Source organism: Protomyctophum parallelum, assembly GCF_964188405.1.
Source record: "Protomyctophum parallelum genome assembly, chromosome: 19".
Lineage (NCBI taxonomy): Eukaryota > Metazoa > Chordata > Actinopteri > Myctophiformes > Myctophidae > Protomyctophum > Protomyctophum parallelum.
Window position 1 is genome coordinate 16697520 of NC_139717.1, and position 72089 is coordinate 16769608.

General features: G+C 43.1%; 3 protein-coding genes across 4 annotated transcripts; all 3 read right to left on the minus strand.

The window, feature by feature from the left end:
* Window positions 1-1497: 1497 nt before the first annotated feature.
* On the minus strand, window positions 1498-9463 carry LOC310876795 (uncharacterized protein). Its single transcript, XM_083790449.1, has 3 exons — window positions 9368-9463; window positions 7531-9138; window positions 1498-3332 (listed from the first exon to the last, which is right to left on the minus strand). The coding sequence occupies exons 2-3, from the start codon at window positions 9127-9129 to the stop codon at window positions 1701-1703; spliced, it is 3231 nt and encodes a 1076-aa protein (XP_083646575.1). The 5' UTR covers window positions 9130-9138; window positions 9368-9463; the 3' UTR covers window positions 1498-1700.
* A 1431-nt stretch (window positions 9464-10894) lies between these two features.
* Window positions 10895-33515, minus strand: adam17b (ADAM metallopeptidase domain 17b). Its single transcript, XM_083790813.1, has 18 exons — window positions 32898-33515; window positions 30027-30159; window positions 28654-28787; window positions 28231-28319; window positions 27673-27853; window positions 26895-27025; window positions 25877-25963; window positions 25605-25715; window positions 23448-23592; window positions 21870-21961; window positions 19576-19728; window positions 18149-18348; window positions 17578-17681; window positions 16764-16898; window positions 16186-16316; window positions 14831-14998; window positions 14522-14578; window positions 10895-14269 (listed from the first exon to the last, which is right to left on the minus strand). The coding sequence occupies exons 1-18, from the start codon at window positions 32995-32997 to the stop codon at window positions 13745-13747; spliced, it is 2676 nt and encodes an 891-aa protein (XP_083646939.1). The 5' UTR covers window positions 32998-33515; the 3' UTR covers window positions 10895-13744.
* A 6618-nt stretch (window positions 33516-40133) lies between these two features.
* Window positions 40134-59366, minus strand: LOC310877110 (14-3-3 protein theta-like). 2 transcript variants are annotated; one of them, XM_083790817.1, is made up of 7 exons: window positions 59266-59366; window positions 57180-57294; window positions 55850-56183; window positions 46567-46690; window positions 44396-44559; window positions 41909-42004; window positions 40134-40814 (listed from the first exon to the last, which is right to left on the minus strand). In XM_083790817.1, exons 3-7 carry the CDS (start codon window positions 56147-56149, stop codon window positions 40758-40760), a joined length of 741 nt encoding a protein of 246 aa, XP_083646943.1. In that variant the 5' UTR covers window positions 56150-56183; window positions 57180-57294; window positions 59266-59366; the 3' UTR covers window positions 40134-40757. The 2 variants fall into 2 exon arrangements, with proteins under 2 accessions (XP_083646943.1, XP_083646944.1); XM_083790818.1 differs by having other exon boundaries at window positions 57176-57294.
* Window positions 59367-72089: the final 12723 nt, after the last annotated feature.

Below are 72089 nucleotides of genomic sequence, written 5' to 3' on the forward strand. Positions count from 1 at the left end.
AGGCATTTGCACATAATTACAACTAGAGATTTATATTAAAGAATTTTCATCTATTATTGACAATGACAACTTGCAAATCATCAGAATCATTGCATTCTTAGTACAAAACTCTGTGAATGAAATATTGTAATTTCGGCACATTAAATGAAATAAAAATGTTGTGAACTTCAATGACAAAGTAATTAGACTATACAAAAAAAGTCTTACAGACAGGAAATACACTTTGAACCCTATCCTTGTTGGACATGTCTTTATTTTCAGTTTTTCTTCCAAAATATTATTTCTCAAAAAAGAAAATGCCCACTTTTTTTCCCATCTTTTTTTAATAGCATATCTAAAATCTCGTAATGTGAGCTTTTGGATCGTCTATTTTTTAATAGCTTTAGTACAAAGTAAGGTGGTTTAACTGGTTAATCTAAATCAGTGGTTCCCAAAGTGGGGTCCAGGGACCCCCAGGGGTCCCTGAGGGAGTTCCAGGGGGTACCCAGCTAAATTTGGAACCAAATGCACCCTTATGGGTCTGTAACTCTGAGAGTGTACAAATGGAACCAAATTGTACACTCAGAGTTACATTAACATTCATTTTCAACATTCAACATTCATTCAATATATCGAGGGTCCCAGAGATAGAAATTACATTAAATGGGGGTCTGTAGACTAATATGCATGTCAAACTGGAGGTCCTTGAAATAAAACAGGTTGAGACTTGAGAATCACTGCTAGAGCCGTCAAAATCTTCTCTTATGGGGGTTCCTGGAATATCTTTTCAAATGGGGGTCTGCGGGCTAATAAGTCAATCAATTTGGGGGTCCTTAACCTAAGTCCTTAACACAAAAAAGTTTGGGAACCACTGATGTGTACTTTCTGAGAATCTGGGTTTGGGAGATTCTTCTTTACTTTTCCAAGACTCACTTGTTTTCCATCCTCAGACGGTATAGGGATGTGCCGTTTCAGGGTCCATAGTCACACCCACTGCATATATTTGGAACCTCCTCAGCTCTGCATCGCATAGCTTCTTCTCCATAGAGTGCATGCGCATGCATAAAGTGAGTGGAAAATCGAGTGGCAACGTGAGTGTCAAAGTGAGTTTAATGTCGTTTAACGTTGTTTAATGCAATCAGGTAGGACTTTTCTGTTTGGATGTATGGGCTGTCAAGGCCAGAAAGTCGTTTGCCACTCAGTAGGCGTTCCCGCATTACTTCCTGGTATGATGATGTCACGCGCATACCGTATACCCTCTATTTATTTACTGAATGCTTTTCTCCAGCTGCTTCAACTCAATGGATCGCTTCTCTAACTGAATGATTTTGTCAGAGAATAGCATACAAGCTCACAAAGTGTCACAATGCAGTGTTGTGAGCTTGTGGATCTGCTATTTTTGAATATCTGAAGTATAAACTAGGGTTTCGGTGGTGAATATAAATAAATTCAAAAAGTAATTTACCATAATTTGTCTCAATTGTCTGTAGTTATATCGCAACTGTATCCCATTGTATTTCACACAATTTTTCATTAGAATGCATCTGTACAACAGTTAAATTACTTGATTTTAAATTAACCCTTCAGTATCACCTCACCTATCCCATAACCCCAGAGGGTCGTTGGGGCACCACACGATCTGTTGACCAGCTCTCTCCTCTTCAGTATACTGTACACAATTGTGTTAATTTAATTTGTCTTAATTGAACACTGATCGAGGATTAAATTAGACTAATGTATCTGACAGGAGAGATAATCAGAGTAGCAGAGTTTTGGCCATCTTCGTTTAAAATTGGATTAAGGATTGGAAAGAGTTTGTCAGTGAAGGTGCAGCCAGTGAAAGAGTAGAGATGAACTCTGGCCTCCACATCATAAAAGGAGACCAGGCCCTCCTCATAATCCACAAACACTCCAACTTTCTGGACCTTCTCTCTTACAGGGAGGAGGACATGAGGGTCAGCGAGAGCCTCGTACACATTTCCATTCCTTAACTGAATAGACCAGTAACCGTTGTTGGAACTCTGTGCGATTGATAGTTTCCTGTTTACTGACTCTCTGGCCACTCCTACACTCCAAAATGTCTTCCCTTTAACCTGAACCTCATAGTAAAACCTTCCTGAGAAGCTTTGTTTTCCCAAGACACGCGTTAATAAGGAGAATCTCTCTATGTTGTTTGGGAGATTCTTATCTACGTTTCCACAACCAACTTGTTTTCCATCCTTAGACAGGATAAGATGGGGATGTGCTGTATCAGGGTCCAGAGACACATCCACTGCATATTGCTGTATCCTCCTCAGCTCTGCATCACATAGCCACTTCTCCATCTCTTGACTAAGTTTCTTCAGAGCGGACCTCACAGTCTCCACAAATGAAGATGGATGTACATTGACCTGGGTGGGTGCAGGGATGTTGATGGATGGGAAATTGTGGAGGAAGTGAAGGTGATCTTCAGTGTGCGAGAGTTGCTTCAGCTCAGAGCTTCTCTTCTTTAACTCATTGATTTCTTGTTGCAGATCTTTGATGAATCCTTCGGCTTGTTTCTCTGTTGTTTTCTGCTTCTCTTCAATCTCATCAATGAGCTCAGCCTGGCTACTCTGAATACAGCTGATCAGAGCAGTGAAGACCTGAACACTGTCTGCTATCTCTCTGTCTGCATCTTTCTTACTGAGTTCTACTGAGTGCGTGACCTCCTGAATCTTCTCTCGTCTCTCCTGGATCATCTGCTGAACTTCATCCTCTGTCTTTCCCAGCTCAGCCTTCTTTCCTTCATATGCCTCTTCCAGAGATACAATTTGATGTAACTTGTGGTCCGACTTCGTGCAGAACTGACAAACACACTTTCGGTCAGTCTTGCAGAACATCTCCAGAGGTTTGTCATGTTCCTTACAAATAAAGTCTTCCAGGTTCTTTGCGGGATCGATTAGTTTGTGTTGTTTTATTGCTGTGATTCTCTGATGAAGCTCCAGGTGAGTCTCACAGTAGGAGGTCAGACACACCAGGCAGGATTTAAAAGCTTTGAGCTTGGTCTCAGTACAGACGTCACAGGAGACTTCATCTGGTTCAGTAGGGTCTTGGTTTGTGATGGAAGTTTTGTTCAGCTGCTTGGATTTCCTGAACTTATCAGCCATCTCAGAAATGAAAGTGTTGACAAGGATGTCTGGTCTCGTACAGAATATTGTTTGACATAGTGGACACCGACACACATCATTACTGTCCCAGTAATGTGTGATGCAGGTTTTGCAGTAGTTGTGTCCACATGGAGTGCTGACTGGATCAGCGAACACATCCAGACAGATGGAACACAGGAACTGCTCTTCAGACAGAAGAATGCTGGCAGAAGCCATGTTTACACCCTGAAAGGAAATAAAAACAATATTAACTTCTCACAGCTCAATAGTTATGAATCAGATCGAGAAGGGGAATAGAACACACTAATGTTGACGATATACTACAGGCTGTACTTCCTGGAAACCATACAAATATTAAACTGTGGAAAGGAATACGTAAATAGGTAGTCTGGATACAGTCTGGATACAGTTAAAACACAATTCTCTGTTACTGAATCATTAAGTCCTTATCTGTTGTACTCACCTTTTCACTACAGTATGTTCGTAAAACTGGTGTTCAGTGTTTTGTAGAGCTTGTGTGCGCTGCCTCCAAACTAGTTTCCCTGTTTAACTTTCATTTCACTAGATTTGCGTCACTGAGAAACCACTCCTTGTGCTGTAGTTGTTAACCCTTCACATCCTCCATTCTCTGTCTTTCATCTCTTTCTCATTCCATTCAAGTCCTGTCCTCCTCTTGTTCTTACACCGGGTTTAGGTCTACAGGGCATGCTCCATGCATTAGTGTCCTGTAGACCAGGTGTAACTAATCATTTTTTAATGGTACACGTTTAATGGCCTACAGTAGGCCTCAGAAATGGCCGTGGCCAGGGCACCCCTCTGTGTATTTGTGTCCCTGCCTGGTTCCCATCTCTGATTGCCCAGCCTGAGTGGACTCACTTGCTGGTGCCAGCTGAACCTGGTCTAATCAGCTGAAGGATAGCCTGCTGGTGAACGATTCCTGTCATTTTGGTAGGAGGGACTGAAACCAGACAGTATAGGCTACCGTTATGTAATTATAAACAAAAGCACTTCTGTAGATAACTAAATAATTCAACAGAACTGCAGTGAAGAAAACACAAGGCAGTTTCAAATCATTTACATTTTAAAACATCAATGTCTGAGTCAGAGTCAGACATTGTAAAATTATCCGAACAGAACACAAACATGAAAGTATTATCTTGTGTGAGATATTTAATAAATGACACCTGATGGCTTCAGTAATACAGAAGAGTAAACATTGTGCTTCACAACCAGTGATAAACAATACAGAACCGTCATAATATATAAACATAAATGATAAATGCTTATCAAATGTCTTATTGGGTCTACAACTGAATGACAACAGAACTTGTTGGCCTCAATGGCCTCCATTAACAATGCAGCAGTATTACTAGAACTAAATCTGACAGTAATGTGTCTGTAACAAATGACCAAGACACAAAGACATATGCTATTAGAAATACCTTGTACAGAATGGATCAAGTGAGAATAGACAGGTGGTGAGGTGGTACACCACAGCAATGTACAGCAATATGTAGTTATAATGATAATGTTCGATACATGGCAGTGCATGGGAGTTAATAAAAGCAACATAATCACAATACATTTTAACAATGACAAACGTAAACAAAATACTAAATGCAGTGCATTTAAATAACAGCTTGAACAAAGTAAAAATCCCAAGGTACTTGTGTAGGCTATTCTAGCAAAAATAGCTGATCTGCAAGCTCACATTCTAGATCTTCTAATTTAACTACTTTTATAAATGTGTGAAAAAATAAAATACATTAAAATACCAAACTAACATTTTCACTAGTCCAGAAATGTGGATGCCAGGTCAACAACAACTACACATTTTTACAAGTGACTCTACAGAAAAACAAGCCCAAAGTGGCTTATAACAACTAGCAGACTTGGCAACTTGAACTGGTGGGGCGCTCCCTGCTGGGAACATTGGGAACACTGATCTCACTGTGACTATGGCATGGCATTAAACAAGCTAAATGACACTCTGGTAGAGATTTGTGTTGTGTAGATAGATACTGTGCCTTGATGTAAGCCCATATGTTGGTGAGATATGTTCAATAGCTTTTCTGCTGATAATTATTCTATTGACTTACTGCACAGCAAAACAGGTCTCAAGGTCACTCTTTGAGCACATATTTTGTACGAACGCAAAATAATTCAACAATCAAATCAATAAATAGGAATATGCATATTTATATAAGAAAATAAAAAGGTTGTAAATAATAGCATACATTGGCAGAATGTGCTTTGTTTGCATTTGTTTATGTGCCCAAATGGTGCAGTGTCCGAGACCATTTTCACTGTACAATATGAATCAACGAGGAGACTATTCTGAATGATACGTTTTTAATCAATTATCTTTTCTTACATTCCGGCACCCTAGTGATTGTCATCAAAAACCCTAACATAGAAAATACTGAGGAGGACCCTGATTATCATAAAGTCAACTAATATGGCCGACATCTGAATCAAAATGTTTCAACAACCAGTTTGTGTCCTTGAGCCAGGCACTGAACCTTACTGGTCCCAGACAGTACAACATAATTAGACTGGTTGTAACGGTCAGCTCAGTACAACAGAATTAGACTGGGGTTGCACTGTTCAGCTACGGGGTACAACAAAATTAGACTGGTTGTACACTAGTCAGCTCAGTACAACAGCTGCTAGACCGTGGTTGTTCTGGTCAGCTACCACCAGTGACCAACAGTATTAGATAGTTTTTGTACTGGTACTACTCTGGTATACATGATGTGGAAAAGCTGTCACTCTACTCCGCCCTCCAGTCCAGCTGGTTTATTCAGTGGTTTACAGTATTCCTCAGTGCTCAGACAGACTCCACACAGTAAAAGTCTTTAACATTACACCTGCAAACTTGCACTGGACATGTCTGTGTCACGTAGATAAGATTTAGATAATGTAGATAAAAATTTGCACTGTGCTCATGTGAATTAAGAAATTTCCTTCGGAATCCAGCCATGCAGCAGTTCCCTGTTAGCCACTGCCCACAGTGCCCAGGTGTAGCTGATTAAACCTCAGCAATGGGTGCGCCCGCATGGGCACCCATTGTGAATTTGTGACCCATGGGCACAAGGGTAGCCCATTTGTGGATTCGTAATCATTAGACATCACATTTCTCTTTTGGGTCACGAGAAAAAGTGGGAACCACTGCTTCAGTCAGGCAGACCACACGTTTTTAAGATAGGCCTCCTATAGGCTACTACCCTTAAAGAGTAGGCTGTATAAAAACACTGTTGTCATTAATTCAACTTTTATTTTTAGCAGTTCACAGGCATTTGCACATAATTACAACTAGAGATTTCTATTAAAGAATCACATTTTCATCTATTATTGACAATGACAACTTGCAAATCATCAGAATCATTGCATTCTTAGTACAAAACTCTGCGAATGAAATATTGTAATTTCGGCACATTAAATGAAATAAAAATGTTGTGAACTTCAATGACAAAGTAATGTTACTATACAAAAAAAAGTCTTACAGACAGGAAATACATTTTAAACCCTTAAACCCTATCCTTTCTATGTTGACCATGTCTTTCTTTTCTGTTTTTCCTTCCAAAACATTTCTCAAAAAAGAAAATGCCCACTTTTTTCCCCATCTTTTTTTAATAGCATATCTAAAACCTTGTAATGTTGTGAGCTTTTGGATCGTCTATTTTTGAATAGCTTTAGTACAAAGTAAGGTGGTTTAACTGGTTAATCTAAATCAGTGGTTCCCAAAGTGGGGTCCGGGGACCCCCAGGGGTCCTTGAGGGAGTTCCAGGGGGTACCCAGCTAAATTTGGAACCAAATGGAACCTTATGTGTCTGTAAGTGTACAAATGTTACCAAATTGTACACTCTGGGTCCCAGAGATAGATAGATTAAATGGGGGCATGTCGGGTCCTTGAAATGAAACGGGTTGAGAATCACTGCTAGAGACGTCAAAATCTTCTCTTATGGGGGTCCCTGGAATATATTTTCAAATGGGGGTCCGCAGGCTAATAAATACTGATTTAAATACATGTGTACTTTCTGAGAATCTGGGTTTGGGAGATTAGCATACAATCTCACAAAGTATCACAATGCAGAGTGTTGTGAGCTTGTGGATCTGCTATTATTGAATAGCTGTATAAACTAGGGTTTTGGTGGTTATTATAAATAAATCATAGTAGTAGTAGTTATACATCGCAACTGTATTCCATTATATTTCACAAAAGTTTTTCATTAGAATGCATCTGTACAACAGTTAAATTACCCTTCAGTATCACCTCACCTATCCCATACCCCAGAGGGTGGTTGGGGCACCACAGACGATCTGTTAACCAGCTCTCTCCCCTTCAGTATACTGTACACAATTGTGTTGTCTTAATTGAACACTGATCGAGGATTAAATTTGTCTAATCTATCTGACTGACAGGAGAGATAATCAGAGGAGCAGAGTTTTGGCCATCTTCGTTTGAACTTGGATTAAGGATTGGAAAGAGTTTGTCATGGAAGGTGCAGCCAGTGAAAGAGTAGAGATGAACTCTGGCTTCCACATCATAAAAGGAGACCAGGCCCTTCTCATAATCCACAAACACTCCCACTTTTTGCACCTTCTCTCTTACAGGGAGGACGACAGCAGGGTCAGCGAGAGCCACGTACACATTTCCAGGCCTCATCACTAAAGACCAGTAACCCTGGTTGGGACTCTGTCTGATTAATAGTTTCCTATTGATGGACTCTCTGGCCACTCCTACACTCCAATATGTCTTCCCTTTAACCTGAACCTCATAGTAAAACCTTCCCGAGGTGAAGCCTTGTTTTCCTAAGACACGTGTGTGTCCAGAGAATCGCTCTTCGTAGTCTGGGAGATTTTTCAAGTATCCATGACTCACTCTTTTTCCATCCTTAGACAGGATAAGCTCACAATGTGCTGTATCAGGGTCGAGAGTCACATCCACTGCATATTGTTGGTTCCTCCTCAGTTCAGCATCATGCAGCGTTTTTGCCATCTCTTGACCAAGTGTCTTCAGAGCTGTCCTCACAGTCTCCACAAACGAACACTGATGGACATTGATCTGGGTGGGTGGAGAGGTGTTGATGGATGGGAAGTTGTGAAGGAATTGGAGGTGGTCTTCAGTGTGTGAGAGCTGCTTCAGCTCAGAGCTTCTCTTCTTTAGCTCAGTGATTTCTTGTTGCAGATCTTTGATGAATCCTTCAGCTTGTTTCTCTGTTGTTTTCTGCTTCTCTTCAATCTCATCAATGAGCTCAGCCTGGCTACTCTGAATACAGCTGATCAGAGCAGTGAAGACCTGGACACTGTATGCCATCTCTCTGTCTGCATATTTCTTAATGAGTTCTACTGAGTGTGTGACCTCCTGAATCTTCTCTCGTCTCTCCTGGATCATCTGCTGAACTTCAGCCTGTGTCTTTCCCAGCTCAGCTTTCTTTCCTTCATATGCCTCCTCCAGAGATCCAATTTGATGTAACCTGTGGTCTGACTTTGTGCAGATCTGACAAACACACATGTGGTCGGTCTTACAGAACAGCTCCAGAGGTTTGTCATGTTCCTTACAAATAAAATCTTCCAGGTTCTTTACAGGGTTGATTAGTTTGTGTCGTTTTAACACTGTGACTCTCTGATGAGGCTCCAGGTGTGTGTCACAGTAGGAGATCATACACACCAGGCAGGACTTCAAGGCTTTGAGCTTGGTCTCAGTACAGACGTCACAGGAGACTTCATCTGGTTCAGCAGGGTCTTGGTTTGTGCTGGAAGTTTTGTTCAGATGCTTGGATTTCCTGAACTGATCAGCCATCTCAGAAATTAAAGTGTTGACAAGGATGTCTGGTCTCGTACAGAAGATTGTTTGACATAGTGGACACCGACACACATCATTACTGTCCCAGTAATGTGTGATGCAACTTTTGCAGTAGTTGTGTCCACATGGAGTGCTGACTGGATCAGTGAACACATCCAGACAGATGGAACACAGGAACTGCTCTTCAGACAGCAGAATGCTGGCAGAAGCCATGTTTACACCCTGAAAGGAAATAAAAACAATATTAACTTCTCACAGCTCAATGGTTATGAATCAGATCGAGAAGGGGAATAGAACACACTAATGTTGACGATATACTACAGGCTGTACTTCCTGGAAACCATACAAATATTAAACTGGGGAAAGGAATACGTAAATAGGAGAAGTCTGGATACAGTTAAAACACAATTCTCAGTTACTGAATCATTAAGTCCTTATCTGTTGTACTCACCTTTTCACTACAGTATGTTCATAAAAGTCGTGTTCAGTCAGTGGTTGTAGAGCTTGTGTGTGCTGCCTCCGAACTAGTTTCCCTGTTTAACTTTCATTTCACTAGATTTGCGTCACATGATAAACCACTCCTTGTACTGTAGTTGTTAACCCTTCACATCCACGATTCTTCTCTGTCTTGCATCTCTTTCTCATTCCATTCAAGTCCTCCACACTTGTTCTTTACCACTTCAACTGGCTTGGAGCTTTTGTCTTGGGTAGACTGGTATAGATATCTAGAGGGGTGCCCTGGGCGTGGCCATTACTGAAGTGTACCATTAACTGATTAGCTACACCTGGCCTACAGGGCACTGCTGCTCCATGCATTAGTTTCCTGTAGGCAATGTGTAACTAATCAGTTAAAGGACCTATAACATAAAATTCAACTTTTTCAATTTCTTTTGTGTTTTTGGGGTTCCCATGTGTGTTTTCTATCCCCACAAATAACCAATTTTGAACAATCAGGCCTTCATGTCATATGGGTGTTTTAATGGAAATTGCTCTCAGAAACAGCTCTACTGATTTTGGCCTCATCGTGATGTCATCAATGTCACCCTACTTTGTATAATTCCTCCTTTTCTTCAGTCTTCAGTTGCAAATTTGCATTTCCACTTTGTTTACAATGTCCACCATTGTTGATTTCCCAAGCTGGCATGGAATGGAAACAAGCCTGGTGTTATCTAGCATGAGTATTATAATGACTCAAATATTAAATAATCTGCATATCAGCACCCTCTCCACCTCAGGACAGTGTGGTACTGCAGCTAAAACTGCTTTCAAAGTCCAGAAAAAATTGACAAGGCCTGGTTATATCAGAGTGGTGATTGAGGCTCAAACCATTAGAAATAACTTTGAGGGACATAGACAATATGATTATTAGATATTAAAAGCAGTTTTAAAATGCATGTTATTTGCGCTTTAATATTACACCTCAGAAATGGATTTGTGTCTCTGGTTCCCTTCCCTGATTGCCCAGCCTGAGTGGACTCACCTACTAATCAGCTCTGCTGAAGAATAGCCTGCTGGTGAATGATTCCTGTCATTTTGGTAGGAGGGGCTGAAACCAGACAGTATACATTTACCTTCATTTGTTACATACTGTTATGGAATTATTAACACAAGCACTTCTGTAGATATTAACAGAACTGCAGTGAAGAAAACACAAGGCAGAGTTTCAAATAATTTACATTTTAAAACATCCATGTCTGAGTCAGAGTCAGACACAATAATACATTAGGCCTACTGGAGATAGACATCCATGGAACTAAACAAAAAATGAGGGCTGGGCAATATGGACAAAACGAAATATCACAAATAATATTGGATCAAATACAAGCTTGCAATAAATTGCATCTTGTAAAATAAGTAAGTAGGATAAAATATGCAGTGATTAAAACCAGGAAAAGGTATATAACGCTGATGAAGGTAAAAACATAGACATAGTGTAAAATAATCTGAACAGAACAAACATTAAACATTAACATTGTGTGAGATATTTAATAAATGACACCTGAAGGCTTCAGTAACACAGAACAGTAAACATTGTGCTTCACAACCAGTGATAAACAATACAGAACCGTCATAATATACTATAAACATAAATGCTTATCAAATGTCTTATTGGGTCTACAACTGAATGGCAACAGAACATGTTGGCCTCCATTAAAAATGCAGCACTATTACTAGAACAACTAAATCTGACAGTATTGTGTCTGTAACAAAGACACAGACATAAGCTATAGAAATACCTTATACAGAATGGAGTGAGAATAGACAGGTGGTGAGGTGGTACACCACAATGTACAGCAATATGTAATAATAATAATAATGTGGAGTTAATAGCAATACATTTTAACAATGACAAACGTAACAAAACAATAAATGCAGTGCATTTAAATAACAGCTTGACCAAAGTCAAAATCCCAAGGCACTTGTGTAGGCTATTCATAGGAAAAATAACTGATCTGCAGGCTCACAATCTAGATCTGCTAATTTAGCTAGCTTTATAAATGTGTGAAAGGAATTTAATAAAATACCAAACATTTTCACCAGGCAAAATGTGGATGCCAGGTCAACAACTACACATTTTTACAAGTGAGCCCAAAGTGGCTTATAACAAGAAGACTTGGCAACACTGTCTGAGTGGTGTTTGAACTGGTGGGGCGATCCTTGCTGGGAACACAGATCTCACTGTGAATATATATATATATATATATATATATATATATATATGGCATGGCATTATACTCTACTGTAGGTAAACATTCTGAAAACTGATGAATATTTATGACCTTTTGAAAATAGGGCTAAAGTAGTTGAAGATAAGTTTTATATGAAGCTATAATTAAGGGTGTAGGCTATAGCTAAATGACACTCTAGTAGAGATTTGTGTTGTGTAGATCTATACTGTGCCTTGATGTAACTCCGTTAAATTGATGAGATATGTTCAATAGCTTTTCTGTTGATAATTATTCTCCTCATTGACTTACTGCACAGCAAAACAGGTCACTCTTTGAGCACATGTATTGTACGAACGCAAACAAAACGGATTCTAACAACATAGTAAAAACGGAGACTTGTCAACATAGTCAAATCAATAAATAGGAAGATGCATGTTTATAGAAAAAAAATGTTTATGCACACATGGTAACGGTGCAGTGTCAGAGATCTTTTTCACTGTGCAATATGAATCAACAAGACTATTTTGAATTATACATTTTTAATCAATTAACTTTTCTTACATTCGGGCACTCTAGCGATTGTCATAAGAAACCTTAACAGAAAATACTGAGGACCACCCTGATAATCATAATAAAACAAATATGGCCGATGTCTGGAAAAAGCCCCAAAACAAAACACTGAATCCAAAGAAAAGGTTTCAATAACCAGTTTGTGTCCTTGAGCCAGGCACTGAACCTTACTGGTCAGCTCCCAGTACACTGGTTGTAACGGTCAGCTCAGTACAACTGAATTAGACTGTGCTTGTACTGGTCAGCTACGAGGTACGACAAAATTAGACTGGTTGTACTGGTCAGCAACAGTTTAGACCGTGGTTGTTCTGGTCAGCTACCAGTGACCAACAATATTAGATTGGTACTGCTCTGATGTGCAAAATGTGGAAAAGCTGTCCCTCCAGTCCAGCTGGTTTACAGCAATCCTCAGTGCTGAGACAGACTCCACACAGTAAAGGTCTCTTTTCACATGTCTACGTGTCACGTAGATACGATTTAGATAATGTAGATCAAATTGCACTGTCCTCCTCGTGTTAATAGTGGTTCTCAAACATTTTAATTTCAAGGACTCCCATAACTGCGAGAGTGTACAAATGGAACAAATTTGGTTCCATTTGTACACAGTTACAGACCCGTAAGTGTTCATTTGGACCAACACTTTGAGAACCATAGACATATTTGTTTGTCATGTACAGTAGATATAATTTCAACAACTTTGGCAGCGGTTGTACGAACGTGTCAGATTGCCCGTGCCTCCATACCTGTCCGCATGCCCCTCATTGAAAATGAATGACTATTTACTGTTATGCTTATGTGAAAATCCCTTTACTATGATACTTCTGTTTGCAGTAGTAGACAGTCGCATGTCCACACAGTAAAGTCCTTAGTGATCCAGAAGAGCTTACAAAGGGAACCGAATGGACCTGTAAAGGGTCCATTTGGTTCCACCAAGAGCTTAAATAAAACATTGTATGACTTTAAAGATCTGCAACGTACTGTAAGCATGTCGACTAAACGTGCCATATATGTAAACGTAATACACCCGATCTTAAAGGCCTGACACACTGACGCTCACGTCATCAAACACATCCATTGTTTACAGCGGATGTAGCCACACTGGAGCCACACCAAATGAACGTGTCAAAACCTGTTGACTGGTCTTTAAGAGTTTGGTTCTATTTTAAGATTGTCGACGCATGGCCCAGACCATCCAAAATGGTCATTGCACTTGTTGAGTGTCTGTTTTTTTTAAATTAAATACATGACGTGAACAGGCAGAATCGTACGTACGCTTTGAGTGTGTCAGGGCCTTTAGTGTTAATTTAAATAGGAAGAGTGTACAAAAACTGTTTGTACACAATGTGTAGGATGGCACTGCACCAAGTGGTTCAAAAAAGCATTTTGTAACTTTAAGACGTTGAAATCCCTTACCCGTCAACCGACCGTGTCCTTGAGCAAGACAACGAACCGTGACTTGCTTCGCTTACTGTAAGCCGCGACGCAAGCACCACAACCATACGCATCATAAACACACCAAACACACAGAATCCTATACGCTCCGGATCTATTCACAAGTTCCAACCCAGTGCTCTCTCTCTCTCTCTCTCTCAGCACTCGGTCTCCTTGCTGTTGACCCGTCGCTGTCGCTGCAGTCGGAACGGCAGGGCCTTGTCGCTCCGCCCCACCAGAGCGTTGTCACTCCGCCCCGCCAGGCCGTGCTCCGTCAGGTCCTGGAAGGAGCGGGAGCCCAGGGCTGCGAAGGCCTCCTCCTCACCCCCGTCCTCCAGGAGCTCCTCGTCCAGGTGGGAGTCGAGGCTGGGGGCCTCCTGGATGGTGGCCATGCGGGGGCTGTCCAGCGGCGGCAGAGAAGGAGTAGGGCTGTGGTCGCGGAACGGGCTGTGGGCGGCGGCGGCGGCGGGGGGGTTGGAGTTGGAGGCGTGGATGTAGTCGTGGCCTGGCGGGCTGGAGACGGAGACGGGGGGCGTGCTGGTCTGCTGCGGGCCCCAGGGCTGCTGAGGGCCCCACGGCTGGAAGGACGGGCCCCTGACGGGAGCCGCGGAGGAGGAGGAGAGCAGCGGGGGTTTGAAGATGCGGACGGAGGCCGACTCCAGGCTGCTCAGAAGCTCTGCATTCTGGACACATGCACATATACACCCGCACGCACACACACAGTCACACAAACCCCATTCGTGTTAGTAATAGTATACCTGTACTATACTATACAAACATCTTCTCTTATGGACACTAAATCGTTTTCAAACGGGGGTCCGTGGCCAAAGATAATTTGGGGTCTGAGAACCACTGATCCAATAGGCAAGCTTTGATGACCCCATGACTTCCAAGGATTGCTTTTAGAGGGTCAACATTCAGTATGCGGTACTTACACTGGGGAAGAACAGAGATTTGGTGTTCTGCTCGTATTGCTGGTCCAACTTCTTATCCTGCAGGAAAGAACACAAAGTGAATGTACGTTGTGGTGATTATACATTCTAGACCAGGGTTCTCAAGGTTTTGGGCTGGGGACCCCCCGGAAATGCTTTGGCCATGTCTCGCACTTTAGCGTTGTGAGCTTGTAGATCTGTAATACATCGGCTGCATGATTACAGATACCAAATAATTGCTGATATATATCGGTCAAACCGATATGAGTTGGGGCTCTAGTTGTATAGATTACATGAGCTGTTCATTCATACCACGCAGTGCACCAGGATGCTGAGAGGAACCCAGAACAGCAGAGAGAACACCACCACAGAGCCCACGATGTTGTCCGCCAGGAACTTGCCAAACGTGTTGATGTCCAGCTTGTCTATGAAGTCCCACAGCCTCTCGATCACATCCTGCACCTGCTTCATGCACTTACCCTGGTGCCACGCACGCGAACACACACACACACACACACACACACACACACACACACACACACACACACACACACACACACACACACACACACACACACACACACACACACACACACACACACACACACACACACACACACACACACACACACACAGTTATGGAAGCAACAACACATTGTCACTCACTGTTTATTCGTTTATTTTAGTGCCCTTCTGTTTTGTTTGCCCTTTTTAACCAAGGGATATTTCACCTTCACTTTCAAGCATGTTTGGGGTCATTTGAACGTATACTACTATAATTAATTTGGGAAAATAAATAATACATATATAGGCCTATATATATTTGTTTTTTAAATACAATAAAATAAATGAATAGAAATAACACAGCCCCCTCACGTATTAGAAGTACAATATCAGTCACCAAAACCAAGGACGGGTGGGTGTGTTCGATAAATCTCTCATAGTTCAAGTTTGAGCTTTGAAGTTTCGGAATCGGTATCGGCTGATATTTTATTTTATAATAATTATGTTGATTATTATTAAAGCCTGAAAAAGTATGTTGTGATGATGAAGGCTGCAGATTCCATCAGTGTTTTCTGGGGAAGCTTTCAAAGGGTCAACACGTTGGAACATTTTAAAAATACAAATACTACATTGAAGCTGTTTATGTTGGGATATGAGCCAACATTTCAATAACGGTGCATCCCCTATTGCTTTTTCAAATTCTGTGTTTATATGCCTTTTTCAGAATGGACAAAAGTATTAGAATTCTTTAAATATAGAATGAGATAATATCATATCATATCACATCGGTTTATATCGGTTATCGGCCATAACAGCAGCCAGAAAGTTCATATCCAATTCGATCCAATTGCTGATGTTTGTATTGGACCTCTGGTGATACGGTAATATACATGTAAATATGTGCAGTAATAGTCGTAATAGTTGTAGTGGCGGTGGCTCAGGGGTAGGGTGGCCACTTCGATCCCGGGCTCCTCCAGAGTTAGTGTCGAAGTGTCCTTGAGCAAGACCCCTAATGAATGTGTGTGTGTGTGTGTGTGTGTGTGTGTGTGTGTGTGTGTGTGTGTGTGTGTGTGTGTGTGTGAATGGGTGAATGTAATGCACAATCTGTGTGAATAAATACATTGGATAAAGGTGCTATATAAATGCACAATTTAATAACTTACATCTCCGTCACAGAAGCCCACGGTACAAGGTTTCCCCTTGCGGAGGAATAGGAAGTTCTCCGACGTGTCCTGGTAGGGAGCACACACACCACGGGCACTGCGGCAACACACCTTACACGATGAGTTGGTTTCTAGTGAGGAGAAATGGTGAAGACATGCAAAGGTCACCCTCCAGCCATTTTGGAAAGAACTCGGGCCCCTTGCCTACTTCCTTCACAGTCGAGAACAGGGGGCATCTAAGAAACAATTCAAGGCCAGCACGTATGTTGGGACAGGATTATAGGTTGATTCAGGGTACATGTGCTTTGGTGTGGATTTCTCCTTTAAGGCTCTGTTCCATTTACTGTAGCACAATGGTTCTCAAACTTTTTTAATTTCAAGGACCCCCATAACTCTTGAGAGTATACAAATGGAACCAAATGGACACGTTCCATTTGTACACTCTCAAGCCCTGCTTCATCTCTCTCAAGTGGCCCCTGGCCTGGAAAAGAAAACACTGAAGACTCCTGCTCTACACTGTTGTAGACTATCAAAAACAATAAATAAACAACAAATACAATATAAATAGTTTACGTTACCATTACAGGCACAGGACTGCAGGTCCAGCATGGCCTCACAGAAGGGGACACACACACCTCCACGGCACTCTCCACTGTCCAGACACTCCGTCTTATCAGGAGCATTCTCTGGGGGAGGACATTCACTGTCGTTGCCTGCAAGACACAGAATAATAAACGCTGCTGTTACTAAAGGCGTAGCCTGAGCTAACGTGTTAGGTTTCTGGTCTAGAGGGGCGGGTCGCGGCTCAGATTTGCGCACGCCCTGATTGGATCTCATCGATCTGTCCGTAACCCCCGGGCCCTCCTCTCCCCCCTAGTGCAGCGCTACGTCACATCATTTGGAGCGACGCCCACCCGGAAGGGTTGACTCCCACTTTTAGACCAGAGCGGCCAATGCGTTCCTCCAGGCTTTACATTTTTGCACCAACAAAAATGAAAGCCTGGTACCGAGGCTACTAAAGGCGTCACACTGCTGTTACCTGCTAACACAACCAGTAACGCAAGAATCGACACAAGGAGTTTGTAGATTTATTATAGATTATTTTCAAAATGTTTGCCTCTTTCTTACAATATTTTACAATTTGGCAATTGTTTGACCAGTTCTTATAGTTTGTTGATTACTTTTGATGCAGTAATGGGAACGATGCATATTGCATGTTGGGAACCTAATATGCAATATCCGTTGTATTGTACGATTAAAAAGGTCATATGGGGACCCCCCCAAATAAATCATATGGTCATATGGGGACCCCCCCCCCCAAATAAATCATATGGGGACCCCGACCCCCGTGGGGGTTGAGAACCACTTCCCTAGAAGGACATGTCCACTCACCTGTGCAGTAGGAGCGGCCCTTACAGGTGGCGTCAATCAGCTCCTGGCACACCTCTCCCTGGGCCTTATACTGGCAGTCACTACAGCACACGCTGTTTCTGTCACTGCACAGGAAAATAATAATATAATTAGCAATAAATTCAGGTCGAGGTTGTGGTTAGGATTAGACATTTAGAGCACTGGTTCCCAAACATTTTAGCCTGTGACCCAAAACGGAAATGTGATATCTCCCAGAGATCCACACTAGTGAAAATAGCAGATCTACAATTACAATTTAGGCATTTAGCGTTCCACAAACTCCCATAGATCATCTCTTTTCACTACTACTTTAAACATTACGTTTTCTAATTTATGGAAATTCTTTTTGCCCTTTTTTAATGTTTTGAATAATTAAAAAACAAAACCAAATTAAAAAAAACAAACATAATTAAAAACAAAACAATTTATTTTATTTAATCGTGGGGGTCCTGACCAAGTGTTTGGGAAACAGTGATTTAGAAGTTAGATTTAGCGGTTAACATCATATCAGGACGTGTGTGTGCGTGCGTGCGACGTGCGTGCGTGCGCTGACCTGCAGTGTGCGTGTTCTCGGAGCTTGCAGTCGGAGGTGCAGCAGGGGTCGGTGTTGAGGTGGAGCAGGCCGGGGTCACACTGCTCGCTCTGCTCCACCCGCGAGTTCCCACACACATTACTGTTCCTCTGTCTGAAACACTGGCTCGCCTTGCTCCTCAACCTCTTCACTATGGACCTCTTGCTGCAGTTAGAGAACACCTGCTCGCACGCACGCACGCACACACACACACACACACACACCCACACACATTACTGTTTCCTCTGTCTGAAACACTGGGCCGCCTTTCTCCTCAACCTCTTCACTATGGACCTCTTGCTGCAGTTAGAGAACACCTGCTCGCACGCGTGGATAGAATAATATACCCATACGTTGACATTGCCAAAGCAACGTATAATTAAAACTGGGTAAAGGGTGTACGGTTGGAGGGGGTACATTGGTGCGAGCAGTGCGTGGGTGGTCGTTGTATTTGGTCTCCCTGCTGCTCTTCAACTTTAGATCCAGTGGTCTGGTAAGACCTCTACTGGTTGAAGAGTGGTACTGCCTGAATGTCAAGATTCAATTTCTCCCTCCAAGTAAGAGAAGGCATGCTCTATTCATTGACTCAGTGGCAAACCAAATTCAGCACTTGTGCCGTACAGGGCGACCTGAGTTGGTGGTAAAAGCTGCAAAGATCCAGGTTCATCTCTGTCGGGGTGGAAACCTCACATGTCCAAAACTGTGACTTTTGAAAAAAGTAGGAAAAGTATCAGATCTACAAGCTCAAAACGTGTCAAGCTTGTGGATCTGCACCATTTGATGCCTTTGTGTGACACTGTTGTATGATCAAGTAGGAGTGTTAATTTAAGGGGAAAAAAACACAACGTTAGAATACGGTATGGAGATAAGGGGTTTCGTCCCTCCAGCAGAACAGTGTGGTTCCACAAAGGATCCGACCCAGTAAGGCAAGAACTGCAGTCCCCCCCCATTGGACAATAGCCTGGGGATTTATTTAAAAAAATGACTTATGTCCAAATGTCTATTTGGTAATTGTTTGTGTTTTATTCTCTGTTTATGTCATGTTTCTTTTTTCTTTTTGTTTCTTTTTAATAATTTATTCTTTATTATTTTTTGTTCATCTTACTTACTCTACTATTTATTTTTCCTTATTCTGTTTATTTTTAATTATTATGTTTTGCCTCCCCTAGGACCCATGGGAGGGTGGGAGGGTGAACGGGATGGTAGGCTGGGCAAGTGTGACCACTCTTGGTCATTCAGCCCAACCTAAGTGAAGGGTTGCAAAAAACAAAAACAAAACGGGGAATGCCACCAATAACAATAACAAACAACCAACAACGATGTAAAACTAACCTTGTACATCTCCCTGAATAAAGAAATATATATAAAAATAAATAAAAATGACCTATGCCCCAATATATTGTATGTACCTTGTTGTTGACGTGATCTCCGCTCACAGCGATGGGGTACATGACGTACCTGCCCCCCTGGTCCTCGCGGGGGGCGCAGTACGGGATGTTGTCCGGGTCGTGTTCCGCTCCGAAGTTATGGCCCAGTTCGTGCGTCGTCACCAGGTCTGCCTCCTTTATAGGAGGCCATGTGGAACACACGCGTTACAGGCCGGGATGGGCAATTAATCAGTCATCACAATGATCACATTGGTATCGGCCGATATTGGCCTTAAAATGCAATATTGGTATCGGTAATAATATATCGGTTTTAGCAGATATTTTATTTTATAATAATTATGTTGAAAAATAAATAAAAAAGCCTTGTGTTGTGATGAAGGCTGCAGATTCTATCAGTGTTTTCTGGGGAAGCTTTCAAAAGAGTCAATAACAATAGCTTTTTTCCAAATTCAGTGTTTCAGCATTTCTTTCAGAAAGGACAAAATTATTATATATTTTTAATACATAATGAGATCATATCGACATCAGCTATATCGGTTATTGGCCATAACAGTAATTAATTATATCGGATATCGGCCAAAATGTCTCACCGGCTCATCAGTTCCAGGGATTCATGCAAATACAAGATCACAACTGATTGAGTGATCTGTGAAACTAGGTGAAAGGTAGCTCTGGTCCATAGCCTTCTACTGCTTCAGTATAAGGCTATGGGACTTTCGGTTTTGAATCTCAAATCGAAATCAGACCAGCCTCTCTTTAGCGTAAATAAAAAGAAAGTTTTTGCTACTCACCAAAACAAAGGCGGGTTGTGTCATTAGAAAGCCTACTTTCCTTAGTGGACGCACTCTGAGCCCCCCACCACATGTATAAACCAAAAGGGGATTTTGTTTCCACCGGAAAAATAATACTTTTAGTTACTCCAATGCGCCGTCTACCGATATTGCCCAGAGAACTGCCTCATAGAGTAGTATAGAGAGTATTTTTCCTCCGGTGAAAAAAAATCCCTTTCTGGCCAAAAAGTACCATTTATACGTGTGGTGGGGGGCTCAGAGTGCGTCCACTAAGGAAAGTAGGCTTTCTAATGACACAACCCGCCTTTGTTTTGGTGAGTAGCAAAAACGTTATTTTTATTTACGCTAAAGAGGAGAGGCTGGTCTGATTTCGATTTGAGATTTAAAACCGAAAGTCCCATAGCCTTATACTGAAGCAGTAGAAGGCTATGGACCAGAGCTAGGTGAAAGGATGTGTATCACTGGTCTGTTTCAAAATTGCCCAAAAAACGAAACAAAAAAACATCTATCAAGAGACCACTATAATTAGGCCTATAAAGTCGCAGAAAATGCACTCCCATCCATTCCCACGTTTCATCTTTGAAAGCAAAATATCCCTTTACAGTTTTAGTTCTCTATCTAGACCAGTAGACCTTTGCTGTGTCGTCATAAGCCACTAAGGATGGTCTTGCAATAGTTCTCTAGACCAGTGGTTTTCAACCTTTTTCATATCAAGGCCCATTATTTATTCTGTATTTAAGCCACGGACCACCATTCGATAGAGAGTATGCACATGCATGATTTTCCCATCAGGACACATCCCCCCCATCTAGTGGCAAAACATTGAGCAGCATAGAGTGTTGGAGTTTGGAAGTGCTCCTTGGAAATCACTGAACCGTCCTGTGTACTACCTGTTTCTAAATGTCACATAATGCAGGAGGCAGCAAAATGTTGTGTTATTGAAAACAAGCACTTCCAAACTCTTGACACTTGAAATAATCAAATGCATGGCATTTCTTGACAGAAAGTAGCTACATAACGTCTCTATGGTGGATTTTCATGAAACAAAACCTTTGCAGATAGAAAGAGGATAATTCAAGCTTTTCGTACAGCTGCTATGTTGTTGGTGAGTTTAACATTGTTTAATGCAATCAGACGGGACTTTTCTGTTTGGATGAATGGGCTGTCAAGGCCAGAAAGTAGTTTTCTGGCACTCAGTGGGCGTTCCCACTTCCAGGTACTTCCAGGTACTATTGCAGACCCCAAACTAAAGAATACTTTGTTGTCGTTGGATAAGATTTTGTCCACAATTCCATGCTGTATTGATACAGGAGAGATGACAGGCAAACGTTGACCAAAAAAATAATTATTTGACATGCTAATTGTGCAGACATCTTGTAAATTAAGTAGACAAATGCAGGTGTAATTTAACTCTTGAGAGCGTAAAATGAAACCAAATAGACCCATACAGATCTAATACGGGTCCATTTGGTTACCAACACCACCACTGGTTGAAAACCGCTGCTCTAGACCAGTGGAACTGACCTTGGTGAGGATGGTCTTGCCATAGTTCTTGGTGCTGGTGAGTCCGGTGTTCAGGTAGATGGGTCTGTGTTCGGTGGACGACGGAGGACACTCTGACAACACAGACAACAGTCCTGGGGTTAGAGATGTATCGGTATCGGATCCGCCCTTATTTGGTCATATCGGTTCATATCGGTATCGGCAAATATGCCAGTCTAACCACAGATCCGACACAGGGGTAAGGGGTTGACACTATAGCAGTTAAATAAAATGTTGGGGCATGTGGAGTTTGCTTTGGAGTTGCCCAAACTGCAAGTGCACATTTGAGTTAGGAGTCTGCTTTAAACACAACACGAGATAGCTAGCTAGCTATAAACACTATTCCCTGTCGGTGGACTTCAAAATAAGATATTTTTTCTTTTTGTATTATTATAAATATTATTCCCTGGTATCGGTATCGGCTAACACATCTACATCCGTAGCTGGGGTCAAGGACCACATGAACCCCAGTCAGAGCAGGCCCTGTTCTGCCAAAATAGTCCATTGGCAAGCTCACAAGGAGAGGTACATCCCAAGAGAAACGAGTGGATCAGATTAGAATTTTGGGAAGAAAAAAAGCAAGGGGAAAAAAGAATAATCTAATCTGGAAACATAACACACTGCCAGGCTGGATCACCAGCCCAGGCACCCGGACTGCTAGGCCGGCCCGGGCCAGTCGATCTGTTACTTTTGAGCACAAAAGGTGGCCGTGCCTTTGGAATGCCTTGTCCGAGGAGAAAAGTCTTGCCAAACCTGCGCCCCGTTTTAAATCCGTTCTGAAAACTCACCTTTATAAAGCTGCTTTCAATGGACAGCAGTCTTTTTTTCCCTATTTAATAAATAAGCCCTTTGTGACTGTTCTTTAAAAGGTGCAATAAAAATTAAGTTTAGCCAGAATGGCCACAAGATTTCAACATTCTGGGATGTAAATTGCAAGCTGACAGATCCCTTCTGACAGATGACTTCCTTATTGACATCCCATTGTACCGCCTCCAGCACCGGGGCTGACTAGCTGCGCATCCCTACGTTCCTGTGATCTGCTCTGTCTCAGCTAACCAGCCCCAGTGCTGGAGGCGGTACAATGGGATGTCAATAAGGAAGTCAAGGAAGGAAGGAAGAGAGAAGTTCACAGCAGCCAAAACGGTCAAACAAAATTAGCTGAGGTTTCTGTTGTCTCCTATAGCAGATATAGGCTTCTTTTGTAACATCTCACCACCACCCAAATGCCGTAGCATGGCCATTTCCGAGGGTATGTACGTCTGTATACCCTTTCGCGTAGGATAGATGCAGAGGGACTCTATGTAAAGTCATCCAAATGTCAGAAACTTTACGTAGGGTTCCAAGAGGAACCCTCCTTTTTAGCAGGAGAGGAGACATTAGACAGGATCTCATATGGATTACATTGCAAAGTGTACATCATTATTTTGTTGCATAGGACAAAAAAAAGACCCAGTCCATGAATCCCTGCAGGAACATCAGGGCCAGTGTTGATTCTGTCGACTAAACTCAAGTTGTCATTCGACGATGCTGTCCAAATGAACACTGATCGTCAGGACTTACTCTCGGAGCATAGGCCCCCAGGGATGCCATGTCTGGAGGGGGCCACGTACGCCAGGCCCAGGGTCCCCTCGTCAAAGTCCTGGTAGGTGAACAGGTGAGCCAGACACACCTGGGACGCCTTCTCAGCGATGTCCACACTGAACTGCTGTGAGGACCATGAACACACAGTGTTGAGTTTTATTGTGTTTCTCCCGCGATTTTGTAACCCCATTTTTTCATCCGGTGCAAATTGCCGAAAATGTGATCCTGGCCGCTATTCTCCCCCTACCAACCTGAGGAGTGAGCAGGCCACTTCGTATCACCTGACAGGGGGGGAGTTTCCCCGGTAGGACGTGACACGTTATTCCAGGGGTGGGCAATTATTTTTCCCAAGGGGCCAAATGAGAAACAGAAAATATTTTGGAGGGCCGGGCCAAAAGGCTGAACTTAATTATGCATAATATCAATTTTATTTCTATATAAATAGCAGTAAATGGCATTGTTTTGCAAAGCAATGGTAAACTAAATGTGAAACATTTGACTCAAATTATAGGCAGAGTGACTATTTTACATCATGATGATGTACAATAAGAGCACCCCTCACTTCACATGGGTGTGATTTTTTTACTTTCTACTTGCACTCTTGCAGGCTTGAGACGTTTCCTTTCCCAGTTGAAAACTATGTTTTTGTTTAAGTTACAAGTCCTGTAAATTCTAGCATTTTCTTTTAACAATGAGAACATTAGAGGTAGAGCTCTCTTAATAGTTCCATTCGGAGGACACTGCCACTTTCACAACCCATGGTGCGCTGCTTACTATCGCAACCATTAAACAACGACGTTCTGAAAACAATAATAAGCCAACCAGTAATGGTATTGTTGAGACTTGGCAGCCTGGCAGGCGCTGTATGTTGATGTGTGCACGTTCGTTCTGCCAGATTTACTTGGTAGTACAACGGTGTCGATCGACTCGTGTGCTGAAAACAGACGATCCACAAGCTCACGGCGCATCGCCCAAGCTTTCTGAACTTCAGAAGCATGCCACATTCTGGGCGCAACAACGCCATACGGCAGCATCTTAAAACATCTTAACTTTATTGGCGAGGCGGGTTAAATAAAGCAATGAAGCATAATGGGATTTAACTTGTCCTCCTGCAAGGAAGTTTGGTAATCAAAGCATGCGCCTGCGCCTACCGTGTTGTGGAGCTGCATGCTTCATGGCTATTTGCATTCACCGACGTAGTCAACAATAAATCCAAAAAGCCGACATTTTCGCATATGAGGGGGGTGAAGGAAGAAAGACAGGTTCTCAATCACACGCAATTCATGTGCACAGTTGACGTGCAGATTGTGTGAACTGTGAGAATGCATGGGCTTCAAAATAAAAGCGATGCGGTTTTAGTCCACCCATAAGGTAATTAGAAAGTATGTTTTATTTTCGGATAATCGGATTATCAAGTAATCTTTCACGGGCCGGTCAGAGTCAGCCGGCGGGCCGTATTTGGCCCGCGGGCCGTACAATGCCCAGGTCTGCGTTATTCCAACCAGTTCCTTTCCCCTCCATCAGGCGCCCCGGCTGGCCAGGGGGAGGCACTTTAGTATCAGGACCCCAGACAGACTAGAGTGTGTCTCTAATGGGGATGCCTTAATGAACATAAACATAAACATAGAGACCAGGATCACTGCATGTTTTCTGTGAGGGCACATACCCTTAACCTGACTCCGCCAGATGGAAAACGCCATGTTTCACAACCGACTTCCATCATCTGGTGGAGTCAGGACTCAGGTTAACATAACCCTATATATAGGCTTACAGGGGACACGGGGAGAACATTGAAAACCCCACCTAGGGTATGTTTCTGTATTTTGTAAAGCAACTTTTTGTATTTAGAAAAGCACTATATAAATGTTATGTATTATCATCATCATCATTTAAAAACTAGATGAAAATGTCACAGAGAGACTCGGAAACAAGAGATCCATCCAGTAGAACTAAGACATGTCCTTTCATGCTTGGCTGCGCGGGTGTCACACTCCGTGTCTGTGACACGCTGTGAGCTTGTAGATCGGCTATTCTCGGCACACAGCTATGTATAAATCGGGCATCACGACGCCATCAAGGCCCGCCAAAATACGGAGATGGCATGTGATTATTTTTGTCTTGGATCGCACGTCTTACCTCCAGCAGTCTCTTGACGTCCCACACTTCCCTGCCCTCCACTGGACTGCCTCTCATGTTGAAGTGAGCGGCCCCTGGCGGTACGGAGGTGGGACCCTTCTCTATGATGATCTGACAACAGGAGCACAGCAGCAAGAACAGTTAGTAGTACAGTACAATAGTACAGTACAGTACAATAGTATACAGCCTTGGTTCTCCAATAGGCTGACGTGGTAAGTGGTCAAATGGGTGTTACACTCGCACGCACGCACGCACGGTGTGTGACCTCTCACCTGTTGGATCTGAACTCCGTAGCCTTTGTAGTCTTCATCCCAGGAAGTGTTTCGGTAGATGTCATCCACACGATCAATCAACTCGATCTGCAAACGCGGACGCACGTGCGCGAGCACACACACAAGCATGCGCACATGTGCACACACACACACACACACACACACACACACACACACACACACACACACACACACACACACAATTTAGTATAAGAGTATATAGACATCTATAAGAGTTATCGACCAGAGGTGGGGAATCGGGGATCCAACATCATTCTCAATGCCTTGTAGTTGTGCTTGTCAGGGTGGGGGTTCAAATGTGATTATTTTGGGGGTTCACATGCTGTAAGGTTTGGGAGCCCTTGGAGTAGTGTAGGGTCATAACATCTGCTACTTTTGATGCTTTTGTGTGACGCTGTAGTATGATCAAGTAGGTCGTTCATTAACACATTTTGGGCGGGAACCCCTTTTGGTGTTGGTGAAAAACAGCAGATCTACAAGCTCATACGAGCTTGTAGGTCTGCTATTTTTGAAAAATCGAAGAACCACTGACAGAAACATAGCTTTTTCAGAAAACTGTCAGGATGTTTTTCTGATCTCAGGTCAAAATGGGTTAAAAAAAAGAAGCAACAACACAAAAATCAACTATCCTATCCTATACCAGATAGTTGAGTGTGGTACTCTCATCGAAGTGTAAGTGCAGTGCAGTGTCATAGTGTACATCGTACCAGGTAGTTGAGTGTGGTACTCTCATCGAAGTGTAAGTGTAAGTGTAAGTGTAAGTGTAAGTGTAAGTGTAAGTGTAAGTGTAAGTGTAAGTGTAAGTATAAGTGTAAGTGCAGTGCAGTGTCATAGTGTACATCGTACCAGGTAGTTGAGTGTGGTACTCTCATCGAAGTGTAAGTGTAAGTGTAAGTGTAAGTGTAAGTGTAAGTGTAAGTGTAAGTGTAAGTGTAAGTGTAAGTGTAAGTGTAAGTGTAAGTGTAAGTGCAGTGCAGTGTCATAGTGTACATCGTACCAGGTAGTTGAGTGTGGTGCTCTCCTCCTCTCTGCCCATGTGTTTGTAGAAGCGATGGTCAGCCACCAGCAGCAGAGGACACGTGTTCTTGGTGTGGTCGACCGCCTGGCGCTTCCACCGCCCCGCAGACTCTGCAACAACACACAGGAGACGTTAACCCATTCTGACCTGAGATCAGATTCATACGAGGTTTCCACTGGACACACACTGGTCTGATTAACCCATTCTGACCTGAGACCCGTTCAGAATGGGTTAAGCACCATTAGGGTTTCCCAAAACGCCACGGCTGCTATGCTCACGCACCTATATATAACCTCAGGAACTATGTGTATTTTATTTGTGAAAAAGAGACCCTTTGGTTGCACGGCTATAGAGTCTGCAAATAAGATGAGATAAGATAAACCCAACAGCTGCACTGTTTGCGAAACAAGCTTCAAATGATCTGAAACCCTTACTTGTACTTTTTGTGGTAAAAGCGCTCAAACTTTCTCCTTTGCTGCCTTGATCTACTTACTTACTTTTCAGGCTGTGAACCCCCAAAATGATCATATTTGAACTGGGGAGTGGGGATCAAGGCCCGGCAGCCCGCCAAAATATATATATTTTTGTCGACAAATTCAACTGTGGATTTAGTCGACTAAAAGGAGACTAAAAACTACCATTGTGCAGATGACTAAAACATGACTAAAACTGATTCTCATTCAAAAGACTATTGACTAAAACCAAATCAAAAGTTGCCGTCAAAATTAACACTGGCCGTAGGGCAGGCTTCACTCACCCTCTTCCTCTGGTTCTTCCAACATGGCCACCGGCAGGCCGCCAGGCAGCAGGTGGTTGAGGTCGTAGTTGACGTAGCCACAGACCCGCGGCTGGGCCAGTCTGCTGAGGTTCCTGATGTCCTCCGAGCGGTAGATCAGCAGGCGGCCATCGGGGGGCGCCGTTGTAAACCTCCACAGAGGCTGGGCACAGTGGGCGAGGGAGACAACGCAACATCTTACAATAAATGCACGTACGTCTGTATTGTAATCCACGTAACTCGAGAACCGTCACCACCGACGTTCCACACCACCACAGGACCACAGGGAGTGCAGTGCCCGGTGTCGAGTCGGTCGGATACACGGTTGTCCAGAACCGCCAGAATAGGCTCTGGTCAGGCTCTGTCAGTGGACCTAATGAGCCTAAGTCCCCTCACCTGTAGAATTTCCATTCGACAATAGTACGGGGGAACGATATCACAATGGTTGCTAGAAGGATAACACAAAAAGCCCTGGGGGAGCTTGTTTCCATTGTGGTCCTGTGTCCATGCATTATGTATTTTAGTTTTGTATAAACATACCTCCATGTTGTACTCTGCGTCGTCAGTCAGGATGTGGGCAGAGAAGTCGTTGTCATCGATGTGGGCCTGGACACGTGAGTTCTCCTCCCCTGGACAGTCAAAGACAGTGCTCCGGTGTTCATTCTGTCGACTAAAACTATGACGAGAAATTTACCATTTTTCTCTGACGAAACCTAATTAAAACCACATTAAAACTAAGCTATGATTGATGACTATGACAATTTTGTCAAACAAATATAATCTAGACTAAAATGGAGGGACAGACAGTAGGACAGCTGAGAAACAGTGTAGGAGAGACAGACAGACAGACAGACAGACAGGACAGCTGAGAGAGACAGACAGTGTAGGAGAGACAGACACTCTGACAGACAGACAGTAGGACAGCTGAAAGACAGACAGTGTAGGAGAGACAGACAGACAGACCGATGAGGTGTCCAGTGAAGTAGTTGTGTCTGTTGACAGGGTAGACCTCCTCCTGTCCGTCGTCTCCAACCACAACGGCTCGGAAGTCCTCCGTGAACAGATCTGTGTTGGTCCGCAGGTACAGCCTGAAGTGTCTGCACAGTGCACACAACACACACACACACACACACACACACACACACACACACACAACTTGTGAAGCCATCCAAATTTTTGAATGGCAAATTACAAACTGGAAAAAAGGCGCCTTCCTACCATTCTGAAATTCCCCATTCAACTCCCCCCCCCCCTCTCTGCACACATCATGAAAACCTCATGTCCCTGCCCTACAAAACCAAGTGCAGCAACTACATTTTTTTGACACACCGTGACAGCGATATATCTATGACTTCTATGTATACCCAAAACGTCAAATTCCCTTCGTAATTTGGGGGGGGAAGGGAACAATTACAGTGATATCAATAACAGTGATATCACATTAGTGTAGTATAATATCACTTATATTCTTGCCAATAACCCATTTGGCTGACTAATTGAAAAACTATTAACCCCTTTTATCAGTTTTTGCATAGTTCATGTACTTTGGCTTCATACATCACAGCACAAAGGCATTAAGTCATAAACTAATATATTCGATAGCTCTACATTACAATTTAATCTTGCCTCTTTAAGTGTCTAAACTCATCACTTCTTGTGTCAGAAATATGTAATGAATTCCATGGCACCATTGCTCTGTAATGAACTGTTCTTTGTTTAAAATTGGTGCCATGGTGGTCAGGTGGTCCCCGGCTAAATGACAGAGTTGGTAACAAAATGGACCCTTATAGATCTTTGACTGTTGAGAGTGTAAAATTAAACCCGTAAGAGTACATTTGGTTTCATTTTCCGCTCTCAAGAGTAAAACTATTGTTAAACATCTGCATTACTTAATTTGCAAGAGGTCTACACCTGACTACACCTGGTCTACGCCTGTTATCTCTCCTATGGTACGGCATCAATACAGCATGGAATTGTGGACAAGATCTTATCCAACGATAACTGAATACTCTAACAGTACGTTTTAAGAGCGGGCGAGCATCGGCCGACACATCGCCCAATCGACCGTTATCTCCCGAAAAGATTTTTTCGCCTGCTATCGCCGGTAGTCGCCGGGTCCCATAGACAAATAATGCACTTCCGGAAAATCCGTCTGGCTGTCGCCCACTGTTAAAACATACTGCAAGTCTTGGGTCTGAGAGTCTCTTCAAATGGTGGTCCGTGGCTCAAGTGCTGAATAAATGATAGACCTTGTCACCTTGATATGCAAAAAAGGGTCGAAAAGCAGTGCTTTAGGGCAGTGCAGTCTGTCCACAGAGAGGAGTACAGCACAGTACCTGTGCAAGGCGGTGAAGGTGATCAGTCTCTCCACATGCGTGGGCTTCTGGGTGTCTCTGCGCCTGACAGAGTGAGCCTGCAGACTGGAGACAGGCAGCACCTCGAAGTCTGACAGCATGGAGGCCAAGATGTCTGCACACACACACACACACACACACACACACACACACACACACACACACACACACACACACACACACACACACACACACACACACACACACACACACACACACACACACACACACACACACACACTACTACATTATTATTACTACAGCATGGAGAGACCAGCTCAGTGGCCTTGTGGTTAAGAGTGTCTGCACTGAGACTGGGAGGTCGGGGTTCGATCCCCGGCCGGTATAGACAGAGTTGCGACATTGAGGGGGCAGAAAACAGCCCGGTCACGTGGTTCATGTACTCGCGCGAGCCCATAGACAGCAATGTCTACATCGAAGTCTATGGTGTAGAAGAGCCGCCATTGGACTGGCCCCATGAATTGAACGGAGTTGTCGTAACTCTGTCTTACGCTATGGCAGCTGGCTCTGGTCATATAAAGACTATGCAAATGGGACCCAATGCCTCGCTGCTTGGTATAGGCTATACTCAGCATCAAGGGTTGGTTTTGAGGGTAAGTCCCTGCGTCATGTCCAGGGGGTGTGTACTTGTACTTACTGCGTATATCAAGGGGCCTCACGCGACAGAAACAGGAGATGGGCTCCTGCCCTACGGCATTGGGTCTCATGGCTCACCAAGGCTTACTTACTTAGGGAGCCCAGAGTTAGTGAGTGTCTGCAAACACACATTACCACATTATTACTAGCCTACAGCATGGATCCTAGAGTGTCTGCACACACAGATTACATTATGGGGCGGCAGTAGCTCGTGGGTAGACTGACTAATTTATTAAATGATTTTGAAAAATGTTTGGATTCGTTTTTAACTCTTGCAAGTTGAAACTTTTAGATTTTTAGATTTTTCTTTGATGGGGATGAATTGAAGATTTGTTGAAATAATTCAAAACAAAATGTAGGAATGTAGAAAACGGGATATTCACTCAGTCACGACCCACTGTTTGGGAACCGGTGCCGGTCTACATGACATCATGGGTGCAAACAAAGCCAGTCCACATAACATGCTGTAGCATGTCCTCCTAGCGGTGTGCCCCTCCCCTTTCTGTCGTGTAACTTTGTGTAGCGCTTTGAACAGCATCCAACAAAGAAACCAAACCAGGCTACATCAGACATACAGCCACCACACAAAACGTGTCAATGTCGTGACACTGTCCACCATAGTAAAAATAGCCCCTATCAGCTATTTCCACAATTCTTTCAAAATTACAATACAGCAATGCGGTGATATTAGAAAGAAAATGCACTTCGTCATTTCAACTTGTAATACACAAGTATCTTTGTATAGTTTAACTCTTTTTTTTTAGAAGCATGTACTTTTGAATAAAGTCCAATAAAATCTTCCATAACTTTGAACTAATCTGACAGAGCAACTTTCACTGGTAGTGGAGTATCATTTGACCAGCAGGAGTAGGCTACCTATTAGGGGTGTAACAATATAGTAACTGCATCGAAAAATAAAATTGAAGTAGGCTATATGGAAATGTAAACAGCAACATATCGTATCGTTTTGCTTGAATAGTTTTGCAATGCAAATAATTGATTGTATCAATTAAGTAGCCTATACTTGTGCGTTGTATTTAGCAATTTTAAGAGGAAAAGTTTAATTACTTTTCCATTCTATATCGCCACTTGGTCTATCGATAAATGTGTGTATATTCTCTGTGTTCATGTCAAGGTATGGGTTTGTCCATGTGTTCAAATATAATGTCAATGTATTTTGCCAGAGAATCACTGTGTTTATTTATATCGATATTCATACATTTTCCCTTAAACGATTTTAAATCATTGTATCGCCATAATGAACCAATATCGTCCATGTATCGTATTGTCAACCATGTATCGTGATACGGATTGTATCGCTGTTCAAATATATTGTTACACCCCTAATAGTCCAGTCTTTGACTGGAGTACTGGGGTTGAGTCTTTGTATGGGTCAGGGGGAACCCCAGGGGTACCATTGAGGGGGTCCCATGCAGCTAAACGATTGATAGTTGTCTGTAACTCTGAGAGTACAGATGGATCGAACCAAATGGACCCTTACAGGTCTGTAAGTCTTGAGCGTGTACAAATGGAACCAAATGGACCCTTATACAGACCTGTCTGTAACTCTGAGGGTGGATTTTGGTTCCATTTACACTCTCAGAGTTAATGGGGGTCCAGCATGGTCTAAAATAATAATGCATACCAAACTGGGTTTGGGTCCTTGAAATGAAAAAGGTATGAGAACCACGCGAATATATAGGCCTACCACCACTTCCATTGTCATCGTAAATGACTCTCTTCCTCACCAGAAGGTCATGACTCATGAGTTACATTCTACAATAAGTCAAGACAATAGCAGTGCTCTGTTCAGCAGCCATGTGCCCAGCTATTAACATACCACAAGTCACTCATTCAATGCATGTTCTGGATACTCCAGCTATTCATTTAACTCTGTACAACATGGAACCAAATGTGAGGGTCCATTTGGTTCCAATTTGTACATTTTGAAAGGGTTAAATTGAGACCTTTTACCTTTTTGTTAAATGCCTCAGTGTTTATAGTGTAGGGCAGGCGCAGTAGGCTATAGGCTACTGTAAGGATTCAGCCGGGACTTGAGGTTAATTATTTAGACCGAAAACCGATCAATATAAGTTGATTTTGGATCGATTGTGAGTCAACTTTATTGACATTAAAGTGAAGATGGCTTACTTTGTGAAGTTTGTAACAAACAAATGAAATCACATCTCAACTCACCATAGTCCTGGCTCAACACATCTGCTGCTGCGGGCATTGTAGTCGCGGCTTCCCCCGTTAAAAACACACAGAACATTAATAACAATAAACGGCGTTTCATCGTTCCGCGACGTCAAAACTAACAATCCTAGGGATCTTTAAAAAATATATATATTCAAATAAAATTCGGTACTGTAACTTGAACTCTACACTGTCAACAAAAGCACTTCAAAGCAACGCGATCGGATACATTTTAGATACACTCCCCATTGCAAAACAGCCCGTTTTTAAGTCACAAGTGGATCTTAAAATATAACAAAAAAGAAAATCAGTTAGTGGGACTGTGGTGGGAAGTTCTTTTGTTGTGCGTGTGTGTTTCCTTTTTGGATCGGGATCGCGGATCGAACCCGGGTCTCCAGTCTGGAAGTAGCTAGTCTTGGAGAGTTGGAGAGGTCCGGACTCCTGCACGGGACCTGTTCGTGAGATCATCCAGACACCCGGAAGAAGTTACTGCCAAAAGAACGATGAAGAAAAAAGTCCACAAACAAAGACAATATAGTGTTCTTGTCGCTATGCGTTTTCCATATAAAACGCCCCCGCGGGTCGCGCTGTTATACATTCATGTCAGATTAAACATGGTGGCTGCTGTAGCCTAGTGCGCGCGTCTGTCTGTGTGCGTGTCTGTGTGCGTGCGTGCGCGTTTAAGCTTTAACATCCCCGTCGCCAGTCGCCACTCAAAGAGCAGATCTACAAGCTAACAACGCGTCGGTTGTAGATCTGCTCTTTGAAACGAGCGACACCGTCGTACAGCTGGATTTTAAACGAGACCTTGGTTTACATAATATAAAGCCAGAGTGAGTGACATCTATTTTTAATATGGCTGGACTGGACCATCTGCATCATCATTCTGGGACACATCTAAGTAACTAAAGTTCGAAATATCAGAGACGACTCGCCCCTTTACCAACTCGCCCCCGCGAAATGTGTTAATGTAGTTAACAGTTAATTTAGTAGCTATTTCCCTCCTTCTCTGAAATTATATTCTTGTATACAGATTTGATTGTATAGTAGTCGATCTCTATACTCTGTCAAATTAAGAAAGAACAACATGAGACAGAGACGGCGACTGCTTAATTAAGTTAATTTAGGACCTTCTTCCTTCTAGCAGTTAATTTCGTTTTATAAAACACTACATGTTTTGTAATGGCATCATCATGCTATTATGTCCGTGGATATACAGAGTGAACTTGATAAATTATTATAATACCTCTTATATATATAATTAATTACCAACATGAATTATAGCTATAGCTAGAGTAGTGGGGCGAGATGGAAAAGGGCGACCGCACCGTCTGGAGTAGGCTACTGTACATACAGATACAGTAGCCTACATGTTGAGTAGAATTTTGAGTTAGGCCTACTTTTACTTTACTGGAGGTATTTTCAATACTTGTACTTGTTACTACTCCACTACATCTCAGAGGCATATTGCAGACCTATCCTTTATTCTTTTTACACTCCACTGCAATTATTTGAAAACTTTACCTTTCTAGTTAGGCCTACTACTCATTACAAAATGTACTTTTTACAACAAATAAATGTAGTATACTTAGACATACAGTGCACACATGCACTGTAAGGGGGATGCAGGAGATTTTACTATTAACCACTTCTTTATTTCCTTTCCTAGGAATGTCTTTATATGTTTTCTATATTTTCTTAATGTTTTAGTATGTAAAGCACATTTAAATTGCCTTCCTGAAATGTGCTACATGAAAATAAACTTGCCTTTGTTAATCTTTATTTTTTTACTTAAAAAACTGTAATATGTCATGTTTTTATTTGTATTCAGTTAATTTAAATATTTTGTGCATATAACACATTTGACATTGATCGGTTGATCCCCACCAATTTTTTATTTTATTTTTGCATGTTTGACAAGGCAATGGGTTTTTTTGGCAACGTTACGACTGAATCGTAACGTTGTTTTATTATTTTGCAAAAAAAAAAAAAAAAAATCACACCTGTGAAGTGAGTGGTGCAACTAGTTACTGTATTGTAGTGTGCTCTGTACTGTACATGTGATTATTTTTGGAAAAAACGTCTTGAAAGTGTTTGAAACATCCACGACCCCCATGATGCCGGCGAGCCTCCCTGTGTCCGAGACCATGGAGAAATGACAGTTACGTGTGGGGGTCCTCGCCTCCTCGGGGATGGTCCCCGGAACAAACGTGCCCAGGAGCCCCATGAACGTGCCCAGGGGCCCCATGAACGTGCCCAGCCCCAGGGGCCCCATGAACGTGCCCAGGGGCCCCATGAACGTGCCCAGGGGCCCCATGAACGTGCCCAGGAGCCCCATGAATGTGCCCAGGAGCCCCATGAACGTGCCCAGCCCCATGGGCCCCATGAACGTGCCCAGGGGCCCCATGAACGTGCCCAGGAGCCCCATGAACGTGCCCAGGAGCCCCATGAATGTGCCCAGGAGCCCCATGAACGTGCCCAGAAGCCCCATGAACGTGCCCAGCCCCAGGGGCCCCATGAACGTGCCCAGGAGCCCCATGAATGTGCCCAGGAGCCCCATGAACGTGCCCAGCCCCAGGGGCCCCATGAACGTGCCCAGGAGCCCCATGAACGTGCCCAGAAGCCCCATGAACGTGCCCAGGAGCCCCATGAATGTGCCCAGGAGCCCCATGAACGTGCCCAGAAGCCCCATGAACGTGCCCAGGGGCCCCATGAACGTGCCCAGCCCCAGGGGCCCCATGAACGTGCCCAGGAGCCCCATGAACGTGCCCAGGAGCCCCATGAACGTGCCCAGGAGCCCCATGAGCGTGCCCAGAAGCCCCATGAACGTGCCCAGGGGCCCCATGAACGTGCCCAGCCCCAGGGGCCCCATGAACGTGCCCAACCCCAGGGGCCCCATGAACGTGCCCAGGAGCCCCATGAACGTGCCCAGGGGCCCCATGAACATGCCCAGGAGCCCCATAAAGCCTCCCCGTGTCCTAAACGGTGGAGAAATGACAGTTATCGTGTGGGTGGTCCCCGGAACGAAGGTGCCCAGGGCTCGTACTGTAGTGTACTCTGTGCCACTTTACGCTGTGCTGCACTCTACTGGCCACTTACGGTGTGGGGGTGTCCGTGCTGGGACACATATACACGTAAGTACGCATACATACACACAAAGCTGTGTAATGGAGCGGATCAGCGGAGGCACTGCTCAAAAAAGAAAGAAATGCATGTAGCCTATGTAAATAAATAAATATAAACCTATTTATAGCTCAAAGTTGAGCTAAAGTTAAACACAATGATTTATTCAAGTCACAGTGAGAAATGCAGCATATATAAAAGACTTGGGCTGTAGCATTTATTATGTATTTATAATGAATATTTGATATGGTAGACTAGAGCCATAAGAAGTCTATATTGAAGGTTTCAGAATTCAGTGGTTCTCAAACCAATTGGACGCCCAAATTGATATGCATTTGGCCGCAGACCCAAATCTGAAAAGGATTTATTTTAGTGCCAGGGATCCCCAGAAAATATGTCAAAATATATATTAATATTATATGTTTCATGAATATAAAAAAAATAGCAGATGTAGCCATACAGCATGACGTAGATAATTTCAAGCTTGCAGATTTGCTATTTTTGCATTAGAATCATCAAATGCAAAAAGATCCTTGCATTAGAATCATCAAAAGTGGGGCACGGTGGCACAGTTGGTAGTGCTCGTCGCCTCACAGCTAGAAGGTCCTGGGTTCGATTCCCGCTCGGGATACTTTGGGTGCTGGCGGCGTGTTTCCTCCTCCGCGTCATCAGTGCCCATACGAAAGGGCCTTTCTGTGTGGAGTTTGCATGTTCTCCCCGTGTCCCCTAGGGTAGGTACCCTCACAAAAAACATGCAGTAATCCTGGTCTCTAAACTGCCTCCCCCTGGCCAGCCTGGGCCAGGGGGAGGGGAAAGGAACTGGGGACTAGGTTGACGGAGGGTGTGTAGAGCCCAGGATCACATTAGATAATTGCAACGGGTGAAAAATGAGTTACAAAATCGTGAACAAAAAACAAAAAGAAAATCATCAAAAGTAAGGGTTTGTTTGGACATACGAGGTTATGGGAACCCGATTTAAGCGATACACGTTTGCACACCGAGTAGCCACGGTGACACATTTGGTTGGGGGTCCGCTGACCCCACTTTGAGAACCACAAGGTTAGAGCAATCGATTAATCCACCATCCTGGAATTAAGACTCAATAAATTCTCACAAAACGTGCGATTTATAAAATGTCTTTTTTAATTTTTAATTATTATTATTTCATGTTATACATAGCTGATTACGCAGGGCATGGGGACATCTTCACAGGGCTGCAGGGATTACAATCAAAAGGTTACCAGAAAGAAAACAATAAAAAATAAAAACAACAAACAATAGTGGTTTGAATCTCTACCGTTGGGGGTGGGGGGGAACCGACAAGCTCTCACATGTGCACAAACCCGTCAGTGCTGGCTCTTTTTTGACTAGTAGGAACAGAAACCCTTTATAAAGGTTGTGTGATCATTTCCCACCCCCATTATAACCAGAACTACCACTGACGCAGGTGGTATACGGCCCTCATGAAATGCGAAAATAGACGATCTAACAGAGCAGCTATTTACGCAATTGTTTTTGGAACATTTAGAATTTACGCTATCATTTTTGTGGAACATTTAGAATGTTTAGAAAGTTCTGTTTTCAGAATTCAGGAATAGCAGCCTACTACCTCCTGCACAGGTCCCAAATTAGGTTCTGAGAAACCCAGCCCTACAGCGAAGCAAAAAGATAACTGAACCTGGACATACTTTACATAAGGGGTCTTCAACATAGTTTCAGGCCAAGAACCCCTTCGCTGAGAGAGATGAAGCAGGGAGTGGGACCCCTTAGCTGAGAGAGATGAAGCAGGGAGTGGGACCCCTTAGCTGAGAGAGAGATGAAGCAGGGACCCCTTGGCTGAGAAATGAAGCAGGGACCCCTTAGCTGAGAGAGATGAAGCAGGGACCCCTTGGCTGAGAAAGAGATGAAGCAGGGAGTGGGACCCCTTAGCTGAGAGAGATGAAGCAGGGAGTGGGACCCCTTAGCTGAGAGAGATGAAGCAGGGAGTGGGACCCCTTAGCTGAGAGAGATGAAGCAGGGACGCCTTAGCTGAGAGAGATGAAGCAGGGACCCCTTGGCTGAGGAAGATGAAGCAGGGACCCTTAGCTGAGAGATGAAGCAGGGAGTGGGACCACTTAGCTGAGAGAGAGATGAAGCAGGGACGCCTTAGCTGAGAGATGAAGCAGGGAGTGGGACCCCTTAGCTGAGAGAGATGAAGCAGGGACCCTTAGCTGAGAGAGATGAAGCAGGGACCCCTTAGCTGAGAGATGAAGCAGGGACCCCTTAACTGAGAGAGATGAAACAGGGACCCCTTAGCTGAGAGATGAAGCAGGGACGCCTTAGCTGAGAGATGAAGCAGGGACGCCTTAGCTGAGAGATGAAACAGGGGACCCTGTGGTTTTCTAGATTTCTTTCCAATAATCATTCCCTGCATGACATGCGCACGTATTAGGCTTGGTCTGCTCTTTCCCCCCTCCCCCCACATCTACACCAAAACCTCTTTGCCGAAATCAGATCTACAAGCTCACTGCTCCTCGCAATGAGGTTCCAAACTCTTTCGATGACAAAGATTTGACCCCGGCCCCGCCTTTTAGTAACTATGAAGAGCCCTCAGGGGTCCCCGGCGGAACCCCTGTTGAAGACCCCTGCTTTACACAGCACAACACCTATCACTTATACTCCCTGTAGACCAAAGAATAAAAACATTTAGAAAACAGATCGGTTAAGTTGTGTGATTGTGTTCCCATTCCAGTGTTAGCAGTGGCAAAAAAAAGGCATGCATGTACTTATAATTTTTTGTCTTTGTTTTTGTCATAATGTGCCACTATTTCTTTTTGAAGACATGCAATCTGAGGAAAATGAAGGGCAGGAAGGGGGAGAGGGGGGATGACAGCTGGTTATGACGAAACGCAACGGGGAAAGAAAAAGCGCTTAGGCGTTTCAGACGTCCTTTCCGGTCGGGATTCCTGCCGTCTGTCACCGCCAACTTGTCGCGTCGATCAGCGCATCTCAGACTAGATCTAGATGCGTCTGCCGAGTCCAGCAGTGCCGGTTAAAGCACAAATCGCGGTGGTTTTGTTTTTAAACAGGGACTGCCCATCAGTCAGACATCGCGTTAGTCAGAACTGTGTGGCCGGTTAAGACTCACCCGTGCTGCGGGTTAAAAATCACCCATGGCTCCCGACATGCGTGGCTTAGGTTACAAATAATCTGTGCCGCGGGGTTCAAAAATCACCCGTGGCTTCCTGTGAGGTTAGGGTTTGAGATGGTGTTAGTCTGACTAACGGGAGGTCGGACCCTTTTTTACTACACTTTGTAGATTATATTCGGTATGGCAATCGAAGGAGATTGATTACTATAGGCATGCGATGCATGATACAGAATCTTTTGCCGATGTCCGATCGTGTCTGCGATCGATTCAGCCGATGCCGAAATCTTTCTTTCACTGCAATAATGCTACGTGTTCGCGCCGGTGTTGAACGTTATACTGTAGCCTCGGTATGGGTGTATGTTGTGAGCTTAAAGCTTCCCGTACTTCGAATGCTGACAATAGCCGACCTAAAAGCTCACTGTGAACTTGTAGATGTTTTTTTTTTTTTTCAGCAAACGACTCCTCTGTACGAAATAAATGTAGTATTTTCCAAGTAACATTTCTACCCATCTCAAATTTACTGCAACTTACGTATGGAAAACATACAGTATAGTGTATTTTCAGCAAGCAGTCATTCCAACAACACAAAATCCACACCTCATATCAATGTGACATATTGGGCAAAATCCGACAATTGATACAGAGCGCGATACGATAAACACAAGTCTATCGTTGGCCGATACCGACAAGCTGACTCATATATTGTGCATCCCAAAGATTGTTTTATTCTCTCCTTAATATTACGTACAGTACACTAAACTGTTAAGACTAAAGACTAATAAGCAGTCTACAAGTTGGTAACCGTTTTACATGTAATAACCTTTGAACCACGATTGTATTTTGTGGGTCAACTCACTCGTTTAACTTGGCTCCGTCTTCTGTTCCGAATGGCATTTCGGTCACAAGTTGAAGTTGTACTTCATTAAACGTGTTTTTTCTTTTTTTCTTTTTACTTTTAAAGCACCAAGACTGGCATTGACATGTTTCTCCTCAGTTGTTTGTTTATTAATTCATGTATTAATTCATGGACAGGAGGCTGCAGGAAGGTGCAAGGAGTGGATTAGCAGGTCAAAAATCTGGCACACGTATTCTACATGCAAACACACGCGCGCGCGCACATACACACACACACACACACACACAAACACACACACAACATATTAACCATGTTGAAGACAATTAATGATCTCAAATTTCTTTCTCTCTCTCTCACACGCACACACACACATACACGCACACACACAGAACATATCATTGCCGTCGGGCAGAAACCTCTTATCTCCATATGTGTTTTTTTTAATCCTTAGATCAATGTCCCATGTCATCATACCAATGTCACACAAAAGTATAAAAAGGTGGCGATTTCAAAAGCGCGTTGCGGCGCGTTTCGAGGTTGTACATCGGCGAATTTGAATCCTGAAAAGTTACAGTCTTGGTCACAATGAAGTTTTCACCCAACAGCAACGATATTAACCATGTTCACACACACACACACACACGGCTATGGAGACACTGGGCGTTGAACATTATATTCAAGTGGAACGATAAAGGAATGAAAGAACGTGTAAAAAGGTTGTAGTTCTCTGGGAGAGACGACAGGGGGCGCTCTAGTTCTCCCCTTCGCCAGGCTCAGCTTCCTCTGCTGCATTGTCAGACGTCCATAACTAGAAAGAACAGGAACAACCATGATTAATCATTATATTCCTATTTACTGTCAAGCCAGTGGAAGGAACACGTTATTCCAACCAGTTCCTTTTCCCCTCCATCAGCCGGAGCGGCTGGCCAGGGGGAGGCAGTTTAGAGACCAGGATTACTGCATGATTTCTTTTGTGAGGGTACCTACCCTAGGTCGGGAAGAACATGCAAAACTCCACACAGAAAGGCCCTTTCTCTGGCGCCAGCCCTAAATGGACACTAAAGGTCTTTAACTCTGAGAGTTAAGGTTCCTTGAAAAGAAAACCTTTGAGAACCACTGTCCTAGTGGATTCATAATATTCCAGTGTCGTCTTGAATCAGTGTCATAGAAAACCTGGAGAGTGACATTCAGTAATGGGGTATTATGATCAAAGTAGTGTGTGTGTGCAACACAAAAGCAGAGTAAACTAGAATGCTATCTGGCCCTAAACAGAGAATACACAGTGGCAGAATACCTGAGCACCGTGACCGACTCAAAACAAAGAAAAATCTTAACTAGGTACTGTACAGACTCAGTGAGCACAGTCTCGCGATCGAGAAAGGCCGTCATAGGCAGACCTGTATCCCGAGAGAAGACAGACTATGCACCCACTGCACACAAAATGAAGTGGAAACTGAGCTACACTTCCTAACCATCTGTCCATTGTACATCAGAGACACATACTTCCCACAGATTACAACCACAAACAGAGATTTTGAAAACATGACTAATGACGAAAAACTCCCATATCTGCTGGGCGAAGTACAACAATGTGCAAACACAGCAGCAAGATTTGTGAGTTTCTGTGATAGGAGAAGGATATCAAATGGAACACAACCACCCTAAAGACTAATCATTGTGTATATTCCTGCAACTATACCTGCATCGAGTGATCTTGGTACATAGAAATTGATCTATTGAAGATTCTGACCTTCAAATGTACATAATTTTTGTTTTGATTGTATTGCTGTATTGTTCTTTCTGCTTTGGCAATGTAAACGTATGTTTTCTCATGCCAATAAAGCCCTTTGAATTGAAATTGTGTGTGTGTGTGTGTGTGTGTGTGTGCGCGCGTGTACGTACTGTCAGGTTGTCTCGGAGCAGCTGCATGATCAGCGTGCTGTCTTTGTACGAGTCTTCACTGAGCGTGTCCAGCTCTGCGATGGCCTCGTCGAACGCCTGCATGTACAACAACAGTCAGCGGTGGTTCAGAACATGACAAAAAAAAAAGGAAAAAAAAATATATCTTTATATCTTTGCCTTTTTCCCCTCCATTATCCCCTGTATAATGATGTTGTACAATTTAGGCATTTAGCAGACACTCTTGATCCAGAGCGACTTACATTTAAGCAAAAACAAAAGCATGGCATACATCACATATATATAAAAGTAGTTATCGTGAATCATGTATAAACTAAGAACGTAACAGTGGAGTATCTATGTCAACTACTGTATACTATATTATATATTATACAATACTAGAATTTCGCGGCCGCTTCGCGGCCACTCATCCTAGAGTTACTTTGCCGCGCACTATGGGAAGAAGGAAATTGTGGGAGTTGACTCCACATGTAGTAACGGATGGGTTATTAGTTATTATTATGTGTCCTTATTAGTGTAGTGTAGTCAACACATTATGGCTCATAGACACTGCCCGGTATTTGCTCCGATTATGCTGTCGGGGAGCATTTCTGGCGCTGGCCGACAAAACCCCTGATCTGACGTTACTGGTAGATCGTGATCTACCTTTTGGCCACCGCTTAACTCAAACCTTTTTGTCCCAGGGCACACTTTTCATAGCCTAAAAATCTCGGGGCACACCTAGATATACGGTTTGTGTACACTGTATATATACCGGTGTGTATATATAGTAAATATATATATTATATATATATAATACATATATATATATATATATATATATTAATATATATATATAGAATATTAGTGGTCCATGACATGAAAATGTTTGAGAATCACTGCTCTAAAACAACATTGGACAATGATGTTTGACAGTCAGCAATATTGTTGCTTATTCTAGATTTATTTTCTGACTTTTTCGGATTTTCTGACTTGATCTGGCCTGTTAACACTTTCATAGACCTGGTTGCTTGTTTCCCTCTCAGTCAATGTGGCAACCCTGGTCAATGCCGTGTTGACTGTTGTGGTTCTGTATGATGATTTAGCTTAGCACACAACAGCTAGGAGGATGCAGCAGGCTGATGCCGTCATGTTTAACAGTATTTTGCGCAGTTTATGTCCCCGAATTTATGGATATGGACTTATGGCTCCATCGCTGCCTCTTTCTTTAGTAGAAGTAGAAATTAGTGGGGTAGTGAGGCGGAGTCATAGCCAATAACAGCGCGAGGGTGTGACGGCGTGTTCAACCCCAGTAGTTGAAAATGCGAATGCAATATATAATATAAATATAACCCGTAAAATACAACATTATTCATGTTCATTCTTAGTCTGCGTAGTAGTCCACTAGGCTAGCAAGGCTGCTATTCATGTTCATTCTTGTCACATGAACATTATTCATGTGCCAAGATCATCTGAAATGATCTTGTATACAGATTTATATAATTGTATAGTAGTCATCTCTATACTCTGTAAAGAATAACATGAGACAGAGACGGTGACTGCTTAATTAAGTTAATTTAGGACCTTCTAGCAGTTCATTTCGTTTTATTAAACACATTTCTCCTGCTGTAGCCTATGTTTTGTAATGGCATCATCATGCTATTATGCCCATAGATATACAGAGTGAACTTAACTATTAAAAATGAATATAATACCTTTTATATAATCACAAACATGAATTATGTTTGTTATTTACAGGTAGAATAGTGGGGCGAGATGGAAAAGGGGCGACCGTACCCGTTACCATAACTAAGATATTCGATAGAAACATTCATACATTTTGAATGCCATATTTAGCCATTATGAGTGCAAATATCCAATGGGTCCCTCCCAGGGCCAGGAGCTGAGCAGCAACAACAACCCATAGCCTGAAGTGACATGGCTCGATGGGAGGGGTGGTGGAGCCAGATTTGAATCAGTTTTGTAACCTTTCACTTCTGTGTACAAACCTTAGAGTATATATGAATAGAGACGGCACCCAGAGGAAACCCTGAGGCGAAATGGACATAGTGGCAGAATTTGGTATTGCAGAGTGGACCCAAACATGACACAAATGGTCCGTTGACTATCATTGTGCACGTTCACGACGGCAGCACGTCTGTGCGCGTTCGTGCACGTTCAACGGCAGTGCGTTCATGTGTTTGGGGCAAATCCATCACAGAATGCACTCTGTTCCTACACGGAACAGAGTACAGTAAAAGTACAAAGGTATTGGCTTCAAAATGTAGTTAAAGTCATTCATCACTGGCAGTGGGTGGATTATTTATGAATTTAATCCGGCAGTAACTGGAAATAGCCGATCTACAAGCTGTCAATTCCCGACGCATTGAGAGCTTGTAGGTGGGCTGGTTTCGTTGCGCACCATGCTTCCATAGTCCAAATGACCGAAATCAGTCGTGTGTGTGTGTGTGTGTGTGTGTGTGTGCGTACCTTCTTGGCCAGGCTGCAGGCTGTGTCAGGCGAGTTGAGGATCTCGTAGTAGAAGACGGAGAAGTTCAAGGCCAGCCCCAGTCTGATGGGGTGTGTGGGCTTCATCTCCTTCTGACTGATGTCCAACGCATCCTGGTACGCTGTCTGAGAGTTACCGATGGTCTCTGACGGAGGGACATGGAGAAAAAAGGAGTTACCCATGGTCTCTGACAGAGGGACATGGAGAAAGGAGTTACCCATGGTCTCTGACAGGGGGACATGGAGAAAGGAGTTACCCATGGTCTCTGACAGGGGGACATGGAGAAAGGAGTTACCCATGGTCTCTGACAGGGGGACATGGAGAAAGGAGTTACCCATGGTCTCTGACAGGGGGACATGGAGAAAAGAGGTACCCATGGTCTCTGACAGGGGGACATGGAGGAAAAAGGAGTTACCCATGGTCTCTGACAGGGGGACATGGAGAAAAAAGGAGTTACCCCATAGTCTCTGAAAGGGGGACATGGAGAAAAAAGGAGTTACCCATGGTCTCTGACAGGGGGACATGGAGAAAGGAGTTACCCATGGTCTCTGACAGGGGGACATGGAGGAAAGAGTTACCCATGGTCTCTGACAGGGGGACATGGAGAAAAGAGGTACCCATGGTCTCTGACAGGGGGACATGGAGGAAAGAGTTACCCATGGTCTCTGACAGGGGGACATGGAGAAAAGAGGTACCCATGGTCTCTGACAGGGGGACATGGAGGAAAGAGTTACCCATGGTCTCTGACAGGGGGACATGGAGAAAAGAGTTACCCATGGTCTCTGACAGGGGGACATGGAGGAAATAGTTACCCATGGTCTCTGACAGGGGGACATGGAGAAAAGAGGTACCCATGGTCTCTGACAGGGGGACATGGAGGAAAGAGTTACCCATGGTCTCTGACAGGGGGACATGGAGGAAAGAGTTACCCATGGTCTCTGACAGGGGGACATGGAGAAAAGAGGTACCCATGGTCTCTGACAGGGGGACATGGAGGAAAAAGGAGTTACCCATGGTCTCTGACAGGGGGACATGGAGAAAAGAGTTACCCATGGTCTCTGACAGGGGGACATGGAGAAAAGAGGTACCCATGGTTTGAGAACCAGCGGACTACATACGATATGAACTGCAGTGTGCACTTCTAGCTATTATTGTTGGTGCTGTGCATCTCTGTGCCTCCCCCTCCCCTCCCCCCTTTCTTTTTCAAGCCAAGCGGTCGAGGCAGATGGCCGCCCACCTAGAGCCCAGGCTCTGCTCAAGGTTTTTTTTTCGCCTTACTGCTGTAGCCAAAGTATTCGCTTAATATGGAGGGATCGTCGGATCACTGTCCATTAAAAGGACAATTCTGAAGCAGGCCGTTTTCTCAGCCAAATTCTGATGTTATATCTACTAACACCTTGAATGCCCGGATGTAGTTGGAACCAGTAAATCAGCGCGCACAGCGATTTGCAGCTTCAGTGCCCATTTCAAGGTGGCACGGCGCCATCTTGGATGGTGCTAGATGTAGCCAAAAGACCCTTTGGAGGATCGACAACCAACGTAGGTATGATCACTTCTACCGCGACGGGACAGCGACGGGACGTCAAAAACACAATCTTTGGTTAGAATTGGAAGCATTGATTTAGATCAAGAGTTATTCACGTTTTAAGATTTTCGATCCCATCCACTGTGGATCCCGGACCACTGTGGATGACGTCCCAACGGGAAATTACATCAAATGTTGCCCAATAGGCGCTCCCAGCCTGTAGAGCGGTGCGGCTCGGTTATGGAATGATGAATGTACCGTCTTTTGATTAATCTCCGTCCTGGGCATCCGACGTAAATTAATTAACCCAAATCTGTTCCAGGGGTCCCTGGAACAACATATTGTCAGATGGGGCTACAGATAATTCTGGGGGTCCTTGACATGAACAAAGCTTTTTTTTTTATTGTCCTCAGGTCTAAATGGGTTAAGCAAAAACACAAAATGCTAAATATATGGAGACAAGAGGTTTCTGCACCGACAGCAACGAGATTATGACAACGTCGTTATGATCACACTTATTTTGGAACACAATGACATTGTCATATACTGGTAGTCCCATTGCTACAGAGACGCCAGGACTTTTAAAAGCCAAGTAGTCACAGTGAAGTCGCAGGCAGGCAGACATACCTTTCTTGTCCTCTCCAGAGGCGACCTCGGCCAGGTATCTGAAGTAATCTCCCTTCATCTTCAGGTAGAACACTTTACTCTCTGGGTTAGTCGCATTTTCAATCAGATACTTGTTGAGCAGACCCTGAGGAGACACAGACAGACAGACAGAGAGACAGACGGAGAGACAGACAGAAACAGAGGTTAACAGACTTGCTGGGTTGGTACAACATTCTTGATAAGAGGCTGAGCATTTGTCCGAAAATGGTACATGGTACATTTTGTCCAAGGCGCTTTACATAGATTGTGCATTACATTCAACTGCACACACAGTCATACACCGATTGCAGGGGAAACCATGCAAGGCATCAACCTGCACATCAGGAGCAATTAGGGATTCAGATTTCAGAGTCTTGCTCAAGGACACTTCGACACAAACTCTGGGGGAGCCCGGGATCGAACTGGGAACCTCGTGGCTGCCATCCGGCCACTCTACGCCTGAGCCACCGACGCCCATGCCTTTCAGAAAGACCAACATAAATCATTTCTCAACTATTAAAAAACAGGCTGAAAGACTAGAGGAGAGGGTTAAGATCTACGTGGGCTGTACTTCATTTCTCACGTTTCATGGAAAACGGCAGTGACAAATCCTACATACAAGGTTTAACGAGACTGCGGTCAATTAGAGAATCTTGTTTGTTTGCAATCTTCAAAGAAGGTAATCAAGGTATTGGGCTCAGGTTCGGACTGAATTTTGTCGAGGTAATTTTTTTCAGGCACAGACACAAAAAAGCAAAATAAAATATCATGACTGAAGGTTTAATGCATTTAAACCCAAGTTTGATTCTACAAATGTCTTCTAAACCATGACAATTTTCTGAAAAACCTATGTTTCTATATCAGTGGTTCTCAAACTAGGACCTCAGAAATTATGTAATTGGCCGCCGACCCCCATCAGAAAATATGTTGTTCCAGGGACCCCCCAGAAGCAAAGATTTGAGTTAAAAACGTTCGCTCTGAAAGAATGTAAATTCAAAGACTTTTGAATTTTCATGATTTTTCTAAAAATAGCAGATCTACAAGCTCGTAGCAGTGCACTCGGTGCTATGAGATTGTAGATCTGGTATTTTTCAATAGCTAAATGGAATGGCTGAATGGGTTAATGGCGTTTAGGTATTCTCATTCTAAAGCCACATTACATTACAGTAAATGGTAAATGGTGCATTAATATAGTGCCTTTATCCAAGGCGCTTTACATAGATTGTGCATTACATTCACCCATTCACCCACACATTCATACACCGATGGCGGTGGAAACCATCCAAGGCACCAACCTGCACATCGGGAGTAATTCACCCTTTAACGTCAGCCTTCCCACCCGGGAGGTGAAATCTTCCATTACTACATCGCCAGCGTATAAGGCTGATCTCTCTTTAGAAGCGTTAATATTCTAACCGAGATGCATGATGAAGTCAGAAATTAGGACAACATGCAACGTGCGCAACATTTTAGTCAACAATGACTCAAATCTGTCATGGCGACTGAGAACTTTAATCCATGTAGATGGGGACAAAGACAAAGACAGACAGCCGGAGACAAAGACAGACAGCCGGAGACAAAGAGACAGACAGAGAACTCGACTCATACCAATGACGGCTCAGGTGAGAAACCAGTGTGCTAAACCATCTAAGCTCCATTTTATCAGACATTGTGACATTTTGGCATATCTTTTTGAAAAGACAACTACACGCACGCCTCAAACAGAGTCCCCCGGTGCGAAGTGAGTTGTGAATCACTTCTAGGTCACCCGTCCTTCCGCCACAAGCGGTGACTTCACCCAGAAAAGCCACGCAGATACAAAGAATCAACCGTGTTCCACTTCCTGCACGAACGAGGCGACCACTAGTACTCCGTTTCCTGTATGAACTCGTGGTGGTGAACTCGTGCTGGAGCGATGCCCAAAACCATTACTTTTTTTGAATATAGTGAAAATGTGATGCTTTGTGAGCTATTTTCGATAAATAGAATAATGGATGCTAGGGGGTTCATGGGGTTAATGAAAGAAGTGGTTATTTTTGTGAAACACTCTTGTATGATGGTAGGGTAGTGGTTCTCGGTAGGGGTGTGCATCTCTCCCTTACAAGACGATTCGAAACGTATCGATACGCATGGGCTACGATGCGATTCGGAGACGATACATTTTATATACGATTTGATTCAGTCCAAATCGATGCGATTTCGATTTTTGGAATTTCATGTAATTTCATGCGATGCGATGAGATACGGTGCGATCTGACACATTTAACCTTTTTTAGATTTTTTATGTGAAGCTAGATCTATAAAGAATAGGTTTGGGACTTCATAAAAAAATATCTAATTAATTGGAGGCTTTGTGATTAATTAATCTCAATTAATGTCATTTTAATTGCATATCAATAGGCCTATTTGACCTGAGCAGTGAGCTTTTTTTCCAAATGGATTTGGATACGAGTGAATCAATGAATAGTGACAAGATAACCATAGGCAATAAAACAAGTATTAACAAGTAAGACGCGCAAACGCGGGAATAACAACAATTAGAATAAATTACGTACTTTATTTTTCTTTTTAGTTAGTAATTCTTTATGTTTTCTACTCTGTGTGTGGTGTGTGTGTGTGTGTGTGTGTGTTTGTGTGTGTGCTACAGCTGCGCCCTCTGGTGGCGGGCGTGTGGTGTCACAGCAGGACAGACAGACACACAGACAGACAGACATGATCTGCAGGGTCTCATAGTTAGTGCTCATTGCATTCGCAATAATAAGTGATAATAATATTATTTATATAATGCTTCTCTGAGTACTTAAAGACACTTTCCAAGGGGAACATGATAAAACAAATAAAAACAACTGTATTAGAGAAAAACTATGGAATAAAATTAATTAATGTGGAATGAGATAGCTGGGGAAAGCAATATTCCAGAGGTGGGTTTGAACTTATAGGTGGTGGCATGTCTCTGAGTTTTTGGAAGTGCATAGTTTTGACCATTAAACACGTGCAGACGCAACGATACAGTCTATCATTCATTGTTAAAGGAAGCCAACAACAGACGTGTAGCTGCTCCAAATGATATTCCCATTCGTCTTTGTGTCTGACCGTGTAAACGCAGCAGCGAGTGTGAGGGGTTGGGGAACGGATGGAAAAATACCATCGTGTTATTAAGGAGGACTCCTTCTAACGCCTAACTATATGGAAGTTAAACTAACGTTAGCTCCCATGTAGCCTGAGCTAACGCTAGACATTTCTGGCCTAGATGGGAGGGTCGCGGCTCAGAAAAACGCGCACCCTGATTGGATCTCATCGATCTGTCCGTCACCGCCGGCCCCTCCTCTCCCCCCTAGTGCAGCGCTACATCACATCATTTGGAGCGACGCCCACCCGGAAGGGTTGACTCCCACTTTTAGACCAGAGCGGCCAATGCGTTCCTCCAGGCTTTCAATTTTTGCACCAACAAAGTGAAAGCCTGGTACCGAGGCTAGCTCCCATGCTAGCTAGCTACCCTCGTCAGACACCACCACAGATCGGGTGGAAGCTGCTGATATCACTTTGCTTGTGCATGGGATGGGAAATAAGATTTGAAAGGCTACGGAAGCGTGGATGAAAGCACAGATGTGTGTCGTATCTGCGTGTGTATCCTGTCTGACGAGTGGTTTATGCTGCTCGTGTGTTGTGACTGTCACCGGCTGCTGATGCTGCTGCATAGTTAAAGAGCGTCATAAGCATGCGCCCGTCCTACGCTGGAAGTAGCAGATCTACAAGTTATCTACCAGTCGCAATCGGGTCGCAATGCACAGCGCTTTGGGGTTGTACATCTGTGTTTTTCCTGCAGTTAGTTGGATTATATCGATTCACAACTTTAGGATCAAACCAACGTCCGATGCAGACGCTATTTTGACCGATCCAGAAAACGCGTGCATCGATGTAGTCGCATCGTTAATGTTAAAATCGATTACCGATTCATATCGATATTTTTTGTCACCAGTAGTTCTCGGCCTTTCCAGGCCACGACCCCCCAAAATAACCATATTTGACCTGGGTGGGAGCCCCCAAAATAATCATATTTGACCTGGGGATGGGGCCAGAGTTGAGACATTACATTTAGTTTGACTCAGGTCTTTTTTTCATTTCTTAGGTATTAGGATATCCACTAGTTTGGGTCCGGGGCAAACCTTCAAATTTCTATTTTGGTTTCATAAACGCGACAGCAGCCCTACTGATGTACTCACAAATACAGTAATATATATATGTGTGTGTGTGTGTGAGTGTGTGTGTGTGTGTGTGTGTGTGTGGGGTTACGTAATGATGACTGTAGCAGCAGCTGTTCGACCAGATGCTGCAATAACACGACTACTACAACACATCAACATACAATGACCTACATCACACACACACACACACACACACACACACACACACACACACACACACACACACACATCAGTAGGGCTGTCACAATTATAGGTCGAGAAGTGACAGAGTTACCGTGTTGCATCTTTCCGTGCTCGGACACGTACGTACAGACACATAGCTGCGTAATGGAGCGGAAGCACCGCTCAAAAAAACAGCAAGCTCACAGCACGCCGCGCTGTGGTCTTCTTTTATCTTTGGGGTGTGCAACAGCAAAGTACAAATAAGCATAAATCAAGCCTAATTCTAAAGCATAAAGCACCATTTTTCTTGTGAGAACCAGACATTTTTGGCCCTCACAAGTACAGTAACACAAGTACACATAACATTACTAAATTAGAGATGCACCAAATCCATTTGACCAAATATTCGGTATTCGGTTGATTTTAGAGCCGAGGTTACCTTTCGTAAACCTACTGATTTGTTGCGACGACGTGATCAAAATGTAATCATGTTTCCCCTAGTACACAGTGTGTGTGTGTGTGTGTGTGTGTGGGGGGGGGGGGGGGGGGGGGGGGGGGGGTAGTGTGCATTAAGACTGTGGATTAGTGACTTACACAGTGGATATGTAAGCCTGCTGTATAACTATGGCTCATAGATCCATATCGTGATATGACACTAATGATTATCTGGCATCTGTGAGAGAGGAGAGAGAGAGAGAGAGAGAGAGAGAGAGAGAGAGAGGCAGGATGGGTGGTCGTTGTGACCCATCCTCATTAGGCCTGTCTAATGATTTTATAATACATAATCGTCTAATAGCAATTATCTGAGATCACAAAAATGTGTGCCTAAATCATCATGATGAATAATAACATTCAACATGTAAAAAAGCACAAATAGCGGCTATCCTTACAGTTTTTAGGTCCAATTTTTGATTGCGAAGCCTAAAGGCCAAATAAAATGTATCTTATTCATTTCAGCAACAGAAACACAATTAAATCGTAATTATTTGTTAATTATTGACAATGGTCAACATCAATGTAACAGTGACAGCCTTAATCCTCATATACAGTATCGATTAGTTAATATATCAACAAATCAACGACTAAATTGATTAATTAAATTAACTGTTTCACAATATACTACTATAATGTAAAGTGCTTTGGATAAAGATGAATCATAAATTGCTTTTTTTAAAGAAAAACGTTAAAATATGGAGATTTCTGCAACGATATAGAGATATCATTTAGTACTCGCCTTGTCTGGGCTTAAATTTTGAGGAAGTACGGTAATATTATCTACAGGACACAAAGGGGGAGGAGTTTGAACCTGTGACATTTCCTGTACAGTGTTCACTGTTGTAGGAGCAAAGCCTCGTTCCTGTGTGTGTGTGCCTCGACTCTCGACCAGACAAACAATGCACATAGAACTACACTTAATCCAACTGCACCGCCAATCTCTTGACCCAGTTACCGCGCACGCGCGCGCACACACACACACACACACACACACACACACACACGGTGCTAGAGATGCAAATATTCCATTAATTCCTCTATTGATAGTCGGTTCACCTTATCGATTGATTGTCGATTAATTGGATGAGCTGTGATTTACCTGAGAACCTGAGTTCGTTATTAGTACTAGTACCAACTGCTGCGGTTCAATCTTTCCATTGACTCATTTAGTCGACTTCATTCGAAATGAAATAGTCGATTCAACACAAAGAAATTGACAAATTTCATAATTTTATACTTTAAAAAAACATGTTTAAATAGCGGAAATCTGCCATTTCTGGAAAATGCATGGACTTTTAGTTTTTACGAATATGCAAAGTAATTGCGATTATCTCAAATAAGGGTGAGAGAGAGAGAGAGTGAGAGAGAGACACAGACAGACAGACAGACAGACAGACAGACAGACAGACAGAGGTCAAAGGTCACAATCTCTTTCCTCACTGACGGGGAATTTCCCCCTCCCACACACAGCCTGATGATGTCACAATGACACCAGTGTGTACACACGCTTATGGAAGCCTTGTTGTAAATTAAAGCCCTACTTGATCATACTACAGCGTCACAACAAAAGCATCAAAAGTAGCAGATCCGATCAGCGTAACACTTTTGAACATAAAATAAACCACATGTGATTTAATGCTCTATTCTTTTAAGCACTTTTCATTGAAATATTCTCTCTGGCACAAAATATTTTGAGATCGGGATCTGCAGCCAGATATACATATAATTTTGAGGGTCCTTGACATGAAAAGGTTTGAGAACCACTGACACAGAAACCTAGGTTTTTTTTCCAAAGACAATTGGCCTCAGGTCTCAATGGGTTAGATAAAGAACGGAAGTACTTCTTCCAGTAGAAAGCAGCAGGTATTGATTAGCACAGTGTATGTGTATGCGTGTGTGTGTGTGTGTGTGTGTGTGTGGAGAGAGAGAGGACAATAAAGGAAGGTCATTCCACTGACCACAGATCAATGGGAGCAGGTTTTCTTGCGAAATGATAGGAATCACCTGAGTGACCGGTCACCGTCTAGAGGTGAGCTGAGGGAGCGGCCGAGCAACAACGCCCTAGGACACTGGTTCTCAACCCGTGGTCCATGGACCGTCAGTGGTACTTGAGGAGCGTCCAGGTGGTCCCCCCCAGATAAATGATGGAGAGTTGGTAACCAAATGGACCCTTATAGATCTTTAACTGTGTTGTTCGATGAAATAATAATCACCAAAAACAAAAAAAGGAAATTTGATAGCAGATTGCGTAGGCTTTACTTGTGGAGAGTATAGCGGTGACTATAAATGTCCCAGATAAGAAAGGGGGTCTTTCCTTTCAGAGCTTCGTAGAAGTGCTCATTATGTTCTCAGCAGTACGACAGGAACACTGGCTAATTATTCCAACATTGTAAACGCTAGATAACGTTAGGAGAGACAGACGCCCACACACGGTCGCAGTCTAGATGCTAGGGAGACTGAGGAGACTTTTACTCTATCATCCAAGGCTGCTTGCTCAAATCAAATCTGAGCTTTCTTTTAGTGATGGGTTTTTGAGCATGTCATTCATGCTTTTATCTGACACGTTTGGACTGCACTTTATGTTGGCTTAAACCGAACTCCAATCTTCCGCCGTAGTCTGAAAACTCAAACCTCTTCAGACTCCACTTTAGCCCGTAGCGCTTGCCCTAGACCCGTATGCCCTAGACCAGTAGGGGTTTTCAACCCTTTTATACTGAAGTACCACCATCAGAAAATATCTGGCTCTCCAAGTACCACCACAATAACTGATGTTAAAACACATGAGCGTAGACCAGCTATTCTTAACCCAGGAGGAACATTGTATTTATTCTTTAAATAGTTTTTGTTTTTGACAATTTCGCTGCTGCTCTGATGCACAACTGATACATTTCTAATGTGATCCTTTCTAAAATCTTACGGCTAGGTGTGCTGTCGTGCTAACTTCAGCACGGCTGGAGAGCCTATTTCAACCAATTGCTTGGTCAGAACAACTACCTGTATTAATATATCTATGTCCTTTTTTGGGCGACTCCTCTGAGTACCACCAGAGGGGGGCTCAAGTACCACTACTGGTACTAGTACCAGTGGTTGGGAACCCATGCCCTAGACGACCGTATAGGCATAGATGGCATGTTATGTAGACAGATTATTGACCTGGCATCCTAGTGTTTATATTTTCAATGTACGGGATATTGTACTGTTAGACTGACGATAGGTTCTTGGTTTATTTATGATCCTAGATGACCATTTCGATGCATTTGATTCATTACCTTGTGTTGGTTCTCGCTTAAAAAACCTCTGCTAAATGCCTAAATTGTAGATTGGTGTGGTGGCCTTGCAGATCGGCTACTTTCGGTGAGCCCCGTGCCGCCTCAGAAACGGGCATAGCGACAGACCAGCTGCTGTGGGTCAGGGTGTTAACACATTGAGTCCTGCACGGAACACATCTGTGGCAGCTTTGAACCACTTTAACCATTATTTTAAACTTTAGCTTTTGGAAAAAAAAGCAGATATACAAGCTCATAATGTGGCACCGCGTGCCACGCTACGAGCTTGTAATTTTTGAAAAATTGCAAAACGTGTGCAAATCTTTAAATATAATATTCTTTCACAGCGAACGTTTCTAACTCATATCCTTGCTTCTGGGGGAGGTCACTGAAACAACATATTTTCAGATGGTGGTCCGGCGGCCGAATACAAATCATTTTGGGGTCCTTGAAATCGTGTATAGATATATATATTATATATATATATGTATATATTTATATATGTAAATAGTGTGAGAACCATTGATATACTGCAGAAACATAAGGATGTTCAGAAAACTGACATGATTTATTTTAGAAGACGAAGTGTAGAATCCGGTCTCCAGGTCTCAATTAACACTTACAGCACGTAGGACGCCTGAGAACGTCATAGAGTAGAGTAGAGTAGAGTTCTAAGGACGTCTGAGGACGTCCTAGCGACATCCCAGCGATGCGGGGCGAGATATTAATATTCAGAATTTTTCCTATTTATTTTTTTGGCATTTCGCTTTTCGCTTGCCGTATGCTAACGCTCAGTGCAACCATTAGCTTATTATTGACTCCCACGTTAGCGAGACGGAAAGAATGACTCGTAGCTCCTAATCCAGGGCGCTCTCCGTGGTGATGAATAGAGCGATATGCTGGCACTTATTTTCTGCTCCTCATCCGTCTCTCCCGCAAAATATGAACGCTTTTTGGAGCGTAAAACAATATATTAAGATTATCGGGGATGTTGAGGTCACTTTGTAAAGTCAACTTTTTTAGGAAAGTGTTTCCGGTTCATGGCTTTCAAAGTAAAAGCGATCAGACACCTCCGGTATTCTATAGCCTATATTTTGAAGGCAGTCGGCGTACTCAATGTGTTAACGTTGAACTCACCAGCACGTCGTTGCAGATCTCGCGCAGCTCGCCCTCCACCTTCTCCCGGTACTCCTTCACCATGGCCAGCTTGCGGTCGGCGCTGCCCTCCGTGGTCTTCTGCTCGATGGCGGAGATGACGCGCCAGGCCGAGCGCCGCGCGCCCACCACGTTCTTGTAGGCCACCGACAGCAGGTTGCGCTCCTCGCAGGTCAGCTCGGCGCCCTGCTCCGTCACCTCCTTCATGGAGGCGGCCATGTCGTCGTAGCGCTCCGCCTGCTCCGCCAGCTTGGCCTTCTGGATCAGCTCCGTTTTGTCCATGATCTTTGGCTGTGAAGGGATGTTATCGTCGAGGCTGCAACGATTAAATCGTAATCAAATCGATTATTCAATTAGTAATTAAAAGTTTGTAATAGCAATTGAATGATGAATCGGCAACTAGTTTTTGGGGTTTTTTTTGCAATTAATTGATTAGTTTTTCCACTTAACCATAGTTTTTCCAGTGTTAAATGTAACTAAGTAAAGGAGTGAGCCATCTCTGTTGCCCTATGCAGAATCACGGTATATCCAAAAACATCTCAAGTCTGAGGCCATTTTACCATCAACATCTTAAAGAAAAAGATTACCTGCAGTATTTGTAAGACGTTTCTATTGTACATAATAACATTAAAGCCAATACTACTATGTCTGTACCTGTATTTTCCAAAATGTTTAATAATAGTATATAGAAAATATAAGCTGATACAAAGCGCACAACACAGCGTTGTGATGTTGAGGTGGTCTTGCAGATGAGCTAATTCCACCATTTCTCAACAGATAAATGCAGATTCATCAACAGCTTTCTCATAGCTGTTGATGAATTGAATACATAGGACCACAATGGAAACAAGTACAATGCTTTTTTTTTGTCCCATCCTTTTAGCCTTGAATGTCTTACTGACATTTACATTTCTGACTAGTAGTATTGAGTACTATAGTAGGGATAGACCGATAGACCAACGAATATAGGAAACAGTTGCCTGAAAACCGAATAGTCAAACATGATTAATAATTATATAATTTATAAAAAGAAATACCAGTTTTTGTACCATTGCTGTCATGGCCGTACCTTTGTTGTAGAGCTACATGATAATGGCATAAGACAAGATCACATTTTGTTCACATCACCACGACACGACAGTTAACCCTGGTTCTTTGACTATTCGGTTTCGGCTCTAAAATCAACTGGACCGAATACCGAATATGCATTTCTTTTTTTTGGCCACTATTCGACAGAATACTTTGGTGGCCGAATATTCGGTGCATCCCATTCCCTATACTGAAGTATTCAATCAATGCAAAACAGACCTACAGTCAGTCAGTAAGGACCAGAGAGAGAAGAACGATGCACGGACTGCCGCTCGGGGGAGGAGGAGGGAGGGTCCTGGTGTTGGGAGGAGAAGTAGCTGATAGGTCACTGGCACTTCCTGGAAGAAACCACAGTCATGTTGTTGTTACAGCAACAACTGATGCAACGTGTGTGTGTGTGTGTGTGTGTGTGTGTGTGTGTGTGTGTGTGTGTGTGTGTGTGTGTGTGTGAGAGAGAGAGAGGTGATATCCACCCCACCTCTGGTCATACATTTATGTCTGGTGGGGATACGTTTCATTCATCATACTTGTCTGATGTGATACGTTTGATATCGCCTCATCTCCAAAACTGTTACGTTTTAGGATTCAAATTATATGGTTTCCGAGGCTAATGCCAAAGTAGAATCGAGTGGATCTGGATACTTTTGATGCTTTCGTGTGACGCCCTGGTCAACAGCGGCAATATTTGTGTTTCATAAATTGAACAGTACAGTTCAATTAAAAGTGTATGTGAAGCCACCGTTAATTTCTTCATCCCTTTGGGAAATGCTATATTCAAATTGGTGTGGCTGTCACAAACCTACACGGTCTTATGGGGATCCCGATCCCTATGGACGCCTGGACAGTGGGTGGATTTTTGAAAACATTTGAAAATTGGTACAAATCTTTGAATATATCTTGGAGTAAACTATTTTGGAGCTGGGGGTCTGCAGCAAAGAGATGAAAAGGTTTGAGAACCGCTGCTTTAAAATAGATTTTCTACAGTTTGTCCAAATTGATTTATTCTCACACACACACAAAAGTATCTTTAGAACATCACAGTGTGTGACGGTTACATTTCCCCCCCATTTTTTTAATGGAACCTCAGTTAGAAGTGAACCCAGCCTCTTTCGGGACCCTATTTAAATAGGGCTACAACTGAAACCAAAGATAAAATGCCTAAACGTTAACCGAAGGGATTTTCAGCAGTATACTGATGCAAGAATGAACCCTAAAACCCTCTAAATAATATCCCTGAAAGAAAGGCAAGGACATGGCCCAAATTAAGACTTTAACCCATTTAGACCCGGAGGCCCATTCTACAAATGCCTTCTAAATCAGTAGTTCTCAAACCTTTTCATGCCAAGGAACCCCAAAATGACCCCCGAAGCTTCACCCCTCCTATCTGAAAATGTTGTGCCAGACCCCACATCTTATGTAGTAGCTTCATGTGAATTGTGAAAGCGTCATGTCACCACGCTCTGCACAATTTGGACTAAGATACATGGAATATTGTAATAACACAAAATACAATTACACTGTTGCAATGCAATTCACGTTCAATGCGGTGTCAATTTATTCACAACGCAGATTTCACCAATTCAACTTGCATTTTCAATGCATTGTGCTCATTCAAATCAAAATCAATGCATTCCGTCAATGCGTTAAAATGACACATTTTAGAATTGTATTGTACCGTCTCTAAAATCTAAATCCCACTCCATCTCTCACCCCAGCCAGTGTAAAACATACATAAATCAGATTCAGAACACACTGCCTGTATCTCATTGCAGTGTCATTATCATACCATAAAGCATCCATGTTCCATCTACATTTATGAATTATGATCATCATCGTAATCATATAATTAACGGGAAAATCGCACATCTAAAAAACGAAAACGCACATTAAACAACACCTTAACACCAAATAAACATGATACAGCCATCAATATTACTCAAAAAGTAGCGTTTTATTATAATACATGATGAATCAGGTTAGCAGCATGACGCTACTAGCCCAACGGGGCTAACCGCCTGACATACACCTCGCCGCACGACCGCGCCGCGCGGCCGAAAATAGCCGATCTACAAGCTCACAGCGCGCCGCCGATGCGACGCGCTGTGAGCTTGTAGATCGGCTATTTTCCGTAGTAGTAGCAGCAGCGCCCGAATCTGGCTCAAGCCGCTCAACGCGTGAAAAATGGCATTTGATGATATGAATGACATTTGATCGTCGAGTGCGGCAGAAAGATTGCGTCAAAACACGTCCAGTGACGGAGTAAGTGGGTTTATGTGTGTATATGTATGTATATTCGCATATTTTCTGACCTGTTTCCGAGGTTCTCTTCTTGTGCTGCCGCTGGCTGCTGACTGAAGCTAAGCTGCTGTGAGCCGTACGGAGGGGAGGAGCCGAGAGGGGGGGGGGGGGGGGGCGGGGTACGTATAACTACAACCGAACTTGACTGACTGTGTGTGGTGTGTGGATTAGTTGGTTGGTGGTGGGGGCGGGGCCCCGGCCTCGTTCGGAGCCAATCGGAGACGTAACGTTCGACGGCAGCTGGCCCAATGACTCTGTAATAAATGGCTAAAACCCGCCCTGCCCGGGCCCCGCCCAACGCCTTGATGTGACCAAGAAAGGAAGGACTTCGTTTTAATTTTATTTAATTGTATTTAATTTTACATTTTTAGATGGCGGTTTGGGAAGTTCAAGTTCAAACCTGGTTCAACACACACATACGCGCACACACACGACACACACAGACGCTCACGCTCACAAACATACCAGGCCCAGAGCCATGTGAATTAGATAGATAGACTGTATATTACTTAGTAAGTGTAAGGGGTAGAGCGTTAAACATTTTTGATGCTATATAGCCTATTATTAAGACATTTATCTGGGGACCCCCTGGAACTCCTCCAAGGACCCCTGCAGGTCACCCTGGACACTACAACCAGTGGAATAAATGACTACAAAAATGTATCAAATTAATTCTCTCTCTCTCCTTCCCTCCCTCCCTTTCCCTCCCTCTGTGTGTGTGTGTGTGTGTGGGGGGGGGGGGGGAGAGAGAGAGATACGTGGGCTGTAGGGGGCAAATGTCAGCTGTTTGAAGAGCTGATCTCACACACACAAAAACACACACACACGCACACACACACACCTACCTCCCCCAACACCCCTCCCTGATGCATGATGGGACTAGTCACGACTCTCCTCAACTCCCCTCTCCTCTCCTCTCCTCTCCTCTGAGTCCTCTCCTCACTTCCCACTCCTCTCCTCTCCTCTCCTCTCCTCTCCTCTCCTCTCCACTCCTCTGAGTCCTCTCCTCACTTCCCACTCCTCTTCCTTCTCCCCCCTCTCCTCTCCTCTCCTCTCCTCTCCTCTCCTCTCCTCTCCTCTCCTCTCCTCTCCTCTCCTCTCCTCTCCTCTCCTCTCCTCTCCTCTCCACTCCTCTGAGTCCTCTCCTCACTTCCCACTCCTCTTCCCTTCTCCCCCCTCTCCTCTCCTCTCCTCTCCTCTCCTCTCCTCTCCTCTCCTCTCCTCTCCTCTCCTCTCCTCTCCTCTCCTCTCCTCTCCTCTCCTCTCCTCTCCTCTCCTCTCCTCTCCTCTCCTCTCCTCTCTCCTCCTCTCCCCTCCTCTCCTCCCCCTCTCCTGATTTATACTTAGAGGCTTGTTGATCACGCACAGAAAAAAGCAGATCTACAAGCCCACACGGCTTTAGGTGCATACACTGCATAGAGTTAAAAATGGTAAGAATTGTATTAATAAAACCACTCTCCAAAGTACAGTACAAAACGTGTTTGTGTGCATGCATGAGTGCGTGCAGTGTGTGCGTGTGTGCGTGTGCGTGTGTGTGTGTGTGTGTGTGTGTGCAGCGCAGGTTGCTTACTCCAGCAGTATTGTGGATCATGACCAGTGTGATTCCTCTGCAGAAGCCACATCCATATATCTCTGTACAGCGATCAATGGCTTCGTGCTGCCCCTGGATTCTCATTCATTCCACAGCGCCAGCTAGGCTGGATTACCCGATAAACGGTCCTACTTGGCCTCTACCCACAACCCCTCCAAACCTTTTTCCCCCGGTGTTTGTGTGAGGTTATAGGGTTAAGATTATGGTTAAGTGTTTGTGAGGTTATGTGAGGGAGGGTCAAAGTTAGGCTTAGGCATAGCTTTTGTGCAGTTAGGGTTTATATAGGCCCCACCTGACCACCTGGGTGACACACCAAAGGAGGAGGGAGTCCCATTGAGTTTGGTCCCATATGAGGATAGAGCCTTTGCCCTATACTCCTCCCCACCCAACTCTGACTGTTGACAGGTGCCGCCCCCTCGGGGACATGGGGACATGGGGAGAACATGCGAAAGGGCCACACAGAAAGGCCCTTTCGCCAACTCCACCTCAGACGTCTTGATTGCCATGACCATGACCTTTATATAAGAGTATGGCAGACTAAACATATGGCTGCTCCTCTTCATAATCTGAGCTAGTTCCATCTGTCTGGTTCCCGGAAGGTGTCAGAGCAGACATCTTAATTGGAAATTATTAATAGAGAAGACGAAGAAGATGGCTGAACAGTAGCAATCGTCACAGGAAGAATCTAAGGCCACGCTTTCACAAGAAGTGTGATCTTTTGAGGTGTGAATGTTCACAGGTTTCTCAATCAGAACATTATTGCTGTGACTATCACAGCCAGAGCGACCGGCAGTAGTAACTCGAGCAACCGACGGTCCTACTCCGACCGAATCCAGCGACGGGCGGTCAGACTTAGGGACCGGCGGACCGGAGCGACGGACGGGATAACTAGCGACGGACGTAGTTGGTCGCTATTTCCATTTCGCTCTTGCTGCAGGGTTAGGTGCTATTGAACACCTGTATTTTTCATCATTGATTAGAATGACTGAGAAAATAAATAAATAAAACAAAATAAAATAAAATCTCACACCTTCCTGCTGTGGTTGAAGCAGATTATACTGCAGTCCAAGCATAAAATCTAATAAAATCTCCATGTTAATGGTCCAAAAAGCTCCTAACTCCACTGTATTTGGGCAAAGTGATGATACCGCCAACTCAGCGTATGAGTACTTGATGTTGTGCGGTAAGTACTGTGCGCTTCACCTCAGCATTCCATCTCCCAGAGGTTTAGTGCATTGAAACGGGGATAGACTCCCACACCCTGGCTGATAACTTACTTGCATACTTATAAAGTCACCATACCAACTTTGATGAAGCAGTATTTTAGAATATTGATAATAGCAGATTGGCTGTAAATTGTAGATCGGCTATTTTCAATATGTCCCTCCTAGACATGTAGTGGACTCAAATGTAAGCTACAATAATTCTATTTGAAATGTAGCAGAGTGAAAGTCATATGCTTGCAAAAACAATATCCCAAAATGTACATAAAGTAGTTTATTTTGATTTACTATGCTTCTCACAGAAATATCCAGGATGCATGTGATAAATGGTGCATTTATATAGGACCCTTATCCAAGGCACTTGGATACAATGATTGTGAATCGTGCATCACACACGCACACAATAAGCAATAAGGGCGTCTTGCTCAAGGACACTTCAACGCTATCTCGGCAGGAGCCTGCAGGGATCGAACTGTGGCCACTCTACCCCTGAGCCACTGCCGCCCCAGTAAAAGTGGTGGAAAGTAACCACGTACATTTACTTAAATAATAATAAATAAACAAATACATACTGTACTGTACTTAAGTACAATTTAGAGGCACTTTTACATTACTGGAGTATTTAAAAATGTCTGTACTTTTACTTTTACTCCACTACATTTCAGAGGCAAATATTGTATACTTCTTGTACCACTACAATTATCTCAAAACTTTAGTTACTAGTTTGTAGATTTGGATTATTATTACAAAACATACATTAACCACTTGCCTATACATTTCGACCATTTGAAAATAGCAGATCATTCTGCTATTTCTGCATAATGACCTATATGTTTACTTTTGGTACTTTAAGTATGTAAAGTCTGAAAGTCATGCAGTGACTTTCCCATTTTGGTCCTTGGTCTGAGTTAAACCCCACATATTACAACACAAAACAGGCAATTTAACAATACATAAAACACAATAAAACACAAATGTAGGCCTACTTTAGTTACTGTCCGGCACCACAGCACATTGCCAGGTGGGGGCGGGGCCACACTGACCACACCCACACCCACTTGCAGAGCTGGCAGTTTGTTTCCATGGAGACCATGTTTGCATCTCCGTGGTTTTTTAAACAAACACCTTTCTGCTGTGGTTGGAGAATATACTGCAGTGCAGGCAGTGGTGTATTATTAAAGTATATATATATATATATATATATATATATATATATATATATATATATATATATATATATAAACTCAACTACTGTACTTAAGTATTTTGCAATTGTCAGTAATTTTACTTCTACTCCACATCTCAGAGGCAAATGTACTTTCACTCCACTTCAGGCTATTTGAAAATAGCCAATTTACAAGCTCTGCATTTTCAGTTTGCAGATCGGCCATTTTCAGAATGTTTTTATGCATTTTGATTTTGAAACCTTGGCACATTCATGCACAATGAATACTTTATTTTACTTTTGGCTCCTTGAAGGCTATAGTTTCATGCCAAAACGTTTGAACCTTGCATTTTTTATAACAGACCTTCACTTGTAAGTGTTGCGCGGTATTGCTGTATACTTTTACTTAAGTAAAACATTTTGAGTACTTTTTTCCATCACAGGGACTTTCTGGAAGCTTCCATATGGTCGTATAGTGCTCCAGTTCAGCTCAGGAATGTCCCTCAACCTGCCTTTGTCGTAATTCAATCCACACACAGCTACAGGCGGACCTACACACAGTACTAACCACTCAACCTGTGCACCATTAGTGTTTCTTTCAACCTTGTCTGGGCCGGCATAGTAACATCTGACGACTTAACAGTGTGAAGTGCTCCTTTTCAGGCCTTTTCAGACCGTGACCCGCCAAAATATTAATATTAACTGGTGTTCATGGACTGAGACACGTGCAGGGGTGTGGGTGTGAATCCAGCCTGGCCTTTCAGTGATGGACACTGTGTTGATTTGGACAGCAAATATTGACCTGGTTTTAGTTAGTCGTATATTTTAGATCAGGGGTCCTCAACTAGAAATGATGAAGGTCCACAAATATTTTTTTGAATAAGACCGAGGTCCGGTCCCATATTGTGTTATTTTAGTACGTTAGTAGTAAGTACATTTTATTTATAAAGCACCTTTCGAAACAATGTCACAAGGGCATGAACAATGGACACAGTATACATTTATTTGATGTTAGTCGACTAAATCTACAATTGATTTTGTCCAATAGGCATTTAGCAGACCGTCTTTATCCACTTACAGTCTATGCAATAAGCAAGGTAATCACGTTCACCAAATGTGTAGGTAGTAGAGTAATGCTGGAAACTATATAGGATCACAGCAGGTAAACCAAGAAACTGTGGTGCGTGCACCCCTTGTGGCGAGCGAACGCCCAGTCTAGGGGATGCGTGACGTTAAAAAGGGAAATGGCGGTTATTTATCACAAACGGCAAAATACGGTAAAACAAAAGAGATGTAGATAACAAAGTATTCTATAAATCATGTTGTTTTTTGGAATTCTACATTTCTTGTGTCTTACATAGTAGGCCTCGTATAAGCCCCTTGGGCAAATATATATTTTTATTAAAAATAAATAAAATAATAAAATATATAAATATTAAAATAATCGAGTGTAACTTGAAATGTTTTGAAAAAATCTTTGGATTTCTTTAAACACAGACACCTCTCCAGGTGTTCTGGCATTTCAGATGGGACCAAAATACATAAAGTGTGTGTGTGTGTGTGTGTGTGTGTGTGTGTGTGTGTGTGTGTGTGTGTGTGTGTGTGTGTGTGTGTGTGTGTGTGTGTGGGGGGGGGGGGGGGGGGGTTGTTTGATAATGCTGATCACTGATAACACTAATGGAATTGGCTGAGGCCAATTACCCAGAATTCCATGTGCCCGACCACTAAGCCAACATATTGCTGTTGGAGGATATACTTAACTCTGCAACGTCTTGTCCTCAAATGGCTTTATTGATTACTGTGTGTGTGTGTGTGTGTGTGTGTGTGTGTGTGTGTGTGTGTGTGTGTGTGTGTGTGTGTGTGTGTGTGTGTGTGTGTGTGTGTGTGTGTGTGTGTGTGTGTGTGAGAGAGAGAGAGAGAGAGAGAGAGATTTTGTTCTTCAGCAGAGCAGCCCAGGTGGATATAACTGTAGAGGCCTGATCTGATCGTAGACATCCCAATTAAAGTCTGGCTTAAAATACTTGATAGAACCAATTTCCCTCTATGGTTGTAGATCTGTGGACCACTGGCAAACCAATATCTTGAAAAGTGGGATAAACACCAAACTGAGACAGAACAACTGCACACAACTGCAGATCCATTCTCTGGATCCAGCGGAAAACACCAATTAATGCAATAAATGCATGCATGACAGAATTACGACAATACCCACTCATGAAAAAAGAGAGCACTTACATTTTACAACCACCTAAAAGTAAGGCAGGGAGATGCTCCCTCAGTCAGCTGGTCCTAGAATTCAAACACAAGCGGAGACAACAGATAGAAAACTCACTGGACTAAATCAGATTATAAAACAGCAAATCTGAGACTGAGGAAATAAGCAACCCAAAAGCAGAGCAAACTACTATGCTATCAGAGACACATAGGCTACTTCCCACAGATTACAATCAGCCAACGAGAGTTTGAAAACATAACCTGTGCCCCTCAGGGCACAGGTCTCCACCAGTGCAGGTCTGGTTGTGGCTTCCTGGTGGCGCTATAATAGGGTGTGAAAAGGGTGTGATGTCTTCTTACGCCTTGGATGGCAATTGGATGATGAAAATTCAGAATATTCTTCTCTCGTTTGATATCATTGAAGATGCACTAGGACGTGTACACACGTCATTGCAACCCGTCGGTTGGATTGCTTATGACATGTGGACACGTCGGATGGACGGAACCTGTTAAAGACTACTAAATAATCATTGTGAAATTTATTTATTGGATATTCTGACCTTCAATTGTAAATAGATTTTGTTTTGATGGTATCGTTCCACTTTATGCTCTGGAAATGTTCGGACGGGTCGAGCAGCCGGGCGACAACCCCCTTGTGCGTATTACATATTTTTCTTATTGTTGCATTCCTTGGCCCCTCTTATCGCTGCTTGCATATATATATATATATATATATATATATAAAATCTTCACGTACAAAGTGAGAGATGTGTTACGCATTAGTCAAGGCACATGTGTAAACATTAAACAATGAAATTTGGCTTTTGGCCAAACGAGGCATGAGTTATGCCTGTTCAAAGTGCCTACTCGCAGCTATTATTATTATTATTAATTTATTATTATTATTATTTATTTATTTTTCCACGTACAAACTTATTTTCAACTGGGATAAAGTTTCATAAACATGTGACTCTGCATGTATGTATTAGGGGCAGAATTAAGAAGATTTTTTTTATAAAACTGCAATATTGCTCATAAAAGCTTAATTTCTTTCACTTAAAAACTTCTCTTTATAGAGCACCGAAGTCTGACGTCACTTTCAGTAGAGGGCGTCAGTCCCCAGGTTCATGTATTTTTTGAGTGGTGCAAACCACTCCTACAACCAGCTTGCAATGTCCTCGTACCTGTTTGTTTGTTTGTGTGTCTGTCTGTTTGTTTGTTTGTTTGTGTGTGTGTGTGTGTGTCTGTCTGTGTAAGCACGAGTATGTGACTTAATAATAGCAGTAGGGGGCGCCAGAAACAGTGAGAGGGGTAGTGACTCTAATGAGAGAGAGAGAGAGAGAGAGAGAGAGAGAGAGGGGGGGGAGGGGGGGGGAATTGCACCACTCAGTTCACACGTGTGTGATTTTTAGTTACATTGAAATCGCCATAGGAGGATTTTTAGATTGCTTCATATAAGAACTGTGTTTGAAAAATGTCATCCCGGCCGCTTCACTCATATGGATATGAAGAATCAACTGACTGAGAGAAAACGCTAATGTTACTGCTACTGAATTAGTTACATTTTCGCTAGAAGCAGACTGTATCATATATGAGTGACTGACTGTTGCAAACGATACAGAGACACCTCCCTGACAATAACGCAGAGACAGCTTGTTTATTTTTGGACCACAACGCTTATAATAGACGATAATAAGATCACCCCATGTTATTCTCCATAGAGAAATTACTTCCGCAAACAAGGGGAATCGAAGGGATGAGCGAGTTACGTCAGGACTTCGGGGCTCTATAGGCCTACTGGGTTTTTAGATATTGGTCCAAAGTTTGTGTGTAGAATGTTTCAAGCAAATTGCGTAAAAATCCCAGGAGTAGATCGATTTTAATGTCCTGTTTTTCATAGAAATTTAAAATAAGATCTAATATATATACTGGTAGCTCCCTATACCACATTTTTGTTCCTTGTGAGCATAAGTGTTATTGCTGGTGGTCAAACGGTTCATGTCAAAGTTAGCATTTTCAATTGATCGCAGTATCGCCACCCTTTGGCCTGGAGGAGGAGGAGGAGGAGGAAGAGGAAGAACAGGAAGAAGAAGAATAAATACAATAATAATGTACAGGGTAGTGTGGTTAGATAGTGTGTGAGACATGCTCTGTGGAGGATTGCTGGGGGTCCACTCACTGTTACCATGGAGACAAGCTTGCAGGACAGGGATTGGTCAACCAGCACTGGCCTGCTTCACAGCTGTTGCTAGGTAACCTGTCATTCTGCCAAAACTGGAGGGAAAAAGAAGAGAGAGAGAGAGGTGAAGGTGGAGACACAGAGAGATGAAGACAGACAGACAGACAGACAGACAGACAGACAGACAGACAGACAGACAGACAGACAGACAGACAGACAGACAGACAGACAGACAGACAGACAGACAGACAGAAAGACAGACAGACAGACAGACAGACAGACAGACCACTTTTAATTATGTTGCATAATATTATAGCTAGGCTACTAAGGCTAGCCAGTGTGTGTGTGTGTGTGTGTGTGTGTGTGTGTGTGTGTGTGTGTGTGGTCAGCTTGGAGTGTCCATAGGATGAGGCAGAAGGACTTGCGAGGTGTTGTACTGTCCCTGTTGTACTGTCTATGCCACCATATGAGACTAAGCCTAGTCCTTAGCACCGTCGTGTGAACGAATATGGCTATCAGAGACGCTGCTGAGTGACATTCTTGCATGCTGTATCATGATTCCAAACATGTGTCATAGGCTTGTGATTGTAACATAACTGCACCCATACTGTTTGTGTCCTTATGCATTTTCCTTTTAAAGTGTGGACCAAATAAAATAATTCAAATGTGTGTGTGTGTGTGTGTGTGTGTGTGTGTGTGTGTGTGTGTGTGTGTGTGTGTGTGTGTGTGTGTGTGTGTGTGTGTGTGTGTGTGTGTGTGTGTGTGTGTGTGTGTGTGTGTTTTGCAGGGAAATGTAGGCTGTGGAACAGTGGTTCAAATGTAGCCTATAATATTTGTTATATTATTTTGTAAAAAAAATAGGCAGTAGGCCTATGTATAAATATAAAATAGGTCGATGTGGTTAAATGGGTCAATTATAATGTATAGATGTAGATTTGTAATAACCTATATATATTATAATTGGCCAATAGGGCCGGCCGGCAAGCAGGCAGGCAGGTGGAACACGTTGTCATCACACGGCAGTCTAACCTTAAAGGGACATTTCACCCTTTTTGCTAAAACAATATATGTTAATGACATTTAGAAGATTCCTGGGGGTCTTTGTGTGTAATATGTGGTTTTAGATATTTTAGATTTTAGCAGTGAGCCCAGTGTCTCTGATGTCATGGACACTGAGCTCACTTACTTCCTGGACTACAATTCCCATAATGCTTTGGTGCACTGCTCCTCCTTGTGGATAGGAGATGGGCTGTCTTACTGAGACAACATGTAGTCCAGGAAGTAAGTGAGCACAGTGTCCATGACATCAGAGACACTGGGCTCACTGCTACAACCTAAAATATCTAAAACCACATATTACACACACAAAGACCCCCAGGAAAGTGTTCTAAATCTTCTAAACGTCATTAACATGTATATTCTTTTAGCAAAAAAAGTGTCATCATGGCATAAATCAGTCAGCTCCATATATGGATCTCAGGAACAATCACTATAGCCTATAGTTTCATTAACCTAAAGTCCCAAACTCCGAGTTTGGGTTGATATTTGTGACCTAATATGCGTCCGGACTCCGGAGGAAGCTTGTGTAACGTTTTTGAAGGGCGCTATATGTCCAACTCTGAGGGTTTGTGTAAACACAAACATTGAATGCCATTGACAACGAATGGCCAGAGTTCAAACATTGAAGATGAAGCTGAGGACGCAAATTGTGATTGGCCGAAATGAGATGGTAGGCTATGATCATAAGAATGCCCCTCACTTGTTGTGATCTTTAAATAATTAGTACAATATTTGCCTCTGAGATCAGAGATGTAATGGAGAATAGACTAAAGCCAAAAACAATACTTTTTACTCCAATAAAGAACAAAACTTGAGTCCTGCAGTTACTTTCTGTTGCACATAGATTAGCCTATACTACTTCAACAAAGTTCATATGTTTTGCTGCCATCTGGCGGACATTTTAGATACTGCTCAGAAACATTGGCGCTCCTAAGGGCCACTTTTCAACTTCATACAATTGGTCCAAACTAATGTTCATGATAAAATAGCAAGAAAAAAAATCTACTCAGTCTGTGTCTCATGGGAGGGCTGTGGGCAGTTCAGAAACCCGTCCACCAGTGACATCATCGATAGGCAATCCAAGCTAATAGAAACTGCAGGCTTTCTATTCCTGAAAAGTTGCAATGCAACTATCGTTACAATACAAATCGAAATATGTTTTGTTTTGTTTTTTAAATCTGCATAACGATTATGTCACTGGTGGACGGGTTTCTGAAATTCTGCCCCAGCCCTCCTGAGACACAGACTGAAAAATTAGTGGTATTTTATCATGAGCATTAGTGAGGACCAATTATATGAAGATAGGTTGATAAGGTAACAAGAAGACTCGCCCCGTTTCTGTTTTCCTCCCAGAATTTTCCCCCGTGAGGGGTGGGAGAGGCTGGACAGCAGACGGCTGGACTTTGAATTTCTATAAACTTTCATGACAGCAGACAGCATAAGTACAAATATAATTTATGAAAAGCTACTACATTGAAGTCTGTTCACAGAAGTTGTTGTAGGCTATGTGGGGATTATCTGACGAGGTACCATTTGAGTGTGCAAAACCTTACATATACTAAATAATACTAAATTGTTTATAGGGTCAATATAAGTAAAATAATATAGCCTTTCTACAGGAGTATCTTTTTATATTTTTCCAAAAAGAATACAAACAGCCAGCCCAATAGCATATTACAAAGTCATCCCCCTCACTGGTGATAATTCCGGGAGGAAAAACGGGCAAGCAACGGGGCGAGTCTTCCGGTATTCGTTGATAAGTGTGTAGTGGTCCTTTAAGTTTAAAGATAAAAGAACAAGCAGTGGTGGAAACAGCCGTAATACTTTGGCTATTTTGAAACATTCAGGTCTACTTTTGGAAATGGGACATTTCTGCATAATGACTGAGTACTTTTACTTTTGGTACTTACTAATTGATGCCAATACATTTAGAATTTTACTCAAGTACATTTTACACATCTCCATCCATCCATACATCTCTCTCTCTCTCTCTCTCTCTCTCTCTCTCTCTCTCTCTCTCTCTCTCTCTGTGTGCGACTGTGCGTGTGTGGTTGCATTAACTTCCCTTGCGGTGCAACAGTTACAACCCCCCTGGTATGCTTGGTTGCAAATTACAATTCACCTGTTTTGCAGGAGAGAAACTAAGCGGCCAGGCCAGCCCACAGGTCTACACTGCAGCCCAAAAGCAACCAGTTTGACCACTTGCGTTTTGAACCCATTGTGAACAAATATTTGGAACAACTAAATGAATGATGCACGATGAAGCGCCACATCGGTATCGGAATGGTCTAAAAAAAAGCAAAAAAAAAAAAAAGAAAAATGTGAAAATGCATCAATGAGTTCAATATAAATCAAACGTTTCTAGTACTTATAGTCTAGAACAAAAGCCAAATAAAATAGGAAATGTACTGTATTGATTGATTGAATACTTTATTAACAGGCTTGGGGCCATGCAAGCCCCTATAGCCAGGGCCTATAGGCTGGTTTTCATTGTGGTCCTCTGTATAATATCGGAATCGGGCAGAATCGGTATCAGCAGATATGACCCTGCAAATAATCGGAGATCGGATATCGGTCATAATTTCATAATCATGCACCCCTAATATATATAATGCCCCAAATCACACTTTGAGAAGCAGTGTGAAAAGCAGACAGAAGAATAGCCTACAACAATCTCATTATGCAAACACAGCACGACAGCAGCAAGATTCATGAGCTGCTGTGATAGGAGGATGATATCAAATGAAACCTTAGACTGCTATTACTATTACTATCATTGTGTGTATCATAGAAATTGATTTATCGGAAATTCTGAATTTCAATTGTATAGGCTATATTTTGGTTTGATTGTACGTTAGGATGACCAGATCCAAACTGTTCATTTGAGGGACAGAAGTATCGCTTGTGTGGGACAATTGTGGGATGGGCCCGTCCCCCCATCCCACTTGTCCCACACAAGCTATTGGCCTTGATGTCATATTGGACCATAGGCCTATTGGCTATCATTTATAAACTCCTCTGGTGTCTCACATTTTAGCTTAAAAACACATCTTGCAGGAAGAGACAATGAGAGAGCTTTACAACAGAAGGGGACTAACTATTAGGGCATTTGAACACAGATGCAATTGCCTGCCAGGCTGCCAGTCACAATGTGGGACAGGGTCTCAATTTGTGGGACGCCTGAAAAGTCTTGGAAATGAGGGACTGTCCCATGCGAAGAGGTCACCCTGTTGTAGGCTACGTGTTGTTCCACTTTTTTAACTCCTTAATTGGCCTTGCAACAACCTGCAATTCATGTTGCATTGGAGTGGTCTGTGCAGTTTGACCTTAATCCTGAAAACGTTTTTTGTTGCACTTTAATCCAAAAAGACAGTAGGCGAATTAAGTAACAGATTGTTTTACAA

What these genes read in the sequence shown, in the direction of transcription:
- LOC310876795 (XM_083790449.1), bottom strand. Translation starts at nt 9,129, where the DNA reads ATGGCTTCTGCCAGCATTCTGCTGTCTGAAGAGCAGTTCCTGTGTTCC. An exon ending in CTCCTCTGATTATCTCTCCT is followed by an intron (nt 3,333 to 7,530) that starts GTCAGTCAGATA and finishes ATTTCCTTTCAG; the next exon opens with GGTGTAAACATGGCTTCTGC.
- adam17b (XM_083790813.1), bottom strand. Translation starts at nt 32,997, where the DNA reads ATGAAACGCCGTTTATTGTTATTAATGTTCTGTGTGTTTTTAACGGGG. An exon ending in ACCTTCACCGCCTTGCACAG is followed by an intron (nt 28,788 to 30,026) that starts GTACTGTGCTGT and finishes TGCACTGTGCAG; the next exon opens with ACACTTCAGGCTGTACCTGC. An exon ending in GCAAGACCATCCTCACCAAG is followed by an intron (nt 19,729 to 21,869) that starts GTCAGTTCCACT and finishes CCTCCTATAAAG; the next exon opens with GAGGCAGACCTGGTGACGAC.
- LOC310877110 (XM_083790817.1), bottom strand. Translation starts at nt 56,149, where the DNA reads ATGGACAAAACGGAGCTGATCCAGAAGGCCAAGCTGGCGGAGCAGGCG. An exon ending in CTCTGGAGAGGACAAGAAAG is followed by an intron (nt 44,560 to 46,566) that starts GTATGTCTGCCT and finishes TCCCTCCGTCAG; the next exon opens with AGACCATCGGTAACTCTCAG. An exon ending in TGCTCCGAGACAACCTGACA is followed by an intron (nt 40,815 to 41,908) that starts GTACGTACACGC and finishes TGTTCTTTCTAG; the next exon opens with TTATGGACGTCTGACAATGC.